The 72,089-nt window shown below is 36.3% G+C and overlaps 1 protein-coding gene across 2 annotated transcripts; it reads left to right on the forward strand.

Moving 5' to 3' along the window:
• The first annotated feature begins 17,190 nt into the window (after window positions 1-17,190).
• Window positions 17,191-56,453, forward strand: GABRA1 (gamma-aminobutyric acid type A receptor subunit alpha1). Of its 2 annotated transcripts, none has more exons than XM_062002243.1 (10): window positions 17,191-17,219; window positions 19,421-19,508; window positions 23,238-23,350; window positions 31,563-31,630; window positions 37,440-37,660; window positions 39,283-39,365; window positions 43,846-43,989; window positions 49,014-49,166; window positions 51,710-51,912; window positions 55,327-56,453. In XM_062002243.1, exons 2-10 carry the CDS (start codon window positions 19,435-19,437, stop codon window positions 55,633-55,635), a joined length of 1,368 nt encoding a protein of 455 aa, XP_061858227.1. In that variant the 5' UTR covers window positions 17,191-17,219; window positions 19,421-19,434; the 3' UTR covers window positions 55,636-56,453. The 2 variants fall into 2 exon arrangements, with proteins under 2 accessions (XP_061858227.1, XP_061858228.1); XM_062002244.1 differs by lacking the exon at window positions 17,191-17,219 and adding an exon at window positions 17,288-17,332.
• Window positions 56,454-72,089: the final 15,636 nt, after the last annotated feature.

The raw sequence follows: 72,089 nt of genomic DNA on the forward strand, positions 1-72,089 counted from the left end.
CTAGGGCTTACACTCTATAAGAGTACAGGCAAGATTGCCTTTTTATTATGTTAATGTAACTAATAATGGAGAACCTCTGAAACATTTAAAGGTTTATTTAATAAAAAAATACACACTCAAATTTCATTGGAGCTTGCCATGTCTAACATGACAGATGGTCTAAATAAAGAGACAATCTTGATACTCTGTTTGGCATGACCATAAACAATTTCTGGTATTCAGTTTACACAATCACACCCAGACCTGCTGCAATTTCTGCAGTATATTTAGTCAGTGTATACAAGTGCTCTTCATCAGAAGGTCTAACAGGACTTAAAAAACTGAAAGTTAATTTTTAAGGAGAGGTCCCTTTGGATAGGAAATTCTTTTTCCAGCACATTTTCTATCAGTACCTGCTCCCCAAAATGGACTGAAGTACGTTACAGTGCTCTTGCACGTGATTTTGGCTGACTTCATATTTTAAGCAGGTTAAAAATAAATCAGCCAAATCTGTCTGCCTTTGATATGAGTGAACATTTTTCCACTTCGTTTCAATTGCATTGGTGACATAATTGATTGGAAAGTTTTCAAGACCTCAAGTCACGACACTGTATTTCAAGTTTCGTCAGTGGCGTCTCTCTGACATAAGGCTGGTATGCCCCAGCACACTGCTAGAGGCATCTACTGCCAGAAAATGTCTGAGATTTGGACCCTTATCTTTAGGCATTGTATTTTTTATCTATTTGAGTCTTAGCATATGCCCAGAAAAAAACAGTTTCCTTGTGAATATGTCTAAGCATGTCAGCTAAAGAGAAGAACCCTATAGGGACTACCATTTTTTTGCAGCAACTTTGTACTAACACATTACTCAAAATTACATATGAAAATATATTAGAAACACAATACTGAAGTTAAATCTGGAACTACATTGGTAACTTTACCCAAAGAATCTCAGGATCTGTCAAGCACTAGCAAGTTTCAAACATGAAACATGGCCCAGGGTAACAAGCCAGTGAGCTGCTTGGGAGGAAATAGGTGCTCCCCGTGCACCCCTCAGGTTACAAGATTGGGAAACTCTTGGACAGAGGATTCACGTGGAGCTATATAGCCCTTCTTCACTGTTACTGCTTCTGCAACCCAAAGAGTGTTAATACTAAGCATATGCTTGCACTTCAGACTTCCTATCAGTGGGAAATAGCTTCCTGCAACTGTGCTGCCTGGCCCTGCAAGTGTGGAGCCTGGTGTAGGCTACGCCCTGTGTTTCAAAATCACACTCTGCCTGCAGCCCACAGAAAGAGGGAGTTATGTCCCCTTTAAACCACTATCATAAAATGGCAGCTGCAGTCAACCTTTGTGACAAATTCTTGGTCATTTGACTGTCAGTAATATTTCATACATGTATATGGGTATCGACATACAGTATGTCAACAGTGAACAGCAGGGGTGAGAGGCATCTTCTTGCCATAATCATGTTCTGCTACCAAAAGAATGGTGCAAGAATTGCTCAGTTTTCCTCTGAGAGCACACACACACACTTTGAGATTAAACTGGTTCTGAGTATCCTATAAGAAACAAACTCCTGAATGTATAACTCCATATACCACAAGGATCAGCTTTACAGAGATTTTCTTCAACTTTTCTAGAGGCAATGACCCAGTCCTGTCAAGGAATAAGATCAAGCAGATATCAAGTCCTCATATTTTATCAAGGGCAAAAAGCTGACATTATTCTCTTCCTGTTGAAATCTCATCTATATTATCTTCAGAATGCAGTTGTTGTTCATCAAGTTGATGAAAAATAATGCCCTGAAGAAGCTTGACAATTCATACAAGTTTTATATCTTACTATACAAATCACAAGTATTGACAGTCAATGCTATCATACCATATATAAAGGGATTTTTTCTTGAACTTGGGAGAAGTATAGCAGTCACATGAAAAAACAAGGAAAAAATGTTTGGTTGTTCTCTAGATGTAAACATGCAAGGAAAAGAAGGGTGGAGGTGGTTCCTTGGTTGCTTTTTGGTTTGTTTTTTTCTTCTTTTAAAAGAGTTTAATATTTAAAAAAGAATCATAGAATCATAGCATGGTAGGGTTGGAAGGGACCCTTAGAGATCATCCAACCTCTCTGCAGAGTCCAACCCCTCTGCAGCAGCAGGTTCATCTAGATCAGGTCACATAGGAACATGTCCAGGAGGGTCTTGACTTCCAAGGAAGGAGACTCCACAACCCCTCTGGGCAGCCTGTTCCACTGCTAGATTATAAAGAATCTGCTTTATACACTCATGTGTTTATTTACCTTTATTTTCATGTGGCCTAATTTACCCAGAAGCTGTGTTAGTTAAGTGTAGATGCAGTATAATAGTTTTTCTGGTAAAAGAAGGTAATAATCTAGTGCTAGTGCTCGTCTTGTTTAAGGCTAGCAGGTATGATTTGAAATCCTGGAGAAATGAGGGTATTTTGGGGGTATATGTTTTTATAGCTCTCTTAATAGTGCTACTAAAACCAAAGTAATTAAAAAATCTGCAAAACTGTTCCTGAAACACATACACATTTTTCCTGGGAAGGTTGGTTATTTGTCTGCTCATGCCTTGTGCTAGTCTTCTGAAGGTCCTTAAAAAGGGCTTTGAAATGGGAGAAAGAAAAGTACCAATATCCTGAATGAGTCAATATATTAATTCTTGTGAATTCCAACATGAGACTTTGGAAATACACATAAAAAGCCAAGGGACAGAAATGACACTTACTTAAACTGCACCCATTAAGAACAAAAGCATACTCACTCTCTACATTATGAGCATACAAGATAAACAGAATTTAATGAATTCCCTGAGCTCAGATTTAGGGAGATCCTGAATAACCTAGGACGTAAGATATAAAAGCAACTATAGATATGCCATCAAAACCAGATCGAGGATAGAAATCTTGATCCTTTTGTAAGCTAAAAAATGATTTTCATGATAGGGAACTGTGTTCCAGAAGTCTGGATTTACTTAGTATTTCTGAGTAGCTTCTATTCTAAGTGAACAACTGCAAATTCTGAGTTAATGAAAAGAGTCACAACATCAATAAATGATTGAGATATTCAACTGTGTCTATAATTCATCCAAGACATTCAGTTACTAGCTCTCTAGCTCTGCATAAGAAGCTATTAACTAAATGTATTAGTATTAGAAGAATGGTGCTAAGAAATTAAGACTAGGAATTGAGAATATAATGCATATATTTAAAATTGCATAATATTAATGCTCTTTTAAAGAGTACTTTCTAAAGAGGAATTTAACAAACATTATGGCTTACAAAAATGATGAATGCAAAGTTCAAGACCAGACCTGTTAACAGTACTGCAAATATTTTCTGTTACTCATCTGACAGTGTTTCATAGCTTTGATTTTCAATTCTCCATGTTTTGTTACAGGAAGATCTATCAGATATTTTACTGTTTAGATTTAATCTCAGCACATGCGTTATGCAAAGCTCTAACAATTGTTTATAAGGTCTAATATGTTATAACTCAGTTCATAGCTATGCATATTTTCAAAGGAACATTAACTACATGAAGGCTGTGATTCACCTTTGTTCTCCTGCTCTGGTGATACACCTTTTCTTATTGTTCTCTGTACAAGCTTTGTATTTCTCTTGGTACATTTTATTACAAAAATTTCTTTAACTTGTGTCTCGTGGTTGTATGTTTTCAACATAAATGTGAATGCATGCACACTCTCGACTGTCACCAGTTGTTTTCTCAATTGCTATGACAAGCTCAAGGGTCCTGCTCCTTTGCAGAAGCACAAACTCCTCTGCACAGGCCACACTGGCACCAAGTCCTGAGGATGCTGCCTGTTGGTGAGGCAAGAAAAACTAAAATAAAACAGACTGTGAGAGATGGTAGGGCATAAAATCTCCCTTCTTTCCTCTGGTGAGAACAAGGACTTTTACATGCTATGCTAAAAGGTCAGATAGAATTAGCAAGAAATAAAGAATACATGTGGATACTATACTTGAAGGTCAGAGATAGAAAGAATGACTATACACCCTTCAGAATATTCTGAAAATTACAGTTTTTGTTGGCATAAAGTTTCCTCCTTCATGGCAGCAAACCCGTGTTAAAACAAGTTGAAGTAATTTTGGCTATTTTACATCCTTATTAATTGCCTGTCTCCTGTCACTCTAAAGGACAAACTGTCTTATGTCATTAGCACAATGGAAGAATCCAGCACATTTCCCAGCAAATTTTAAAAGCTTCAACACAAATTTAATTCTGTGGGGTTTTTGGTCGTTGTTTTTTGCTGATTTTTAGTACAGTTATCTAAAAGACCTGTTCAGTTCTGGATCCTTACTGCTGCTTAAAAGCTTTGCTACTACAAAGCACAGCTTACAAATTACTGCATTAAAAAAAATCCCTATTCCAAGTTAATTCTAACTGTATGAGTGACATAAAAGCATGTGACCTTGACAGCTAATTCTTACCACGATAGCATCATTGATATCAAATGGGAGTGTATTACAATAAACCTTTGCTTATTAGTCATTATCAGGACAGCTCTGTGTTTTCACGTCACATTCTGTCACAGAAAATTCTGTGAGGATAGGACATTTTAGAAAGATATTTCACATTTCTCCACAGTATCTTAAGACACTTCTCACTTAAATTTCAGCTGCAATGGTTGCTATGTAATAGGTGAACAGACACGGTTCTTGTAAGCACTTCCTTGTAACACTTGCTGACTCTTGCCCTCTGAAAGCTTTAGCTTTCCAATTTCTTCCTCCTGGAAAAAACTAATGAGCTCCCTTCTGTACTGCTCCATATTGTCAGTCATTTTTCATTGCAGTGGTCCTTTAAATAGCTTTTCTGTCATAGAAGTTGCTCTAAAGGTGTTAACTTGGTATATTGAAATAAATGTATCCATTCACTCTAATTACAAAAATCTGTAAAAATCTATTTGGTTGAATGTTACTCTAAGTTAAAAAGTAATTCTTAGCACACAAATTCTTCCAATCAGTATTTTTTTCCTGTTCATTGTTGGGAGCAGTATTGTTCACTATGTAACAGAAATGATATGTAGTGTACATCTCTTTTCTCTTTTCTATAATATTTTGAATAACTCAAAACCTACAAAGGAAAGAAGACAGGCTAACAGTAGTGAGACTGTGTAACCCACATTTCTTCACTAAAGACACCTTAAAGCTAAGCTTCTAATTTTGAGCCTTTGACACATGCTATTTCACACTGACTTCAAGATAGTAAATAAATTTATATCTAAGGATATACATGCAATAAATATTTTGGAAGGTATAGATGAAGAAATTTTATACATAAAAGCCTTTGTCACGACACATGAAAATGCCAACTTGAGTTTTTTGTCAATCCAAGGCTCTTTTTCACTAAACATTTACTTTGACTTTTTAATTTTAAGTTTCAAAAGTGTGCACCTTTTCAAGTCCAAGGTTTGAAGAGGCACATTTTGTGTGTAGCACCCAGTTCTATAAAATTTGCTTGAGGTCAAGTAACATTTTAATGAAGCGTTCTACTTTTCAATAATATCATTATGAGACTATTTTCAAGAACAGAACCCACTCTGACAATAGCTTGTACATGTATACAATCAACTTGCTGAGAAGCAAGCTATGGGTTTTTTCCCAGTTTGAGCTATTCAAATAGGCACAGTTACTATCTAAATGGCTAGTGCCTGCTATATCAAAATTGAAAGATATAACTTACATTCAAAGGAATGTATTCTTTTTCTTGCCATAGTTGATTATTTAGGGATTATTGACACAGTCAGAAAGAGAAATTATCTCACCATGGCTATACATTTCTGTCAATAGATTTTCAGTGGTGGGACAGGACTCTTACAGCACTATCCAGCAAGGAACATCTGTGAAACTTCTTCAGAGTCCTAAGATTCTATTAAAAAAGGCACAGGAATATACAAGAGGCAATCTTGATGAATTCAGTGGCACTACTAAGACAAAGGCAGATATTTGCATAGCATTTGTAGACCAGTGGTTAAGAGATGTTTATTATCAGGTACTCAAGCTGTTTTGTTTTGTTCAATGAATCCAAGTATTTTCTTCATATTTCTAAGGAGACAGATGAAGCCAAGGAAATCCAACCCTCCTCCTCCTCAAACCCCCATCAGAACAAGGGAGAACAGCTCACAAGGGAGAGGCATTCTAAGTCATGCAAGTAAATAATTCAGTAGTTGTATAAATGGTTTTACAGAATCAAAAATTAAAGTGAGGAAACTCTTCAGCTTTCAAAAATGGCTTTTTATTTTATTCCTGATAATGATCTATACTGTTCAAACTGTACTTAAAGCACAGTATTCTGCTCCTGAAAGCACGTCCTGATCCTCAGTACCTACTGTCACAACTATAACAACTGGAGATCCTGATTCTACCTCTTTCTGGTTGTACCACATGACTTCACACGATATTCTCCATAATCCTACCTCTACAGAAGGACTTTTTGGTCCTAATCTGACGGAGTAAAACAAAAGGTCTGTTTCAAAAGGAAAGTGGGGCTAAGGTACAGGATGGGCTACATGACTATAAATCCCTTGATTTGCTAGAGAGGGTGAGCCAGAAGGTCTGAGTATTTGATTTTTCTGGTTTAAATAATTATCAAGGCAGTTCAAGTTTGTAAAAGGTACTTTTTGTAATTTTAAAAATGAAACTGATACCAGGATCTCATAAAAAATCCTATACACTTAATATGCTTAGGATAATCAACAAGTCTGATTATGCAGACAGCAACTAGTTTTCTACAGAACCAAAGCTTATTCTTGTAGTAAGAAAAAGAACTCCTAAACCAAAAAAAAACCCTAAAACCAGAGCTCTATGCAACATATGCAGATCCACACCCTAAAAGAATTTTGAGGATTGTGGATAAGGGTATTAGCATGCCTCATGTCTATAGTTTCAGTCTCAAATACACAGCAAATAGTGAATTCACACAAAATAAATCTCATTGTGAATTTCTAATTATCATAGCTTGCATTTGCATTATCAAGTACCATAAACCAGTAGGTGGAGATATCTAGAGCAAAACATCTGATGTTGTGGATCAGCACCCAATCTTTACACAATTTGACAAAGTTACTTCTAGTCCCATGGGCTGAATATCCATTAGGTACTGAAGTATATCATATACATACCTGGAGATGATCATCTGATTTTGTTTCACTTGTAATGACTTCAATTTCCACGTTCTGAGACTCCTTCCTAATGTGAGCCAAACCTTAGCAAATAGAAAGAGCCAGATGTGATTCAAAAAGCCACACAATACAAATAAAACACTAACATAAATGCATCTTTTAGATAACAAGTTGCTAAATAAGGCTACTTTGACTCAAGTACTTTTCTACAGTGGACATTGTTATTATGAATAAGTACTCGTTCGGTCAAAAGCAGCAATCCAGAGTAGAATTACTGCTTTAATTATCCCACTAAAAACTCTAAGATATTCCCAGATGCTCCACTGAATTCAGGATTATGATGGTCTCTGGCATCTTCCCTTGTTAGGATGTAGTGGATTCTTCCCACAGTGCATGGACAATGTCTGCACATGAGCACAAGCCACAGGGCCATGCACAGATGGGAATGCCCCCTTTTTGTTAACTTAAAGGTAGTAGACTTCTCACAGGATCATTCCTGCTATGCTAACTAGAAAACAAAAACTTTGGGCTTTAATGGAAAAATCTGAACTACAAACCTATTACCCACTCCTGTGTATGTCTACAATACATTAATGGAAAAGCAGCTTTAGCATTAGTCAGCAGAAATGATAATCCTTGATGATCACATGGTTCAAAACCAGGGAAAAATGCTTGGCTAGCTTACATGGCTGATCATGTTTTCTGATACTCAACTTCAAGAACCATGAAAAGAGAAACTAACAAAAAAAAAAAGGGGTGCAGTGCAGTGTGTCAAGAGTGTATATTCTGTTCTATGAAGAAAAAAAATGGTAGAAAAATAAAAATTATACATAGAATTATGTCCATATGCACCTTTGGCTGATTCTGCTAAATGACAACAAACTTGGTGGTTTTAACAGACGTTACTTCTCACAGCAGATACTTTCTGCTACTAAACTTGTTGCCTTCACAAAACTTTATTTACTTCTCCCTTCTCTTTCATTTATTTATGGGGAGTTAAAAAGAGTCCAAGGCTGAGCACTTTTTACTAGCTGTCTGTCAAGGGTCCAACATTAGAAGGTTTCAATAATTTTGTTGACTAAACAGTTGTATTTGCAGACAAATACTTGCTTTCTGTCCTACTTGTTGAATTTGTATAGTCTTCAGAAAAGGCCCTTCATTCTTTATTATCCAAGGCAAAGAATATTTGGACACATTTTAGCTACTAGAGGAAATCACTGTGTGTAATCAAAGAAAATATCAACAGTTTTGTGGTTATAGGGCCAATAGTATCCTTAACAGATGAGAGAACTTCATGATATGCTACAAAGTGATTAAAGATTTTGCTGCAGACTGCTGATGAGACAAATGTCACATGCTAATTGATTTATGACTTAAGCCATTCCAATATCTAAGCCTCTCAAACTCTTGCTTAAATGATATATATGTTAGTGGGTAACACTGCTTTTAGTTTGCCATGAGGAAAGTAGTTTTCCTTATGACAAGTGATCTCATATACCAAAATCTCTGGGGTTTTTGTCCTGAAAAAAAGTGGAAGCTATCATCATTGCATCACATCTGGTTCAGTATCAAAATACTGTTGTGTTGCATGTGTAAAAAACCCTAACCCTCCAGAACTGCTACAAGACAGCAGCAACATTCTATAGGCCTGACTTTAGAGTCCTGTATTACATTTACATAACTAAGTTTTTGGCTAAATGCTTTATTGTCTAGAAGAATGAGATACGCCCAAATGAAAATATTCATTCCACTTCAACAGTCTTTCCAAAAAAGCAGACTGAGACATTTTATCACACTGTTGATTACAAGTTGTGCCTACATGGATATTTAGGGACCTAGTTAATTAGTCACAGCTGAAGATAGGTTAGATAAATTCCACCTTCCACCTTTAATGACTTGCAGAGGAGAGTTTTACTTGCAAAGTAAACACCTGGTTCCTTTACTTACTACCTTACAAAAAAATAAGAAACTCAGACAAGTTTCTTGTCAGCCCAATAAATATTGCCAGTAATAACACTTCTTTGTTCAAAGCCTGTGTACTCCACTCACTTTGCTACAGGTAGACAGTGGTGTCAAGGTGGTTCCACAACCATTGCACTAAGGTATTCTCAAAAACACAGAGCACTTTTCTCTGCAGTAGAACTAACACAAGTAGTTTCCCTCCAAGTCACACCAATGATATTGTTCTAAAGTCAATTGCTTTGCTTTTGATTGGCTACAGTAAAAAAACCCTCATTACTCCTTTTTAGACAGCTATTACTGACTAAAGTCACTTGTCATAATTTTCATAAGAAACAGTTTGAGCCCTAAAATAAAACCTAATTAATAGCACACAGAATCTCAAAAAAAAAGGTAAAATTGCACACCAATATCCATGCTACAAAGATCAGGTAGAGGAAAGCAACAAGACTATGAATGCTAAACATGGCTTCATACTAAGCTGATTGCCTTTTCACGTTATCTGAGCAAGCCTAGCTGTTCACATCAATTGCCTAGTCTGTTTAAGAGAGTAGTAAGCAGGGACCAGATCCACAGCTGCTGCAACAACCCAGCTGAACTCAGCACAGCTGTACCAGTTTACATGTGCTGGGGAGCCAGTACCTACACCTACAAAACTGTTTATGCTGTCCAACATTAAATACTATTGGTTACATTCAAAAATATCACTTGGATCATCTTGGATTATCAGAGACTTTCAGAAATGGTATTGCTATAGCTCTGCCTTAGAATAAAGCAGAGATTTAAGTTACAACACAGCTGCAATTATAAAGAATACTCACATGTACCAATAATGTCCAGAAAATATTGACTTCTAATTGTTTGGGGTTTTGCCTCTCTAGCCCAGTGATTGTTTCTATCAATAATTTCAAGCAATTTCCTAAAATAATACAATCACATATGTAGACTATTGTAAATGCAGATTTCACATTACAAAGCTGGCATATAAATATAACAATTGTAAGATATATTTCTGTGAATCAAATAAATGGAACAGGAAATGTTGTTGAATCAATATGCTACAATGAAAGAGTTAGTCAAGCAGCTCTCTAGTCAATGTGAACATTTCAGTTCTGCCTGACTAACACTGGGGGCTCTGCAACAAAACTCAAAATACATAAATTAGGGTTTAATTTATAACAATAAAAAGAAGCAACATAAACTACAGAATAAATCAGAAGAACTCAACTTAGAAGCCAAGTGAATAAAAAACAGGAGGGTTGGGCCAGAGGAAACCATGTAGCTACCCTGCCCTGCTCTTAAATAGCCTGTAAATGTCTGCCACTAACACCTGGACCCTCAATCATCTCAATACAGCACTTCTGGGAAAATTATACAGCTTTTGTCTGTGTAACTTTCAATAGGTATAAAACCAAACACAAGTAATTTTTAAATGGATGGAAAATGCAGAAGAGTTGGGCTAGCATCTTTTGCATAAGGACCTTAAAAGAGATTTGTACAAAAGTTGTGTAAAATCATACCCTTACAACATCACTTTGTTAACGATTGTCCCAGTGTACTTGTCATCTATATTTGCTATGCCCATCTACACTTAGGTTTTTAACACCAAGTAGGTCATGCAAAAAATACATTTGAAGATCTGACTATTATTTAAATGTCTACTCTCCTATTTCCACAGCAGATTTCAAACTGTAGAACACGACGGTGAGTGCAAGAGTGCTTTGATGGTGTGCTGCAATTGAACAAGTGCACCTCCGTGCAAGTATATCAAGAGTCAGGAAGCATACAGCATGTCCAACTGGAAGAAAAGATCATCTGAAGAACCTCCTTGTTGCTATCTATGAGAAGTGAGGAAGGCAGTGGAATAGAAGGAATGGGTGAATCAAACACTCTATACTCCGTAATGACAGTGGCAACCGACAAATGACAAGATACTATGTGTGTTACTTTTGCTTTACAAACTTTTCTCTGGCTTCTAAACAGTATTTGCAGGAACACTTTAGCTTAATAGTGCAATCACTGAAATCTACAGGAATTTTGGCTAATTGAACTTCACAGGTTGCAATGTTCTTATTTCAGATAAAGGCACGAAGAAAAGGAGACAAATTAAATGTCTAAGGTCACCTAAAAAGTCAGCAGGGTATTTGGCTTCCAAAGCAGCAAATTTCAGCCTAGAGTGACACGTTTAAGTTTAAGAATATCTATAATCTGTGACATTAAGTGAATTCTTAAGTGTTTGACTGAATAGGGATGGCTTTAAACACATTTTAAGCATCTCTCTGAACTCAGGTTGAGATATACTGACTCTATATCTTTTAGTTCAAGCAAAGGCAAATATTGACAGTAGGACAGCGGTGAACTGACTTTTTCCCTAGTGATTTAATGTCTTAATTTTTTAAAATGTATTTTAATATTTGTATCTATAAATATTTTATTTACTTTGCTCACTTTCTTTGTGTAGTCACTTACTTTCTTCATCCACAAATAATAAGTAACAACGGGCTTATTAGTGCAATAAACACTCTTGTTAGATAAACATTTAACAGGAAAATAAGTATCAAACTTCAGGAATTTTGGAGCTTCTACTAATACAAATTTTTATCCTATCTGATTTTAGGAAAAATCATCATTATGGATCAATACTGTTGCCTAAGAAAATATGAAACTACCAGTTAGTTCATTGGTCCTGACTGGACTGATGAACAGTCTTCAAGTGTATCAAACTGCAGGATGTAATGCTAAGGTCTGAGTCCCAGACAAACCTTTCCTTCCAAATGCAGAGCAGGAAGGTCAGTGAGACACAGAATTCTTTTCTTTGTTTTGAAGGGTAACTGAATGGCATCCACACCCAAATGACAAGAGTATACTCCTACCTTTTTGTGAGGAGAGCTTCCTACTTCTACAAGGTGTGCTGAATTTATTATACAAGAGCTGTGAAAGCTCCGGGAGGTTATAGATGTCTAGTCAAGACCTCAGCTCATATGAAGCAATGAGTTAGAATGCAGGAGATAAAATATGGTGTTTGTATTCCACTCTACATAAATCCAGCTGTTTCAAGAAAAGTCTCCTGAAAAAGATCTTGTTAATGATCACCACTGGATTTACCAGGCTCGTGTAATCCTCACAAGCTTCTGATTGCAAACTTTGTTCTTTTTGGTGGTTTTCATTAATTCCACTGTTGGGATTTTTTACAATACAGATTATTGTTCCATTCTTCCTTTTTGACATGAGACAAGAAATCCTATTATTATCTGGGAAAGAATTCTCCACTTCTGGCTTTATGGATTGAATTTCACAGTGATGTTTGGCAAGAGTGTGGCAAGGCATAATAAATTGTTGTCTCTGTGGATTAGAAACTCTGAGAAACTTGTAAGTAATTGGGTTTTCTGCTTGAAATACTGTATTTGGAGTCTTTAAAATTCAAGAGACAATCATCATCTCAAATTTTATGGGCATCAGCTATTTTACATCTTTATTCCATTTTTAATAGATAATAGGTTCAAAGAAGTGCCACTTTCAATTTTCAACACAGACCTTGAAAGAACAGTCAGATGTCTTTAACGGGCATTGTGTCTCAGATTGACTCTTTGAAAACAATACAACTTGTTTTCATGAAAATTCTCATTTGTATTTCCCTGAAAGTTCTTCTCTTTCTACTATTTTTTAAAGAGAAAAGAGGTAACAAATAGAACTTTACTGTAAATTGAAAGAAGCATACTGGGAGTGAACTTTTTTTAATCTATTATCGCTTGCCTTTTATAAAAACACTACTTGACAATGATACGTCTTGTTTCCTTGACTGTGTCTCTAAATTAAAGGAAAATAAAGTTAGACAACTGAATTTCCTTATGTCTACCAAAGGGTCAAGAGCTATTCTTCAATATTTTTCTAAAATACACTCAATTAGAACTCAAAATGTAATCATATATTTAACAAAATATTTCTGTTTAATCACATGAGAAGAACTTGTAAATAACAGAGTTCAAAGCTTTGGAGCAGATGGTCTTTCTGTTTTAATCCTTTATCTGATCTGCTGTATGCCAGTAAATCTCTGAGTTTCATTTGCTTTATTCAAATCCCTTGGCTATTCAGGACACACATCGTGTCAAGGCAGTCTGCTGTGGAATTTCAGTTTATTATATGCTCCTAAACTAAAATAAAACATATGTATATTTCGTACACACTAAGAACGGGATAAAACCCACAAGACTGAAAAAAAAATACTCCACTCTGGTGACCTATTTAAATACTCTGTACCTATGTGTCTCTATACAGAGGGAGGATGCAGATGCTTAAGGAATAGGCCACATTTCAAAAAGTGCTTGCTAGAAATTCAAAAGCAAAGCCAGTTCTAAGTTCTTTAAAATCTTTTGCTTTATCAATTTCAATCCATCATTTATTAAATATATATTTAGCACCATGGGATTCAATTGGTTTAATTTCACTGTTACTAATCACTTGCACTAACATCAAGGTTCAAAACATTGCACATAATAGCTGTGTTAAGCTCGTTTTGGCTGACTGTTTAGATTAATAATATTCTTAAAGGATTTAGTGCTACACTACTTTGTAACATGAATGACATAACCTCTTGTTCAAAACTTTATGGAGTCAGAAAGACAGCTTGTAAAAAATGTAGGTCTTCTTGGCATTTCCCTCATGTGATTGCAAAACCAAGCAGTGAGATGCACATCACCCAGGAGTTACTTGGAGATGTTAAGTTTAAATGTATCTTTCCTTTCTCATTTGAACAATTAGTTCAAGAGTGAAATCATATGACCCTAAGACTCACTGGCAATATACACATTCCTATATATAGCTTAAGATGTTCAAAGATATGCTCTTAAGTTATGTGCCTAAAACCCACAGATAAACTTATTTGATAAATACCCTTAATGGTGTTTGGATTAGGTCAGTGAAATCTGGATAGGGAAAGGAAAATGTAAGAACCACAAGACACTGTTCTTCTGAGAAAGAGCATTTCTGTTGTTAGCAGCAATTTCTGTTTTCTTTTATAGCTTCAGTGATTTTTTTTCCTTAAAAGCACTTACCTTGTTACCACAAGTCATAAACCAGACTGTTTGTTTGATTACACAGAAATACTTTTAGCATTTACTATGGGATGACATAGTAACTGTGATAACAGCCTTTGAAAAGAAAAGGGAAAATCTGGGTTACTTGTGAGCACTGATGGACAGGAATCTCAGCCATGGAGGAAAAATAGTTTTGTCCTACTTTCTGGAGCAGATGAGAATTAGAAAGAGAATGAGCAACTTACAATTTTAGGTCAATATTTTCACTCAGGGAGAACTCAGAAAAACATGTCATTCTTTGGCACGCAGCAATTGTGTCCATGGAGGCAAAGACCATCCTGTGTAACCCTTGACACTTCACTGAAATAAAAGCAGTTGCCATTGCTTATATAGTAATTAAAATAAGATAAGAAGAAAACTATAGGTTGCAATCTTATGTCTCAGGGGCTCTGAAACTACTTCAGCTGCCTACTTGCTTGGATTTTAGTGTGCAGTGGCACATGAACCTCTAGTCGTTCAGTCACTCACTTTTGAGCCCACTTGTCTGTATAACTAATTACCCCAGCCACACACATACAGCAAATATAATTTCTCTGTTCATGAACAATGAAGGGGAAAATGCAATATTGGAGCTACATTAATTATATATTATTCATCTAGAAGAAACAGTTTTAGGTCATTTTAGATAACATAATTAATGCCCTTGTGTCAGGGCAAGGAATGTCTGTGGTCTCACAGCCACACAGTGTCCATATACTTTAAATAAAAATCCCTTGTTCTGCCTTTGCAAACTCAGCTGAGGACCTCACCTTACTTGTTGCTTAAAAAAAATCTCTCATGCATCAGTGCAAGAATAAAAACATAGTAAATAATGTTAGCTAAGAGCAAATGAAGGTGAAACCACTGCCACTAACAGTGTGTCTATTTGCTAATGATTAGAAAAGTCGCTACTTACAGTCTCCTTGGGAAGTTAGTAGGTTTTTCTGTTCCCAACTTTTGTGTGCACTGCAAAAAAACCTTGATTCAAACTGAGATGAACTATGTTGGAAATGTCAGGAAACTAAGCAAAAAGTCCAGTGCAAGTGTTTAAAAATGACCTGTGGCTCTCTATTGCTGATCACAATGACAGGGTGAACTTGACGCACTAGGGGACTTTGATAAACAAAATTTCTGGTTTCCTTGTGCTTAGGGAAATCATTGCAGCATTTAGACTGTTATAAGTCAGGCATTTATCCAAAATGACTGCCACCTTGGAAGTTATTGCCAGCCTTAGCTATGAATGTCATTGGTTTGTTGGGTCACAGCAAATCCTTCTCACGCTGTTACAAACAGACTGTGTATTTTGTGAGGATGTGTAGAATGTGCAATATTTGATTAAAAAGTCCAGATAAATCTTGCAACAGATAGTTTAACTGCAATTTAAGATACTAATTGGGCTATCTCTGACAAAATACATAGATTTTGACCTCCCTTGGAGCAGCATCATAGTGAGGGAACAAAAATTGGATCAGTGATGGCATTGAGAGGGGGAGTGGGAAAGTAGACAGTGTTTGAAATCCAGTAGATGAATACAACATACAGATTTTTTTTCCATCCCACAGATGTTGGTAGTGCTTTATAAGTAACAGATACTCTTGACTGAGTTCATTTTATCTTTATACTAAGCAGAGCTAAGATAGCTGACCATGCTGTGTTCGTGGCAGTTAGCAGTGTATGACATTTCTGCAGCAAGCTTGGAGCTGATGAAAGGTGCCTTGAGCTAAAGCCAGGATAACCTGTGGTGGGCAGGTGAGAGGCTGCGTGACGTCCTCCCGGCATACCCAACACCTCTCCGGACCTGAGGCATCCAACTTTCTCCTTCTCCGCAGAAGTATCAGCACGCACCGAGCCCGCCCAGTTGGCTCACATCTGGGAAGAGGACGGTCGCCGGCTGGGGGTTAAACTGACGTTAACCGCAAGCAGAACTGTACCCCTCGGTGACCACAGGTGGGCCAGGGCCGGGCCACCACGCATGTCCCGGGGGGGCAGCCGGGAGCGCCTCTCCCGCCACGGGCATCGAGCCGGGCGCGGCCGCCGGCGGGGCGCGGGGCTGTCCCGGCTCCAGTCCACCGCAGGGCACCGCGGCCCGGGGCCGAGCCGCTGCCAGATCCCCGGGAGTCCCTGAGAGAGCAGTGTAGAGGGGGTAGGGGGGCCGGCAGACCCAGAACACAGCCCGCGGTAGAGCCCCGGGGCCGCTCCGGGCTGGTCCGGCACCTGCCGATAAAAGGCGTGGGAAAGTGTGGGAGAGCCACCAGGTCCTGGAGCTGATTTCCTGCGGGTCTCGCCTCAAATGCATGTTACCTGTGTTTAATTGGGATTGCACAGCATCTCTGTGCCCGTCTGGCTACATCCATAGGCTCCCGCCTGGTCTCTATAGGTATATACAGACTACAGGCACACACGCGTAGTGCTGCATCCTCTACGATTCTAGCTGGCTTTCATTCATGTTTATGCCGCGATTAAATATTTGATCAAAGGTTGAATGATAACGCAGGTCGGTTATATTCTTAATGTGCGACTCTTAAAATAGACTGTTTTGTAAACTGCAAGTGTCTAAAGATTCTCGGCGCAGCCTCCCCCCGCCGTGCAGCCTCCCCCCCAAATAATAATAATAATGCCGCAGATTGTAGAAGGATTTGAGTCTGCAGCCAGAGAGAAAGGGATTAGGGCGAGAGCACTGGAAGTTAAATTGTGCTGCATATAAAAAATGGGCGGATTGGTCTCTAGATGAGAGCTTGGTACCACCTTCCTTTCTAAAATAAAATCTCTCTGGCATGAAGTCACAGCCTATTTCACATCCGGTTTACCCTGGGACGTATTACTACTGTCTTGGTAAAGAGAAAGCTTTTGTTGTATAGCGGCGGTCGGAATATTGGGAAGAGAAATTTGGGTGCTGAACCCGGAGGAGCGGAGCAGCGGCGGCGCCGGCGATGGCCGAGGAGGAGTGAGCGGCGGAGCCGGAGCCGCGCAGCCTCCGCGCCGCGCGGGCGGGCGGGATCCCCGGCGGAGTCGGGCAGCGGCGCCGCGGACCCGCGCCCGAGGGGCTCCCGGTAAGGGCGGCCGTTCGCTCGCACGCACCCGCGCACCCGCACCCCTCCGGGCGCCGCCAGCTGCGGGCACCGCGTCCAGGCGCGCAGGCGGCTCCTCTCCCTTCTCTCCGCAGGTACCGCCGGCTCGGGGTGATTTTTTCCTATCCCTTCAGCTTGAAAATCCGCAGCGATCGATGGCCATTGTAATCTATCTTATTTATTATTATTTTTTTTCCCCAGCGCGGACTGATTTCCACTGATCGCTCGGAAAAGGGTGCTTTTTTTTGTTTTGTTTTGGGGCTTTTTTTTTTCCTTTTTTTTTTTCCCCCTTTTTTTTTCCGCGGGAGGCGGTGGGAGGGGTGGCTGTCTCGGGGTGAGGGGGAAATACAAAGTTGAAATGCCGGGAGGAAAACAAGTCTCGATTTGCGCCTCAGAGACAGGCAGATCTCTCACCAGGAGTAAAAAATGCATCAAAATGCCACCTTTTCCCCTCGTTTTGTGCTTTTAATTCTTTTTTCCTTCCCCCTTTTTCCCTTATTTTTTTCTCTCCAGTGGGCGCTGCTGAAATTCTCCCAGAAGCATGGCTCTTCCTCCCATTTTGAATGGGAGAGCTGGTTGCACAAGGCGGTGTGGGCTGGGGGAGGCCAGAGTCTGGGGGCTGCTGGTGTTTGACCTCCTTGAACATTTCTCTTATAACATTTGTTTTTCCTAGCTTCAAGAAACTTTCCTTCTCCAAGAGGATTTACGGTGCCTGTACGGGTTAATTGAAGTGGAGAGGGGTGTTGGGGATGGAAGGGGGGGGAAAGCGTGGAGCTCAACAGATCAAGATTCACTTTCCGTTCTTTATCCCTTTTGCAAAGGCAGAAGTTGGCAGGACCGGGAGAAGGCTATTTTTGAAGGCACAGATGTTGCCTTTCACTTTTGCAAGGGGGCTGATCACAGGGCAAGTTGAGATGCAGTCTCGTCCCTGAAGATCTTTATCCACGCTTTCCTGCCACATCCAGTTCCTTCCTATCCAGTTAGATTAGCTCAGCCCCACTCAATGCTTATCTGCCGATCATTTGGCTATAAACGCATTAATTATATCTCATTGCTTACATACCGCTTTGTAATGATATTTTATTGATTTAAATTGTTCCTGAGAGTGTGCAGGGAATTGGGGTAGCTTTCTTTAAAGGCATAACAACATTTCTGTGTACAGTGCTTCGTTTTCTCAGGCATTTTAAAATAAACTCCAATTCACTACCGGAGGGCAATACACGCTTCGTATTTTGTTGCCCTTATTTAATACTAAAACTCGACTGGATTCCAGCAGGCAGCATATAGATATGTAAAGGGACCTTCAGCATCTCTTGAGCAATTAGTTAAATCTGGAACACCGGTTCCATAAATATCTGCTAACTTTGTATTTTATGGCTTATTAGAAAGCAAAAGAAACCTTCTGAGTTGTGTTACTTTTTACTCAAAGGTAAACTGAGAGTAACTCAGTGAAGTCTGGAGAGGGGAGACATTTGGAGAGGGGGAGAAGGCTGCTAATGCAAAAACATTTCCTAGCAGCAGAGACTGGTAGAGATTTAGGAGATGGTGTGTAGGTTGTCAGCACATGGTTTGATTATGAATTGTGCCCTTTAGCCCAACAAAAATATTAGTGTGCATATGTAACAGCAGATCAGAGAGTCAGAATCTGATCATTCTACTCCCTGTCTGATGCTAGTAATTCAAGGAAGAGGAGAATAGTAATATCTGTAGAAGAAAGTTGCTTCCATCACATCAAAGCAAAGAAGTGGCTATGGGGGAAGCACCGCTTTCCTCAGTCACACTACCACACACTGATACCTTCCAAGAGGTTTGGAAGGACTCAGGCTGGTTCAAGTCAAAGAGAAACCAATTACACTTGGTTATTTGGAAATGTTATGACTGTGCCTTGTCATATTTTTGACACAGTAGCTTTAAGTCATGATTGTTTTTGTTAAAGTTCAAGAAAAATGCAAAAAAGAATTCACCCTTACTGCTAATAAAGCCCACCCTAAGCCTCTGTGTCTCAAAGCAGAAGGTAAACAGGAGGACACTCAAGGCCGTGCTCCCTTATTTTCAATTACATGAGCCATTGTAAGGTCATTGCCTGACACCAAACTATTCTGTAAAAGTTGCTAAAATCAGACAGTTTTTTTCCACAGTACCTGTTTTAATGCAAGGAACGCTGATGATTATTTTCTTTCTAGTTTCAGAGTTCACCATGAAGAGACTCCTGGTGCTTTGTGACTGCCTCTGGGCCTGGAGCCTCCTTCTGAATGCACTGACTGAAAGAAGGTGGGGAACTATTTTTCAATGCACTACCATATTTTAGGAACCTTTAATTTAGTATAGCGGTGTAAGACAAATACTATGTGGACTGCACTACTACTAAGTGTATTGGGAGAAGTTAATCCCTGTTCAAATCCCAGCTAAATCTAAGGGAAGACTGAGAGGAAACTGTAATTTGTTTCCATAACATCTCTTTTTTTTTTTTTTCAATATTGTGAATGGAAAAAAGCAAAAGCTTTCTGAAACAAATTGAAACTAAACTACCTCTTAAACACCTGTGCAATCCTTTCTACTATTATATAATGGCTGCTCAGAGGTACAACTTTCCTTAGAGGGGGAAAAAAAAAGGTGTAATGATGTTCCTTTTCATCTAATTCAAGTGCTATTTGGTAACTTTATTGTCCTTGCAAGCAAAAGCAAAACTTTCACTTCTTTGGTCAGGATTGTGCCTTAGCTCAGTAACTGTTCTTGCAGACCTTCGTGATGCTTGGATCAAGGAGAATTTGTAAGCTCAAACCCCGTAACAGTTTATATTTGAAAGACCATGCTGCACTGAATGTTTATGGAATATACATTGAAATCATAATATAAAAATAGCATTACTATTAAAGAACAATTTGTAATCATGCAACACCTCATCTAACAACTAGTTGGTTATCTATAAAGCAGTTTGGAGTATACTTGAAGCACTGTCTACAATTCAAGATTGAGTAAAGGTGTTTAAGAAGACTGATTTTAACAATATTAATGTCTCGTCTGTATTTTAACAATATTAATGTCTCGTCAAAAATGTTACTTAATGACCAAAATTCAGAAGAAATTTTATATTGCCAATAGTGATCCCTGAAACATGCATTTGTACCTTAATCTCCATAGTATCTCTTCATGTATTCCGAGCTCTAGATAAACTTACCTTCTAGCTACCTTGAAGATTTTAAAAAGAGTGGAGCAGGCAAAGGGCAAAGGTTTATCTTCACAAACATTTGCTCTAAAAACAAAAAAGGAAATAAAAGCAAGTGATTCATGTAGTAATTTTTGTACTGAATAAACATGACATTTAGAAGCAATAGCTTTGTTTTGAGAATATATTAAAAAGTATGAGGTTTGAAGTATTCACAAACTACTTCATCTGGCCTAGCTAGAGAATTTTGTGTAAACAAGTTTATTATATAGATCTATGTACATATATATGCATACATGGATTTATTAGACCTATAATTAATGCATGTGCATTCTTAAAGGGAGACTTAAAACGCATTGAACTAGTGTTTAAAAATTACATGGTGTGTCACTATTATAATGACCTGTAGATGGAGTCAGTGCACAGTTTTTTATTACACTCTGGTTTAATATGAAAACACACTCACATACTGTCACTTTTCCCTTAAAATGTACACACCTTACATGAAATATATTCATTTCTGAAGCTATTTTGTCATAGCAACTTCCCTTGCCTTATTTTCTGGAGTGCTGTTAATCCTTTATGATAAAAAACAATTGATGAATTGGATAAAGTGTCAGTGATATAGAAAGACAATGTTTCCATATCATTCTTCATGTCATAAAAGACAGCATTAAGACTATTTTAACTTGTGTGTTTTGAACGAAAAGTCTCAATCCCTCTGGAGTTACAATATACTTCATATGTACACAGACATTCAGGTTCTTCCTGCTGTGACCATGTCAGTTAATGCCAGCCCTAACGGTGCTTTTTACCTCTGATAAAATGGTGGGAAGAGCAGGTAAAGGTACTGACAAATGCGACACCGAGAACGGAAGCGGTGTGTTGTATTGCATCTTTTACATCTGCACTGCCACTAGTCCAATCTTTCTGACACCTCTTCTGCAAACAAAGTCATTTATTTACCACTACAATTTCTGAAGTGTTTTTAACATCCTTTTCCCAACCTTAATCCTGATGACCTTCTGCTCTCCTTGAGAGGTGTATGTACAGCAGCTTGTTTACTGACAATGAGCATTAATATAACATTTAACCCAGTGAAAAGTCCTGTGTTGTAATTCTACATAAGACAAACGAGGAATGATCGTTTGAAAGATAGTGCTCACTGGAGACAGCAGGAGAACTTGTTATTTGGTAACATAAAGGAAGCATGAGAGAAACAATAATTAACATCTGTGACTTAACATGCAACTGTAAGTAAGAAAAATAAATAAAAACCAACCTATTTTTTAATGAAGTGAAATTATAAGATGTGGCTAGAGGCAATTTGTAGTATTTTTTAAAACTGCTAAGGAGATTTTCACTTCTTTGTTAGAAACAGTGATTTATATGCATTAAAACACTGGGAATTGTCTGCAAAGTCACATCCTATTGAAATAAAGCAAAAGTTAGTGAAACTTCTATGAGTGTCAGTTCTGCAACTCATTTAGATTTGAAGAGGTACATAGTCAAGCTTTTATTGCAAACATAATTGGAATAGTATCTCTGTTATTGATACAAGTGGTATACACGTGTGAGGTACACAAGGGACATTGGACTGATGCATTTTACAATAATTTTGTAGGTATTTTAAGAGAATCAGCTAATTTAATATATCAATGTATTCCTCATTAGATAGTCTTTGCTGGTTAGAGTAGGAACAACTGGCAGAGCACTGAGACCCGCATATTCCTGTAGCCGTGTGTGTAACAAGCTGCCCAACGGAAGAATCACTTTTGTGACTAGACCTGATCCTAACAAAAGTTTTTGGCTCTGCATTGTTTATCCCGTTCAGTAGCAATGTGTGTGACAAAATTATGTTTTGGAAAGCAGTGTTTACGCTTTTAGTCATGATGACTACACATGTTTATAATGGAAGTCTTGCCAGGAACGAATGAAAGAAACTATTACTGGGTTTGGCTTTAAGTCAACTGTAATCTATGATTAAGAGAATCATCTGTGGCAGGGTATTTGGTAAAGGTTTCAGATTTAAGAAAAAGGTTGATTCTGATGTCATCTGCAGCAGACGGAGACCACTAAGCCCAAGGATTTCATTCTGATTTATATTGACGGAAGAAAGGTTTTGGTAGCTGAGTTCAAAGAGCTTAATTTTATCCTTGTGCAAGCAACGTTTCAGGACTGTTGGCTGAGGTAAAGATATACATTAGGGATCTGTAAGCAAAGGTTTACAGACATGAGAGACTTCCAAATCAACAGATGGTTTTGTTACACATTTGTAAGGAAAAGTTGGTGGTAGTCTTCCAAATCCTATTGCTAAAGGAAAATGGGTATTAAAGAAAAATTACCTATCAGTCTATGAAAATGCACATTCACTTCATTTAATTCTACATTAATTAAGAAGATTTCTCAGTATTTTTTTGTTTTGCACTGTTTCAGCGTTTATTTTCAGTGCTCAGTACCCTTTGTATGCAAACTCTTAGTAACTATTATGAATTACACACATTATCTTCTGCTGACAAATGAGCCTTTTACTGAGGAACACTCATATTATAACATTATGACCACTAATGAATAATGAGATAAACATTAAAGAACTAATGTTCTATTTATTTACTGTTTATAGAGAGACATTGATTTTCCATGATTTTACAAAAAATGCATGATTAGAAGAAAATGTTTAGGTGAATGAACCCTATAAAGCACTACAATCTTGTTTTGTGGGGATTTTGTGACCAGACACCAGTATAAGCAAGATTAAACAGCTTTTGGAATTATTGTATGGTAGGGTTATTGATGGATTACTGCTTTTCAGTGTTAATTGCTCTGTATTTCAGCTATGGGCAGACCTCATCACAAGATGAACTTAAAGACAACACTACAGTATTTACCAGAATACTGGATCGTCTGCTGGATGGTTATGATAACCGCTTGAGACCAGGACTGGGAGGTGTGTTGTATTATAATTTTCAGAGTTACATGTTAGACAAAAATAAGCTAAAACAATGCTATTTTTCCATGATATACTTTTTAAATTCTGTTTCTATAGACACATGAAATGATGCTGATGTGTAATCTCTCTTTTTTTTTAAATGCCATACCTTCTTTGTCTTTCTCATACTACTTTTTCTTGTACTTTTATCCAAATGAAGAAGAAAATGGTTCACAATTCAAGGAGAGCTCTGAATACATATTAAAAGTCAAAATGTGTTAATAACAAAAGATAATAAAACATGACCCATGACCTGACAATTGCGCCTAAGCAGCAGCACATCTACCTATGACTATCTTCACAAGAGAATTTGGTTTTAAAAGTGAAAGCATCAAGCAGCCTTAGTCATAAAAGCCTCAGAGAAGTTTATAAGATTTTTTTTTCTTACTTAGATGTGTCAGGATTTGTTTCTGTAACATTTTGTCTTCACAGGTTGGTAAAAATGTCTTTCTTCTGCTCTTGGTGCTCAGTCCATAAATGGTATAAAACCAGATAGCAATTCCATCTTTATAAAAAAGCTGTTACAAAGCCTCATCTTTATCAGCATCCCCACGCTCACTCTTTGATTTCTTCTACTGTGACAGAATCCCCAAACTGGGTCTTAAAAGCTCATTGTTCACAAACATGGAAGGTCTAAACATACAAGCACACATTTGTTCTTTCCACTACAAAGAAAGGTTTGTTTGAGGCCCCCAACTTGCAACAGCTCTTGAATTGTGAGCCAACTTCTTCAATGGCTTGACTTCACTGACATCAAGGAATGGCTGAAGATAAAGTTCTGTTTATAAAGCATTAATTAACACGATTAAAAATGGGTTGGTCTGTAATTTTTTTGTGTGCAATTTCAGATAATACACAACAAAATAAGAATCACTTTTTAGTTTTATTTATTGGTACTTTTTTATCTACTGTAAAGTTAAGAAAAAAGCTTTTTTTGATATATAGAATTGGGTCTAAAACTCATTCGTTCTGTATTAGCTGTGATGTAGCTATCAGAGACCCTCACACATACATGTTGTGTTGATAATTTTTATGCTGTTAGGCACAATGTAAACCTGTGTACCACTGATTACTCTATGACGCTCTTCCAATTATCCAATCTGTCTGTCCCGTTCTTTCTATGCCTTCTGAGAAACAGCAGATGAAATAAAACATTGCGTGGTTTAGTTACTTTCTTCTAGAGAAAGGAGCATATTGCAGAAAACTCTCTGCTTATCCCTGTACGACCTCTCCTTCTGTAGTGCAGTTTTTCAAGTATATACACCTACAGAAAACAGAATTATGCATGAACAGAAACAGAAGAGAGAAGCAATTTCTCCCTTTCTCACCTGTGGAAGAAAAGGTAGATGATAGAGTTTCTTCAGTCAGTTTATTTGTTTCTCCCTTTCTTGTGTTTGTGTGTATGCATGAAGAATTCAGTAACAAAAAGTTATCTTTACTGGAAAATTGTAACGAACTATGAAAGGGGATTGATCTTCATCGTGTTCTACTCACAGGAGTAATTTCCTCCTTTTTGAAATTAACACCATGATATTTCTCTATCCTAAGTTTGCAAACTTCCTATTAGTGTGATGAACAGTTTCATTGCTTGGTAGAAATATTCTGGTGAGGCAGATGAGGCACCATGAAGCCAGGAATAAACTCCAGGAGAGATCTCATTACAAAAACACATTGTTAGAACTATATTGTACATTAATTGGAAAGGCAAGATAATGAAAAATTTAGAGGTGCTGAATTTTGAATCACTCTTTCAACATGCATGAAATCAGGGCTAGATTAATATTAACTCCTCCCTTTCTTTTTTTTAGATCTTGTTTTGAGGTATCCCTTCAAAAGAGAAATCAAAACCCACACATGCTCCTTAAAAGAGTACGGGAAGGAAAATTATCAATCATCAGATAACCTAATAAGGCCACATTTAAAATTAAGTGAGCAGCTCTGAGCATTTTACTGGTAAAGAAAGTAGGAATTATTTCTCATTAATGAGAATATTAAAAAAAAATGGAGCAAGTGACCCATGGTGAAAAATTGCAGTGATTGAATTTGCTCATTCATTTAAAAAAATGTCATTGTGGCTAAAATTAATCTCTTTGCTTTTTCTTTAAAAGAAACATGCAGCACTATGTTATCCATTGACATATTTGCACCTTTTATCAATAATTATTGATACAAATTATGTTATTTAGATGTCTGCCTCCTTCATATGTGGGCATAATCACTTAGTCAGATACTGCCAGCAGATAGCATCTGTTGTACCGATCCATAAACATGGACAAATAACTACAGTTATTTGTGCCTGGCAAATAGAACTTTCAAAATGAATGTAAAAACGTTCTGAATCACACTAGAGGATATCTATTAACTCTATGAGAGGATAATAATTTACAGAAAGCAAGGAGGAGGAATTGCAGAGTAACACATTGAAGCTGAAAAAGAGGAAATTATGTTAGACATTAAGGGGAAAAACAAACAGTGAAGTCACGTCAGATTAATTTTCTGTGGTAACTATCTGTATCATGGAACTGGAGGTGACCAAAAAATACCTAAATAATAAAGATGCTATTGTCTGTTCAAATACACCATCCTGAACAAAATAAATGGCCAGACAGTACTGGGAAAGAGTCAAATAAGGAGGAAAATTCTCCTCAGTTTGGTGACTGCTCTTAGTAAACCACTATAGCTGGAGCAGGAGTTTAAAAGAATTGAAAAGCAATCAAAAATGATGGAAAAAAACGTAAGTTCCTCAGATAAAAGGGTATGTCGTTGCCTTTTGTTATGGGTTGTCTTCATATGTGGAATAGAGGTGAACCCTGGGATGCCATCATAGCAGATTTGGAGAGCCACAGTGTACAGAGGGGTGGACTTGCTCAGAGTAGGTTATATGTACTTGGTGCTGAGATTCATTAACATGCAATCAAATGCAGCCACGTATTTTTAAACTGTCATCTTTGCAGTGGGCACATTCCCTCTCTAAAACTAAAAGATATCACATGATTGTGACCTTTTAACTTAAAATAACTTCAAATGTGGTTTATCCCTTTGAGAGGAATTTTGTAGTAGAAAGGTTGTTTAATACAGAACTAAGAAGAGTGGGTTTGATTAGGCAGACCAGAATCTTCCTAAATGAAATTTGCTTTTATAGTTAGGTTGAATGCCCATTAGATCCCCCCAAGTAGATTATCAGTATCACTTCAGTGTTCAACAGAGTTGTACTTGTTTTATGCTATCAGAAAAGGCCATTTGTTGATCTCTCCTGTGTGATGTTTATAAAAATTGAGTGTGACTGTCCTTAAGTGGAATGTTGGTCCATCTCAGGCAATTCATTACTTCCACAGAGTGCTCATATTTAAAATGATGGAAAATAAACCTGACAGTATTATGTTAATTAGGTTTTAAAATTCAGTTTTATGAGAATGTTATCTATAAATATATGATAAAGTTACCTCTTGGTGACTGAAGTCCCAGTGGAAATTGTTGGATTGGAAAGTATATCTGAGCTAACTTAAAAGTTTAAGGAAAATATGTGTTTGATCTGTCTCTGTAATACAAATTTTGTTGAACCTAAACATTTCTACTCTAAATGAAGGGAGAGTCCTATATTGGACCCCTATAAGTAATTCTGTAAATAAATAAGGACTGAATGCTATACTCTGCAAAAACTAAAAGGGATGATTTTGGTCTTTTTTTCCACACTGGAGGCAACCACATTGATCTAAAGGCAACTGTAAAAAGCCATAGAAGTCCCTGGTAAAATTGATTTAATAGAACAGTAGGGAGGTAGGGAGGATATGAGCAGCTTTGAGCTATTAATTGGCGTTCAGAGAGCTGCCATGACACTGTGCGGCTCTCAGTAAACCCTTCATAGCAGGGCAGCCTACAGCTGTATAATCACAGGACAGCTCACTGTTCTCCCTTTTGGTTCTTACTTTTATAAAGCAGCAGCAGAAATTTCTTGTGAGTGTATTTGTTGTGATTCTTCTGTAAATGAATAGGATGAAGCCTGGGTGATGAGTCTACATGACTTCAGTCATAATAGTGTACTCTATGCAGGCATCTCAGATCCCTTCATTCAAAATCATAGCAGAAGTCTCCATTTTAATGCAAGACATGCAGGAGAAACAAGTCCATTACCAAAAAAGATGGAATTAATTTAAACCACCAAAACATGCAATTTAAATAAGCCTTGTGCTCAAATATCAGCAGATCAGAAATGGAAATAGTTAATGCAGTTTCCTATGATAAATAGGCTTATTTCCTGCTGTTTAAATAAATCTGTATTTCTTACTTTGTTCTCAATTTGTAATCCAATCACAATTCTAGCAATAATGAGCTCCCTGGGAGTTTAAATCAAAATATTTATTGTTATTAATTTTGAGAGTTTATGTTAGTCTAGCATCATTAGCAAAACACAGTGGTTGTAAACAGTAAAATTACAGTAGTTGACATTGACTGGAGCTTTCGAAGCTCTACATGGATCAGTTGCCTGAGGCTGTGTTCCAGCACATCTAGGTATGGTACTCAGCTGCTATTTTGCTGATCAGTAACTACCTGGACCCTATGGTTGCCTTATAGTAAAACTAGTAGGTCACTAATAACTTCCTTGGATTTTTTTTGCTGTTGTTACATGTTCTACATGTTCCTGGTTTATGACACAGATGTTATAGTCAGGAGACATGTTTAACAGGTCTTTATAACTGATGGATTTATCCTCATCTCCTGATCTGAGCTGATCAGTGACTTTGAATTTTCTCTGGTTCTCGGGGTTATTGGGAATGTTTTGAATATAGCTCAGAATCTGAGGTTCCTTAAAATGCATTCTGAGCATTTGAAGCATAGTTTCAGCCTTTCCATGATAATCAAGCTGCAAACTGAACGTAGTTAACCTTGATTCTAAATATATATCCCAACTGTATGAGTAAACACATGTCCTGTGCAGGAGTGACTCACAACTTCTGAAGCTCTTAACAAAGCACAGTTGAATCATCTAGTTAGCAAAACAGTAAATAAATATTTCAAAACTTCCATATGGCTTTGGAGGGGTTCATCTTTTTCTCTGTGTGTTCATACAAACTCTCCCATCGCTCTTGAAAATGAGGTAGATATCAAAGAAAACATAAATTGGTGGTGTGTTCAGTGGTTTTATCTGGATTTGAAGAGGCCTGGGATTAGGTACATAGATAACATAATCTCTTGTGAGTTCACAACCTGAATTTTCTATTATTACCTATGATTTACATGCCATTTAAATGATCTTCAATGTTACAAAGAAATGAAAGGCTTCACTCATTCTTCCACTGTTGGAAATCTTCAATCTAACTGCCAGAACTTTAGTTTCCATTTTGTGTTCTCAAAGGATATCCTTAAGCCTCAACCTCTCTACTATGACCATATGTCTCCCAAAACTAGAATTCATGATACCATTACATATTACATACATACATTACATATCATTACATGATATGCCACTGATTCAAAGAGCGTATTCCGTGTTTGTGCAAGGCAAATCGGAGAGATGTATTATATTAAATAGAAGCTCACTCAGAGATGGAAGTCTGACTTTATACCATTAAGGAATGAATGCATTGTGTCTGAAGAGCTTCTAGCATCTTCTATCTCCTAGTGGCACCAGTGGAAGTGCCTCAATGCAAAAGAGATGGACAGATGGGTAAGTCAGGATGAAAGATCTTTAGAAGAGTAATTTGAGTTTCACTTTGCAATATGCAAAAGGCTAATGATGGTATTAATTTCTCAGTCTTAAGAAAAGGTGATTCAGTAGAAGGAACTTCATTCAGCAATGTTTTACTGGACCTTGTGAAATCTCCATTTTCTTTTATTGCCATCTGTTTTGTACAAGACCACAGACTCTTGACCTTTTATGAAAGCCATGGGCTGAAGGAAAGAATAGTTTTCTTCCAATCCAAAGTAATTTCTGGACACCATATGCTTTTTCCAGTAACAGAAGGTTAAGTTCTCACTGTGAACTTTTTTAACTTAACTTCTTAAAGTCCAGAGCAAATCTGATGTCAAGAGAATACTGAAATGTCTTTAAGCCAGTTGCAGAGCTTGTAAACAGTAAGGTCACACAGTAATTTCACTGGACAGCCAAGGAGGAAATTTCACCTATCCAATGCTTTTGTCACTAGCTACTGTAGTCTGTACATGTCTCAGTCACAGATATCAAGAGCTAAAAGAATATTATTAGGCAATTCAGTCACATCATAGTATTTTACTTTCTGTAATTATGAATAATACATTGGAAATGTCATTCTTTAACTTTTTTAATGAGTCCTGGAGATTACTTCCGCTACCACCTAATTTTTGCATTAACTTGCTGACGGAGCACAAGTGTCATTCATTGCATTAGGAGAATGATAGTAGAATCAGATCTAATATTACACCCTGATCATTTCTGTCTCACAAAAGGAGATGTTTTATTGTATCTATTTTAAACGTTTTTATTAAACTGCTTATAGTTAATATATATTTAGAAGCTGTAGACTTTTTTTGAATGAAAGTGAAAAGCCTGTTTGTGCATAGTAGAACACCGATTCTCATTAGAATTTTTGCTTCAGATTCAGAAAGGCATATTGTTACTGGCTGCTTATTTCCCTTCTGTCAGAACTTTGTCAGATGGAACAAACCATATTTAAACAGTTCAAAGTCTTTTGAAATCAGAGGGTTGTATTACAATAGATTTTAAAATGCAATTATTTTACAATGTTTAAATAGCATTATAAAGATACCTACATGTATACATTTCTTCATCTTATGAACATTTTTACCCGCAGCATGACTTTTGCTTACTATACATGTACTTTTCCATTAGCCTCTTTCCTTTAGGGCTGCATTTCATATTCCAAATTTCTCAATTTTGCTTTTTGAATGTTATTTGAAAAATGTGTCACTCCTGTGTTTCAGATTTCTACCCAAAACCCCACCCTGGATTGTATAGCAATCCCATAAATGTAAATGTATTCAGACTGACATCATTGTAAATTCTGAAAGCTGATGGGTTTAGCTCTACTCAACAATGTTTGGAGTTATGCCTCCAGGTGGTGTAACTCCCTGCAGCTATATTTAAATCAACAGAGTTATTTTGGTATATGCCATCCTGGGTGAATATTTTGTGATGTGTGGCCCAGAAAGTACCAGTATGTGCACAAGTGAATGATATCAACATGTGTGTGTAGAGCAAGAGGTGAGGAAAGGGGAAGGTTAACCTTGTGCATTTCTCAAAGTGACTGTTAACAGTAGATCTGCAAAAGCCAGATGTTTGGTTCTTTCTGGAGATCAGCACCATTTTAAGTGTTTCAGACTCAGCATTTATGACCACCAGAATCATTAGATTCTTCTAAAGTGGCCAAGGGCATTGTGCCATGGAGCAAATTTACATCCTTGAGATCACAGAGAAGTCTATCATTATGATATAGCATATGTATATATAATCTGTGTTTGGTACATGTTATAGATTTCTGAATTATTATTTACACTATCATTGAGGCCTATAAAACAAATCTGATAGTTTAAAGGAAATCTAAAACATTTACAAACACTAATACATAAGTAAAAATTGTAGTAGAGAAGTTCAGCTGATATTTATTTGGAAAAGTTTGAACTCCTTTCTGTTTCTTGCACTTAGGGTTAACACAGCCTTTTCTAACTCATATCAATAAAGTATGTTTTTATGCATTGTAACACATTCTCTCACTTCTTCTATGTTCCTGTGTCTCAGTACAAAATACATAATTCATAAGTCCAAAGTTAATGATAAGAGATTTCTATTCAGCTTGTCCAGAAACACTGAGTACCCAACAAGACTTTTAAAGTACTGGGCAAAATATTTAGCACTGTTTATATTGTCAGACAAGAAGACTTATTAAAATGTGAAAAGATTTACATGACAGTGGAACTATGGCTTCTGTGCTGTGGCATCACAAGACACGTCTGAAAAAGTTCTGTGGAAACATTGTGACAAAAAAAAATGTTGCTGACAATATTGGCTGTGAAATTACATCTAGAAGAAATAAATTATCAGGACTGTATTGTAGACCCATTTTAGAATGGCTAATCAAAGCCACTAATTTTTCTGTTTATTGTGAGAATTGGTAGTGGTTAGATCTAATGAAGACTGTTGATAGACACTCACTGTCCTAATTTCCTGCTTCATCAGAGCGTGTAACTGAAGTGAAGACTGACATCTTTGTCACAAGTTTTGGGCCTGTTTCAGACCATGATATGGTAAGTGATGGCCTGTATTTCTACAGTAATAATTTTCTCTTGTCTTTTGAGTTTGATGAAAGATGTATGCAATAACTTCTTTATTCCTTTTAAGGCTGGGGCTTTTTTAAACCCATGATTCCAAAATGCTGTCAGCTTTTATGTGCAACCATTCCTGCTATCTGTGACTGCATTTAAGTGCCCTCAAATTAGCAGCTTCAGTGACTTTAATAACGTATTTTAACAGACCTTATATTTGCTACATGATATATTATGAAACGCATTAGGGTTTGGATCTGTATTCTTCTGAGAGTGATTACTCAGGTCCTTGCTGGCACATCACTGATCCAATTTGCCGAGAGAGATCATCATCTTAAAATGCAATTAACACTAATGCCTACAGTATGACATCCCTACATTCTAACCTATATTTTTATATTAAAAACTACTGATCAATGAGAAGTAACTTTCCCAGATCTTGGCTACTGAAAGAGAAGAGAAGATTAATGAGAGAATTAGTGTCACTTCTTTATGGCATGAATATTAAAATCAAATTGCTAGATAACTGCAGGGGATGTAGAAGTTAAAAAATCTGAATGAAGATGTTGTGAACTCTGGTCTTAAGAGATATTAAAAGTTGTGTAAAATATGGATAAGGTACTTTAAATTTTGCATATCAATGAGGTCTTCACAACTAGGTTTCTATTGACAGGGAAAGCTTGGCCTGCAGCTACTGGTATCTACTGGATCGTGTGTTAAGATGAATGCTGGTTATAACCTCATTAATTTAAATGGAGAAAAGAAAATGGTTCAACCTTGTAGCTGGCCACATTTAGCTAAATACATTCACCAAAAGAAAGATGAAAGAAGAGAAAAAAATATCACAGGAAAGAAAATAAGTTCTATTTCTTCCCACAAAATTGTCAGTTGTTTAATTTGCACTAAAACTGTAGACAAGTGTTAAACACCAGATTATTGCAAGTTTCTCACTACTCAAAACAATGTTAAGAGGTGGAACAGATAGACACCAGATTATTACAAGTTTATGACGACTCAAAACAATGTTAAGAGGTGGAATAACAGATAGACATCAGATTATTACAAGTTTCTGGCTATTCAAAACAGTGTTAAGAGGTGGAATAACAGACAAAGTAACTTTTATAAGACAGTTTCTTTTCCTAAATGAACTTTTGCACAGACACTATTTTCCTGATTGCTTGGAACATTTATAAAACTACAGTCAAATTTAGAATTGCAAATGATGCCAAGATATTTAAATGTGAAGGAATAGCTTGGGCTGCACAGACTCTTTGACCAGACATCCTGCTGTTAAGTCCTACAATAGAAGGGAAATAGCTAGACTGGTGACTTGCCTCCTCAGCACTTTAAAACAATATTAGGTACTATATATACCATGAAGAAGAATTTTTTAAAAAATCATTCAGTAACTTCTGATTTTTTGTTCCATGATAGTATTGTGAGAGTACAACATCTATTTATTACTCTAAATTATACATTATAAGAGGAGAAATTCCTTGGATTAACGATTGGTACAAACCACTGATGTCCACTCTCTGTATTCTGGTAACTGCTATAGCAAAACACTTCATCTTGCTTTCCCATTTCTGTCTTGAAATAGGTAACTAATCACCACTGTACAAACTGGAAACCCTAAACACAGTCATGTGACTAAAATATACTTTTAAAATGCAATATTCTCCAAATTAAAACTGTAGAGGCTGCAGGTTTTAAGTGATCTCAGATTGCTTAATTTTTTGTAGAGACCTATCTTTATGGGACAGGTCTGTTGTTAATTTCCTGAAAATTAATGTAATTTAAAGTATTGGGCTGGACACAGATGCTTGTGGGAGATGAACAAAAAAGAGTGATAAATACATGCAGGTGCATGCATACTTTGTATTAATGTTTATTAGAGTTGTTTTCTGTAAGTCAGCTGAGCTATTATTTGCTCTGTTGAGTCAAACTTACTAGAAAACTCCAATAATGAATGAAAATCTGATAAAGTAATGTACATGAATGTTTTCCTGCATGTAGACATAAGGTTAGAGTAACTGACAGGCCTGCTAAGTTACTTGGGACTATGTAACTTTTGGACTTCAGCCTCCACTTACGTTTTGTAGTTTCAGGTGATTTAATTATTAAATAAAAGCCAAAGCCAAACTGACATTAATAAAACAAAGTGACATCTGAATGGGATTTGGATTTTAAGGAAGAATAGAACATTGAAGCCAAACCCAATATACTTTCAGAATTAGGAATAGGTATATTTGAAAAACAAAAAAAACACCTTGACTTCAACTATAATTAAGTATAGGTGACTCACTGTAGCATAAGTAACAACTACCTACAACAAAAATCTCAAAAATAACTGAAACCCCATACCAGATTAGGTCCTGGTTTTCAGTTATTTAAACAGGAGTAAGAATCATCAGTCTCTTAATAGTGTCTGACCAAGAAATGCACAGGCAGGTGTTCATGTTTTGAAAACTAAGGAATTACAGAAAAGTATGTAGTGTAAAACTCCTACTCGTCTTCCCTGAGAAGTAATGTGTGTGCAGCCTACTCGTGCCAACTCTTTTGCTTAAGGAAATAAGTGTGAAATCAGAGACAGAGGGAGAAAGATAAAAGCAAGAGCTTACTAGAATATAAAGTCTATATTAATTACAATGTCTGTTTAGTGCAAAGTCCTCTGTGCATACTACAGGTTGGCTGTAGACACTATCATTTGAGGGCTACCTCAGATTTGCTCCAGTGAGCAGATTTACAGTAAGCGTAGGCTGGATTGTGGGACTTGGTCACATGGAAGCCTCACAAGCAGCTGTATTGGCACACTGAGGGAACGACACGCTGCTGGCTGAGCCCGGGACTGATGGCTGGGAACTGGCAATGAGCTATTCCAGCTGACAGCATATGTTATGAAACGACAGCCACACTGAGACATCAGCATACCTAGACCATCTGTTTGCAGGAACCCAATGAGGCAGTTATATAGATAGTAGGCTGATATATCAGGGAGTACATGGTGTTCCTACCCACTCTCAATACACTTTTTTAAGAGCAGCATAGACATAACCTGTTATTCTATAAAGAGGATGTCTTGGCTTGTTCTTAAACTTGTGAATAAAGTTAAACAGGAGAAAAGCACTTTTTAAAAATAAAAACATTGGGTTTTGGGAAGAACTGTGCAGGTTTTCAGACATGCTGTCTTGGTGTATTGAACTAACCAACAGATAACTGGCTATTCTCACATGACTAATTTTTGATGTCTATCATCTGGAATAAGAAGAATTCTTAATTTTTTTAAGTAAAGTTGGGGGTTTTTTTCCTAATAAGCCTTAATTCCCACTACTCTTGTACTGTAAGCTCTTCATGAAATTAATTTCCATCTTACTACCTTTGTATATAGCACCTTGTCTCATGTGGACCTCTACGTGGTCTACTCTGTGAATAAACAGTCTCCTGGGAGAGATATCAGATGAGTAAATGAGAGAACATTGAAGTCAGTGTTATAAATATTCAATACCATAAGGCTTATTGCCAATGTGCAGACAGGAATAATCTTTCTTTAATTGAACACTAAGGAATGATGAGTCTCCACTGTGTAGAATTTATTCCAAATTTCATCTCATTTGTATGTTCACACATAGACCACTGCTATAGTACATGGTTTGGAGAAAATCCTTCTGTTCCCTCCTTCTGTATGGCACGCTCCTGTAGAAGGAAGCCCTAATCACAGTATCTGATGGCTTGATCTTAAAGATCAACTGTGTGTCAGGATTCATTTCAAACTTATTGTACATGTTCAAGTGGGTAGTGAAAGCTAAAGAGAAATCTCAGCCAACATGAATTCATCCTATATGGTGCAATGGCCTGGGATAGAGAAGGATTCAGTTTGTGCCAGGCATGACCAGTCAGCTACTTTAATTTTTGTCTTATGCTGTTAGATCCATTACCATATCTCTTAGACTCCTTGTTCTTTTCCAGCACAAGATTCTTGTGTTAATATAAAGTGAAGAACTAGACTCCTTCTCTCAACCTGTACCACCTCCCACTCAACTCCTCCTTTGCAGTTGAACAAGATAAAACGGGAATGGCTTACATGCACACTGAAATGATGTCACATTCTGGGCATGTCTTTTACCTTTCCCATATGTGTAGGAGGATCTCTTCTTTGGAGCTAGTAAAACATGGAGGAAATCCAATATCTGAATGCTACGTACTGTCTTTTAGACCTTCTTCTTTCCTATTCTGGTGCATACTTAGGACAGGATCTTGCATATAGTTCAAACTAAGGCCCTGACTGTATAAAATGTTGAAAGAAGTAGTTGCTATAAGTGCACATCTACTGTCCTTGGAGATGAAGAAATCAAGGCTTCACAAGCTCACTGAGCACATGATTAAAAAAAAAAGGGAAATAAAATTAAGTATGCAGCATAATGATTACTGGGTCTCACCCCAAACCACAAACTTAACACCCAAACAAACTCCAAGTAAGAACACCCCATGGAAGTGCAACATTTCCATGTGCACAAGAAATTTATTTAGGTATTTCACGTCTTAAAAGCAGAAAAAACACACCAGCAGTAAGAATCACCACTCTTACCTGCTGAGAGTTGCACAAGGAATAAACAGTTCACAAATGCTTATGTTATACAGTGTTGCTATTTGTTAAAAGAGAAATCTAGAGCCTGAGTCTGCCACAGAGAGAATTTGTATACTCACTCCAAAATGTTTCTCCTTACTAAGATGTCTCATGGGACAGCTCTTTCTTTGTAGCTGTGTGTGCCTTCATATAAAGGAATTTCCCTCGGGATTTGCCATCTCCATTGGCAGGAGATCTCGGCAAAGGTTCAGTTTATCAGCAAAAAAGATTATGATTTGGGGTTATTTTGAATAGTGTTTGTCATTTATTACAATATCATAACCATGAATGATGGAAGGGGCAAGATAATTTCATACAGAATCTTCATGTCAGAGTGGATTTGTTCCGTGTGAAAACACTATTCTCTGCTGCATCCACAGGAGTTTTTCATGTTTTCACCCCACTTACTTCTATATTTCATGTATAATACTCCACTATATTTTTCCTAATTACACCCTCACCTTCATAATTGTGTTCTTGTTGCTTTGTAACAAATAGTCTGATTTCATAGTGACGGTTATTTTGATTCTCTCTGTGTACACTGAGTCAGCCACCGCATCTCTTCCCCATTCGACTACTCCTTGCAAAACCAAACTATAATTCTTGGTCCCAAACTGTCCCTGGCTGGCACTCTCTGTAGTACAATGATTTGGCCCAATGAGCCATTCCATGTCTCATAAATCAGACCACATAATTTTAGTGAGCTGTGAACTTCTCACAGGTTTATGCTAATGAGACAGAACAAAAAGCACTAGTAAGATCCTGTCTCATCAGGGTTGCTTTATTCTAACAGACATATTCTTCCTGTTCTACACATCCTGGCTACATATCTACACCTTCAAATTACAGTTTTATAGAAGGTGAAGGAAAAATGAGAAAAGGGTGAATTGTTGTGTTTCTAGTACGTTATATCCCAAATTCATGTCTAACTTTTGATATAGTACTCTCCCTAACATACATTGTGTTTGATACAGTAATGAGATTGTAACTGTTTAATAACCAGCTGCAGGCACGTTGTAAGTAATACAGAGAACAAATGTTTTGATAACTACTAATTTCATCAATAGTCATCTTGCTTCTAGCAAATGGTAAGAATGTATTTTTCCAGTTCCTATTTTGTAACATGTGGCATCATAAGTGTTTCCTTTCTTCTCTGAATTGCTGTAGGAATACACTATAGATGTATTTTTCCGTCAAAGCTGGAAAGATGAGAGATTAAAATTCAAAGGACCTATGACTGTTCTCCGGTTAAATAATTTAATGGCCAGCAAAATTTGGACACCTGACACCTTTTTCCACAATGGAAAGAAGTCAGTGGCTCATAACATGACAATGCCAAATAAACTATTACGAATTACAGAGGATGGGACGTTGCTATACACGATGAGGTGAGCCCTAAAGTATTATAGTCTTCATTTACTTTGAAAATTTAACTAGTTCCTTTTTGAGCATAATTTAATTCCTTCTTAGTAATTATTTTCACGATAGGCCATGGAATTATGGATAAACTGAGGCATTTGCACTATTTCTTTTCTTTCCCCTCCTACTGTGCTACCTTTACACTCCCTCGATGTGTCTTAATGCTTGATTTTAAAAAAGTACCTGTAAGTACCATCCGTCAGGAATCCATCAGATTGAAGAGGACCTTAATTTGGACTTGCTTTCAAAGATTACATCAGCAAAGTATAATAAAGCTTGAAAATGTCATGTAATCTAGACTACTAGACCGTGTAAAAGTCTTTAATCTTTGAATTCTACAGAAAGCAGATTCTAAGGACTAGCAGATGCACACAGAATTAATTGACCATTCTTCGTATTTCTTGTTCTTACGAATACAGAGCATGATAGTCAAAAATTAGACACTTCTTGTTCCATTCATAGCAAGAAAAACAATTTACTAAAGCATTTGGAAAGTTAGGAGAAAACTTTTTTTGTGTGTATTGGCACCACTCTTACTGGAAACATTATTCTTTTCATGGATAACTGAATTGTAGCTATCCAGTTGGCAGCAGAAGAGTTAACTCAATCCTTTTGAAATAACAATCATACACAGGGATGGAAACATTCTGTCTTAAAATCCTGCAAATTAAACAATGAAAAACAATGGTATATTGTCTCTACAGAGCTACACATTCCCTCGCTTATGTCTCCAATGTTATCAAACAAGGTATAAAGGGATTCTGATGACTTAAAGATAGATAGCTTAGTACATAGGAGAACACTGAGCTTTCTTCTTACAATTTTAAAGGTGTTTTTAAAAGCAGTACAAGTATTTGGAAAAAACAGTCTCCAGGCTTTTGGGAGCCTGTCCAATACGTTCAATTTATTCTGCCACATCTTTCAAGACTTCCTGGGCTAGAGTGGAATCTGCTTGGCTGTTAGTTGTACAAGTCCAGGTCAATTTTTCTTGTCTTCCTAAATGCTTGACTGTTAGGGATTTAATTCATGGGAACACTATCTTAGCAGCACATTGTTCACATATGTCTTTTTTTTTTTACCATAATCATTTCTATTTGCTCACCTTTGCAAGTGCCTTAACGCAACCTTCTACCTAGTATTCAAGTATTATTGTTCATTCCTTGCTGATGTGTGTTGTGTGACTTTTTTCTAGTTTATTTTATCTCTTTTATTGAGAAACATGTTTGCACCCAAGCTGATAGCAACGAAATGACTTCAGCAAACGTTTGAGCATCCAGAGTGGGCCAGTTTAAGGATGGAAGGAAGGAAGCAATTTCAGATGCTAATAGATTTTAATCCTTACACCAAGTTAGAAGTCTGAGCATGTCTCTTCTGTACAGTGAAACAGCAGAGAGGCAGAGCCAGTAGCACTGCTGTGTCTACACATGCCTGTCAGCATCCCCAGCCAGACAACTCTGGTCCCATTCTAACTGCTAATTTATCACGTAACAGATACTATGCTATACTTATTCTATGTGTCTTAACAGAAGTCTATTTGCTATTTCTATGAAACTAGAATAAATGTGTCCTTTTGCTCATTAATTCATTATAGATTGACTGTGAGAGCAGAATGTCCAATGCATTTAGAAGACTTTCCTATGGATGCACATGCTTGCCCCTTGAAATTTGGAAGCTGTAAGTTTATTTTAAATTGAGGTTTCTCCCTTTTTAGGCCAGTTTACAAAAATATTGTGCAATTGAGAAAACCTCAAGGTTTTAATCTTGTGTATTTTTCACTTTTTTGGCAGGGTTGTATTTTTATTCTTTTATATACATATATATTTAACCTAATGAACCTGTTCAATGTGTTTTAAGTATCCTCCAATGTTATGCCTGGACATTCACAAAAGAGGAAAATTATAGTACTCTTAAACATTTGGAAAAGTAGTTTGTCAGACAGAAAATGCTGCTAGTCTTATAGTTGCTGTATTTTGTTGAGACACAATATCAATGTTAAAGTAACACAGACCAAGGATAACTCAACTGCTTTATGTGGAAACAACTCTCCAACCACAATCTTGGAAACTTTAGAACTAAGTTTTCCACAAGATTATAAAATATTTATCTTCTAGAAATGTTGAATGATTGTCAGTGAAAAAGCTCAAAAGTCACTGTCAAATTGAGTCCTACACTTGCAGCATTTATAACCTTAGAGAACATACTGGACAAAATGTAGCTGAAATCAGTGTAGTAATTGACAAAGCTTTCTGTATATCAAGATTTTTTCCCAAAACCAACCTGACACTGATACATTCAAACTTAGTTAACTAATTTCTTACAAATTAAAGATAGCCCACCCTTCAACACTTTAAAAACCAAAAATTAAAAAGAGAGAGCTGTTTTACTCGGTTTGGTTGGACACAAACAAGGGAGTCAATACTTGTGGAAGATGTAATAGTGTACAAATTGTTTCCTCAATGGCTATTTTTTTTCTAGTAGAAATGGGTCATTTCACTGATAATGGGTACTTAGTGGCTTGATCAATTTTAGAAGTCAACAAAGAGAACACCCAATTCATTCTTGACATGGTAGCAGAAAGGGTAATAATTTATTTTGGGCTGAATAGCTCTATGTTTACCATAAGAAAGAACTGATGTTTTGTCTTTAAAGAGCTACTAGTCTCCCAGATAAGATTCAGAGAACAAAAAGCTCACACAATCTTGGAGTATCATTTAGAAGAATAGTTTACTCCTTGAATGTTAAATTCTCTTACAAGGCTTCCAATAAATCTCAAAATCTCCTGTGAAACAGAAGGGGGTGAGGGGGGAAGGCTCACTCCAGCTCAGATTAGGGCATATAGCTGCAGGGCATTGTTAGTTAATAACTGGAGATCTGGGTACCTGAGATGCCAGTTAGATTGGGATAGGTTACAGGACTGATTTCTTTTGAAATGTACATTAAAGTGTTTATGTGGACTTCATGCTGGGTGTGAGAGGTGGGAAAATCACTAATCATGCCTAAAATCTGCTAATGCAAAGGTAAACCATCTACAGTTTTTGAACAAATGTGAACTGCTAGGTTGAATTTGTATAAACTTGACAAGACACCTATCACATCTGTGCATCACTAAGCCAGGGCCTAAACACCAGACACTCCCTAGTTTGAACAATAGTTCCCATTTCTTCCCTAAATTAAGTTCTTTCTGGCCCATTGTGTCCCAGATTAGTGTACTCTTAGTTCACAAAGTGCATGGCTTTCCAGATTACCAAGGACCTTGCCTCTATTAAATGATTAAGAAACACAGAAATTATGAATGAAAAGACACAGATAATATGGATTTGAATACACCTCCAGAACCACACCGTAGCATAAAAACAAGATGGCAGGAAGATGTGCAAGTGTATCTGCATATCTTTTCTATCTAAATTGGTTTTCTTTTTATCCTCCAATGTTTTCTGTTATCACAATTTCCTTAAATCAACACCAAAATATTGGTGATATTTCTGATTGAAAGAGCGTTTCTTACACTAACATCAGAGGCCATAATTGTCATTTTAAATTCAGAGTTCAGGCATGGTCTTTCTTGTTTTCTATGACAGGAAAGGCCATGAAACGAAATCAAGATGTTTTCAGGAAAACTTCATTCCCTTACTAAATTTAGTTGAATTTCTAACCTGGAATCCTCATTTGGTGGAGTGTTTTCTGCATTAGCTTTACTGCAAAAGCTGTAGGGACAATTCACTGTCTGGAACAGAGCCTTAAAGCTTGACCTCTCCCCCTACTTTTCATTAGATTATATGATATAATTATCATATTATAGAATATTTGTCTCAATATTTATTTATTGATAGAAATATGTTCAAAAAGACAAATGGCTGGACTCAAGCAAGATATGAAAATGGGACTTGCCACTGTATACAGAAAAAGAACAGTTTCTATATTTAATTGCCACTTTTTCAATGTGAATCATATTTAAGTACATTTGGGACATTTCCATTAAGCACTAAAGAAACTCATTACAGTCATTTTAACAGACTGAAAAAATTACTTATTTGTTATGAAAGCCATATTTTAAGTACTTTGTAGCTCCCTAAAATAGTGTTTGCCCATCTCTGCTTGTTTTAACTTAAATTAGGTAAGCGTTTTTTTATGTCCTCCACTGTTACTCATCACTTGTTGGAGATGGATTCAGAAAAAGCTCATATTGAGGGAGCTGCACATCTCCTATGGACTCTGACCATAATGTAAAGGCCAATAAATATATGACCCAGCTCCAAGGCAAAAATGATTTGCCAAAACAGCAGCTTAAGCTAGAGGTTATTCCAATGTAAATTCAATGCGACAAATGCTAAAGAGATTCTGGAACAACAAAAACCCATATGTTGGCAAAACAAAATCAGAAAGGCAGATGCTCTCCTCAACTCTTACCACAAAAATCTGATTGTCAGTTTAAAACTAAGGCCAGTCTGGAAAGCAGCAGTGATAGGGGCAAAAGGCTGTGTTGCTACTTATGCAATATCTGAATTGGAAGCTGAGGATGGATGCTCAACAGAGCACTGAATCTGGCAGTTATGTGGAAGGTGAACCCATTTCCAGCACTGGTGAGTGTACTCCCTTGTCTCTAACCAAATCCAGTGGTTCTGAGCAGCTGAGGAAACGAGTCCTCTCTCTTCCAAACTACTCTCATGCTCCAGAACAAACAATGCTTGAAAATTATTACTTCTATTGCCACGCTTTCTTCATGCGAAGCAAGCCAATTCTTGTACTTAATGTGGTCATTATTTTTAAAGTCAGAATTATTAAGGTGTAGCTTTGCATTCACCATTGATTAAAAAAAGCTAAGTCTACGTCTCAGTGCTCAGTGAATACAAAGTCTGAGGGTAAAAGCGCCCTTCTGCTTCAATAATGTAGGATCAAATGCCATGCAATTAATTTACCAGAGCACTCCATCCAACAGCACCTCTTCAATTGCTGTTATCTCTTACATTGATAAAATAAAATTAGTAACTCACAAATGAGGTCAGGTGAATCAGATTCCTCCTTTTCCTTTCCTGCTTCCCAGTCCTTAAAAAGGAAGAAATGCCACCCCGTAGGTAGGAGTCCAGTGTCATTTTAGATGCCCTAAGATGTCCCATCGGGCTTCCAGCTGCCTTTGGTAGGTACAAGCTTTCTGTAGGTTCTGATCACACATTCAGTCCCATACATGTCTTGGATAGTCTTAGGTGTGAAAAATGACACTAGATGCCTCTATGTAGACAGCTGAATCCCACCCTAACTGCTCAGGAGAGCTGTCAGACTCCAGACTATGTAAAACGATACAACAGAATTTTACAATGAAATTATATATAATTTGGTTCCTCAAGTAACATATATAACACACTAATAACAGCACAAAACACACTAAATGATCTATGTAGTACCCTACTGAATTATCTATGTAACACTAGACTGCTCTAATCTACTAGACTAGACAAACATGGGGGTTTGGAGACCCCCATGGTGTTTTTCTTTTGCTTTGTTCAAGACTCAAATAAACATGAACTTGAGTGTGAGCATTTCACAGAAATAACCAAAGCAAAATCCAAAAGATTTCTTGTCTTTGAAACTCACTCAAGCCTAGGCAGCTTCAGAAATATCTGCTATGCTAATATACTACACCAAGGGTAGTGCAAGGTGGCGGATAACCAAATGAAGAGCTCTAGCCAAGCTGATGATAAGATCGGCAAAGCTGCTCTGAGAAGGACTTATTATAGTAGCCCAGACAACATCACACTATGGCAAATAGAAAAGAATGGGGCTTATCTTTCCTGATAATAGTTAAAACGTAGAAAAAGAGTTGGAGTGCTCACATGCCCATGAAATTCCACATCTCACTGTCGTTTCTGGTTACTCAGATTTTACATAGGTAGGAATGATGCAAGGCAGATAAATATTTTCATGTCATTGAGGACCAACCTTAACCCAGCTCTGCAGCAGATATTTAGTTAATCATCATATGGATAGACCTATAAAATCAGTTTATATTTCCTATAGATACAGAAATCCAGTTAGTTGTAGGTTTCCACAGATTGAAGAGAATTTAAGATTCAAACCACTGCTCAAAACATTATTCTGACAAAATCATATGGCAACAGAAGGTGCAAAGCTGAAATGCAATGTATTTCTTTCAAATTAGATGCTTATACCAGAGCAGAGGTTGTGTATGAATGGACACGAGAACCAGCAAGGTCAGTGGTTGTGGCTGAAGATGGCTCTCGATTGAACCAATATGATCTGCTTGGACAAACTGTGGACTCTGGAATTGTTCAGTCCAGTACAGGTCTGTGAAAAACATTTTTTTGGGGGAAGGGTCATATTTAATTGCCAAAACATAATTTAGAGCAGAGAAAAAATACGATGATCAAAGAGTGAGAGAGGTAAATGATCTTCACATTAGGAAAACGTGACTCTGAAAACAACATATCTCAGGATTATTTTCCTACTTCAACCGGTGGTTAAAATATTTGAACCATTAAAAACCATTAAAACCATTAAAAAAGCTTCCTATAGTGACAGATCAAAATAGAAAGAACAGTAATTTATAAACTAAAGAATCACTCCTCATATCCTTACTGTATTATGAGCCTACTATATAAACTTGAAAAACTAGTATAAGAATACGAATCCTCAGAGATCATAATCCTGTAGGAAGTGAACTAAATTGATAAATGCAAGCATATAGTTTTCTCAAGGAGGTATTTAGAAAGTGAAACAAAAAAAGCCATCAAATTAAAAACCATCTGAAACATCCAAACAGATTTTAGATGTCTTAATGCTAGCACCAGCTTTAACTCCAAAACTACTAATGAGATCCAAAAATACAGCCAGCATTTATAGTATTGTATATCTGTAACCTTGAGTCTGGCTAAAAAGCTTTGCTTTTTTACTTTGCAGGATTTGTTTCAAGATGTAATTTCAACATTAATGGGGTTTTTAAATAATTTGGAAGGGGCACCTTCCTAAGACCTAAATACAGTAAGAAACTGAGCATTGGGCATGAACAAGAACTCAAAATGTTGACTGTTCAGTGGACCAAAAGAAGTACTGCATTAGGAGAAGCAGTTGTATTGCCTTGAATGTATTCAACATTGTGACTGAACTAGGGAATTACACTTAAATGCACATACACCGAACGTTTTAATATGTCGTTCATAAAGTCAATGAACATTTCTGGAAAAGTGAGTTAAAGATGAACTTTAAGTTGTGTTTAGCCTGTCAAAATATATTCATATGCTCTATTAAGCCCACAAAATTTCTCACAGAGCAAAGTTTCTTGTGGATAAAAATTCAGGTTACTGCTTGGAAGCTTCTGTTCTGTTGATCTAATCATAAAGGTATTAAGTGGCATGGCAGTAATAAGGACTTTGCATACAAACAGTGTCAACAGAACTACTCACATAGGTTCACTGTTTCCATTATTGAGCACAGAGCAAGCATCAGACAAAAAAAAAAAAAGAGGAGAACTTTCATCCTGACCACAGCTAGAAATGTTGCTATTGACTTTTGTAGAACCAATAATTCACCTCAGCTGCCCTTTGCTGAAAAGTCAATAGAATTTGTGAGGAACAGCAAGGATCTCAAGTTCTTTACTATTTCTGTTCTGAAGATACTCAGAGATCTCAGCAACCTGTGTGCCTACCCTTTTGCACTCATCACCCATTCTCTGCTTGCTGGATGCATTATAAGAGCAGCAGGATAGGAGACCCATAAGCTTAGGAACATATCTAAACCAAATAGGTTCAGGGTAATTAGTAACAAGAGATGCACTCTATAAATTGTTAAGAAAGATAAATAATATTTTTTAACAGAACAGAAGGGCAATGTAAGTGTAAAAACTCTTCATGTGTTTCCATGAAGAAACAAAAACCTATTTGTTTTATCCATAATATTTCATGGGTTTGAATTCTATCTCCTTTCTTCTACCTGAACAAACTCTTTACCATGCCTATCAATAAGGTTAAATACAGTATAGTTAATATTTGCTGAAATAAAGATGGTACTGTCTAGATACAGAAAAAAATTTACAAAGAACTAAATACAATATTTATCAAAACTAAAAATATGCCCATAGACTAATCCTTCTAGTACCAAACTTACAATCCTCTTTACTTACTACTTGATAAGATATAAAATGGTGGAAGAAATTAATTTATTGCTTTCAAATTCAACATCTTAAAGAAAAAAAAAATCTTCTCCATTTGCTTTGGAAAAGAAAATTCTTCACATTCCCCAAAGTAACAGTGGGAATCATAAGTGGTTAATCACCACTTTTCTCCCCAGTCAGGTAGTTGGGCAGCTATTCCTAACAGAATCCTTCAGTACGTCTTGGTCCTCTGACCATCTCTGTTTTAAGATATGATATATGTAATGAAAATGATGAAATACCTCCCTACTTGCAGAGCTGTGGATGATGAGTTCTCTGACAAAAAGACAAAAGGAATTTAAGACAATTTTCACTTAAAAGTTCTCAACAATAGTCTTAGTTAAGAAAATGAGGCTCTCATGCTGCTGACTTTGAGTATCATTAGAGGAATCTACAATATCTTGGGCAATTTTAAGATAATATTTATAGTTGACTGGAATTCCAGATACATATTTTCCAAAAAATTGGGCATAACTGAGTTACTCTAAACATTCTCAACATTTTTTAATGATCTATTTTTTAATAATTCTATAAACAGCTTTTTTTTGTCTTTAATTACTTCCATTGTTTAGTAGGTGATCTGCTATTCTTATTTCTGGATCTACAACAAGATAACTACAAATACTGATTTTTTTTTAATGACAAGAAAATGTTGAAAGACAAACATTTTTCTATTTTAGTTACTTATCTATGCTGTCAATGGAATATGCAGGTACTACAGGCTTAAAAACAGAATTCAGTATATGAGATAATTATTATTGTTGCTACTGTTTTCCTTAAACAGTCATTCATTTTTTACTTGAATGAAAAATTCCTGTCACTCTCCAACTATTGACTCAGGAGTTTAAAATTATCCCTTTTTTTAAAGGTCCTTAAAGAACTAAGTTTCTATTTACATAGAATTGTTTTGCTACCTTGAAAACTTTGCTTTGCACTGAGACTCATCAGGATTTATACTCAGAATATCTTGCACTGAGACTCATCAGGATTTATACTCAGAATATTTTGTGTTTTCTTGATGTTCTATAATATCACAGCTATTTGTAGAAGATTTAAAGAATTCCAAGGAAATGAAAATAAACATCTTTTTCTTTCTAACATCTTTGGACAAGAGAATAAGAGATAATAGAACGTAAGGTGCATAAGCTACAATTTGTACTACAACTTGTGGAAGCCTAGTAATCAGATATTATGAGTATAGGAAATTGCTCAAGAGCTATCTGAAATTTTAGCTTGTAGAGAATTTCATGGGTGAATTACATACATTTGAAAACAGAATTACAGAAGAATTGCTGCAAAGTTAGACACTGGTCAGCAGCTGTCATGAAGCTGGCTATGCTTTCCAAGTTAAGAAAGTCATATAATGTGGGAATCTGAAGATTTAGTAAATAACTGGAGTACTTTCACGTTCTGCAGTTATTAAAAAAAAATCTACTGCCTTCTAATAAACAGTTTGTTGGTACTTTGGAGACTTAAACCCATGTTTTTACCTTGTAACTGAACTGCAGGCTTTTGCTTTACCTGGTTCATTCCTCATGGCATTACCTTTAGCTGACTTCTAGCTCAGACATACTGCAATGCTTAACAGATGAGAGTAATCTCTGTCTTTTTAATTGCCTTTAGGCTTTGAATCTTGCTCTCATTTTCCAGAGGTTAAAAATACTTTGATAATTTAAGCAGCTAAATAAAGCTTCAGAGTACAGTGGTGTGTTCACTCTGTATTCTTAGCTTTAGCATCTACAATCTCTGAATTAATTCTGACATACCGTTGTGAGCATTCTATATCTGATTGCATTAAAATAGCTTCCCACGTCATTTATTAGTAGATAAAATTAAATTATTGGCTCTTCTAGCCAAGTCTTGCACCCTTCTTAAGATTGTAATCTTTGGTATAGAGGAAAAGAAGGTTATTTCAATGAAAGTTAAAGAAAGGTGAACAAAATTCAAGCAATAATGCCCACTATACTACTTCTTCCAGTCCTATTTTTCCTCATATATCCTCACTTTACCTCTTGATTTGTAATTTATTCTCTTTTCCCTTTTTGCTACTCTCTTATATATTGAAACGTACCAGGATTATTGTCACATCTAGTTTATGAGCTTTCCTCAGGGTTACACATTGAGTAATACTGTTCAAATGAATGTTCTTCTAGGCTCTGAATTAAGAAAAGGGCATTTGACATGCTCAATGCATAAGCAGTCAATGTCTAGACATAGTTTTTCAATCCAATTTAAGCTTTTCCTCTACAAGAGCAACTTTCTCTTTCCAGCTGCCTACCTTTTCACAGTAATTTCACAGGTCATCTCTAATCTAGACAGAGGTTTCCATTCAGTTACACATCCACTTGTTTCTTTCCTGAGATAATGTTTATTGCATAACGAGAAGAATCAATCTACTTCAAAAAAAACCACCCAAGTCAGAACAATATGTTTTCCAATCTTTTGAGAATATAGTGCTTTTCAAAATCTATTTTCAATGACGTAAATCATGATCTGAAAATGAGGTGTTATTTTCTGTGCTCTGGCAGGAGAGGTTTATAGAGTTATATGAATACTTAAGATTCCTTTCAATTGCCATTAGAATACTCAGCTCATACATTTTTGTAGCACCCAAGAAGTTAGTGCTATTGGAAACACTCTGTATTATTCTTGCATTACTCGTTTACTTCAGAAAAGAATAATCATTCAGTAGGGTATATATTAGCAGAAGGAGGGTACTTAATCTTGAGCATATCTAGAGCAGACAAGATCACATCAACAGTTACATCTTAATCCTGGTCCAACTGAAACACTTCTGAGTGCTTGTCTTGATTTAGTCTTTATGGGATGTTTACATATGTCTGTTGTGATGGTTTCGACCTTATAATAGAATAAGACCTTTCACAAGAGGCTTAAACAGCCTCTTATAAACACCAAATATTGCAGATTTTCTGACACTATTCAGTAGAATTGAAAAGATGTAAATTTAATTAGTATTTCCCAGAACTGTCTACGTTTGTATTATTAGTGGAACTTCAAAATCTGCTTGAGAGCTGACCCAATTTGATCTGAGGACTTTGTTTTAATGATAAGGTTGAATCTAATCAAATAATACTTCCCATAAAGTCCTCTAATTTGTGTACTTATAAATGCTTTAACATTCCTGTTTTTCGTGGTTTTAGGGGAGTATGTTGTTATGACTACACATTTTCATTTGAAGAGGAAGATTGGTTACTTTGTCATCCAAACTTATCTGCCATGCATCATGACAGTGATACTGTCACAGGTGTCCTTCTGGCTTAATAGAGAATCTGTTCCAGCAAGAACTGTATTTGGTAAGCAAGACCTATAAACTGCCTTGGCAATCATATAGGTGTAAGAAATTTTATGGCAAAACCAGTTATGTGTAACATGATCTTGCAGAACAGCAGGAGCCTGGACATAGTGCAGTACACAATATGTTTAATTGTAAAGATGAAGTGGAAACTGATTTAAGTTCCAAAGCTTCTAAACTGATTGTAAAATGAGACATGAAAATGTCTATTACAGTTCAAGTTTTCTAAAACAATAAGTATATGATTAAAACATTCTGACAATGGCAATGGCATTCATGGTGGGGAGTGTCAAAGAGGCTTGAAGCAGTGGGTGTTGGTCATCTGACATCCTTAGGACCTTTGAAAAATCTTAAAAACAATTTTCATCAGTCACTATTTCAGGCTGCTGCTAAAAGTCTCCTGTTGAAATCAGGGCAATTTATTTTGCTTACAGTGATGAATAGATGCACTCAACAAATGCAGTAAGATGGCAATCTAAAGGATTCTAAGTTTATACACTTTGTCCCTGGTGTTTTAAGCACTGCTTGCAAAAGCTTATCTTAGAAACAAACAACAAGTATATTCTTTGGAGATGGTACATAATTAAGTACACAATTACAAGTCAAGTACATAATTTTAAAAAAATAAATAAAAAATTAACATATCTTCAGTTAAGTAAAATGGACCATGAGATTTCTGCTATGTGATCTAATCTTTTGTGTGATGTTCAGATGGGACACCTGAACAACTTTGGCAGGATGAGATGAAAGAACATGCAGCCAAGTTTCTCTTACACTTATTTTCCTGGCTCTGGGTACTACTGGGGCAGAACACCATGGGCCCACCTGCTTTGCTAAACCGTATTTACCCATTTCCTCTGGACCAAGCAAAGCTGGGGGTTACAAGGCCTGATGTTGTGAAATGGAGACTCTGAAACTCTTGTTGAACAAGAGCTATTTATATTGACCTCTTCTGGCACTTCACAACTGTTTAATTCAACCACAACTTGTATAACCTTATACTACATGAACCAAGGCTTTCGGTTGATATATAGATGTGCATCTAGAAAAGAATGATTTAGATCATAGTATAATTATTATATTTACATTATATAGTGTCAATTTTAACATCTAAAATTAGTTCTGAAAGTTTACCATCAACTTCACTAAGTATTAACCTGGGATTTTTATGGGCCTATGGAGTCAAATAGCTATTTTACCTATTTTGGTAGTGCCATTAAAAAAAGACATGTCAGATGATCAGTGTAAAATGCTAGACTTGGTTAACCCTAGATGGAGAACAAAATTCCCCTGTCTCACAATGAATAATATATAATACTGCACAATGTTCAAGCTGAGATCTTCACAGGCTCAAGAACCCACACACTTCTGAATAGTTTTCCTTTTAGAAGACAGTTATTGAATAAATAGTCTGGTGTTTACTGCATCACTATGTAACAAGATAGCTTTCTCATTTCCTGATGGCAGTGAAAAAAAGGCTTCAGAAAATATTGCTGGTGCATCTTTTAGTCTGCTTAGTACCACAGATAATAAACAGTATAAATCCTGTTTGGCTACCAAGTGTAACATAAGCTCACTAGTAATGAGTCCAAGACAAGATTAGGTTATCTTTCAGAGAAGAGAAATTGCTTTCTCATTAAGCACTAATAATTCAAGCTCTTTACACCAGCATGTAAATATATTGCTCATTACTTGGCCTATTTTAGATTACTGCACGTTTTCACTAACACTCACCAGACACATTCAATACATGACATTGCAGTTGTCATGGTAACATCTGGACACGTGATTTGATGTCAATGTCCAGCCTGCATTTGCAGACTATTTTTTTGGAAACAGCTGCAATCAGAGTGAGTTCAATAGAATCCTCCTGCTTGCTCTCTATGGCCAGTTAAGGGAAAAGGTTCATCAGTGGGAAGCTCCCATATCAGAAATGCAAATTACATTGTCATTTCTCCTATATAAATGCTTTTCTATTTTCAGGGCATTGATGAATAAAGGGATACAAATCTGTAGAACCATGAATTCAAATCAATCCAATATCACATAAAGCTTAGTACATTTGAGGATACATTTAAATGAGCATTTATCAAGTACCCTGAATGAAAACAGCAACTTTTTTAGTTTTCTATCTAAATATCTTAGAACTGTTGCAACAAAGAACTAAAAATGTTAAATTGTAATATCTGTAGGACAATGCACAGGGCATAAATAAGGAATAGCTACAGTGATATTCCAAATACCATCATAATAAGCATAAAGTATTACCCACTCCACAACTCAAAGCATTATTTCTACCTCAAATTTTAAAATACATTCTACTACAACAATATCAAGGAACAAAGGAGTAAAAGATGTTTTTGAAGATCCTACAACTTCCACAGAATTTAACTCTGATATCCTCAATTAACTCAATTAAACTTAAGTGGGGAAGTTTGTAAGAACTAGGGGTGAAGACAAGGCTTTCCCATCTGTTGTAACAGTTGAGAAATGAAGCACAAAGTATATCCACTGAGGTCAACTCTAGAACTGTTTGCTTTGCAGGAGTGACAACTGTCCTGACAATGACTACTCTGAGCATCAGTGCAAGGAATTCGCTCCCCAAGGTGGCCTATGCCACTGCCATGGATTGGTTTATAGCAGTGTGCTATGCCTTTGTGTTTTCTGCACTCATCGAATTTGCAACAGTGAATTACTTCACAAAGAGAGGCTACGCATGGGATGGCAAAAGCGTCGTTCCTGAAAAGGTAACGTCACTTAATATATATCCCAGCAGTCGTACTGTGTCATGACTGGTCTCTGTATGAGGGGTTTTTTTAGCTCATTAGTAATTCTTATTATTTAGAATAGCAAGCAATTATTATAAAAGTTTCCTTGTGTATGCACACAGCATTTCTACACATAAGCAATAACTACTTGGACACTGACATACTTCTGACATACTGGCTGACATTTCATGCTAGTAATGAAAACGTTACTGAGATTTTGACTTGTGCAGCTGAGCAGAAAGAACAAAAATGTGGAGTTTTTAAAAATTACATTTATTTAAATAAAATTATTTTCCTAGTGTTTGGGAAAGAGAAGATCTAGATGTCTCAGTATAAATGTAGAAAAACATTTTGCAGCTATTGCATTTGACCGTTTCCAAAATGTATTACTCCCTGAGCTTTAGGAAGACCCCTCTATGATCATGATCAAATAAATCAGTGCAGAACTTTCTTTCCTTTCTTATGTCTCCCATCATTGCCTTATTTTCTTATAAATAGAATTTTTACTTTTACTTCTTAACCTGTATGAGAAATTGAATTGTTTTGGGGATGCATTGACAATTGTGTTGGAAGTGTGCAATCCCAATTCACACCTCCCTGAATGCAGTACAGACATCACTCTGACTCCCTTTTGTCTGAGATCAGACCTTGTCTGTAAACCATGGGTGCACCAAGCAATTCTTGACATTTAAGGGATGAGAGAGAAAGCTTCCCATTTCCTATGAGTTACCATGTCAGTTGCTTCTGTGATGAAGCTCATTTGTTTGGGGTTTGGGTTTCTTTGAGAGATCTTGAAAGTGACTTTCGACTTACTTAATTGGTTGTTATGAACATCTATAGACTAGAGATTCAGCAAAATAAATAGAGGAGCATATGTTACTCACTGTTGCACTAAGGAATGTGTTTAATTCAGGAGTGTATACCTATATATGGAGTTCTTTTAGTATTTTAGTTGCATCAGTCAGGGAGAAAACAGAAATGAAATTAGGACATTTACAGACCAACAATACAAAAGTGATGTAGAACAAATTAGTGATGTAACAAAAAAAAACTTACAGTGATGAGCTGCGTGACTGCTGGTGAACGTTGAGTGCTCAATTACTGGTGATACTTTCATTTAAATGAATTTCATTTATCCTTTGTTGTGACCCTGTTTTCATGATATCTCTTGTAAAAAATGGCCTGTATAAATAGGATGAAATCCTTAAATGTTACATACTGCCTTGTTAAGAGAACCTACCTTGTAACACAGTTGTTCTATAACCAGCCATTTCATTTGTTTCAAAGAAAACTACACTTTCAGAAAAAAAACACAAACCCAAGTATAAACACAATATTCAAACACTGTTTAAAATAGTGAAGATCCTGTGTGACCTGATCTAGGTGGACCTGCTTTACCAGGGGAGTTGGACTAGATGATCTCTAAAGGTCCCTTCCAATCCCTACCCCATTATGATTTATGGCTTTGCATTCCTCAGCAGGTAAGCAAGGCAAGCTACCAGTGAACATAGCACTGCAGCCTAATAAAATTTAGAGTGCTAATTAGCTGTCATATTACTTTTTCATAAAGTTGCATTTGATATGAAATATTAAGACCCTGGCTGGTGTCAGGGCTTTCTGTGGCTCAGATCCTCCATGACATTTAAATCTATAGAAAGGCTCTCCTCAGAGACTTCTGTGAAGCAGTTCTTTGCTTGCTGCATATATTGGTGCTCACTCGAGGATCTGGCTGAAAAGGAAACAAGGGCTGGCTTGTACTCAGCAGGTGTGTTAGCAGCCTTTCCTGCTCAGAAGAATAAGAATAGGCAGACAACTGAAAAAATCTTCCCGACACTGCCTTTTTTTTTTTTCCTGAGTATTTTTTCAACCTGTTTGTTCCTCCTATTCAGCAGAAATATTTGAAGACAATTTGAAGCTTTTTCTTAGCCTCAAGCTAAGCTGGATATCATTTTCATGAAAGAAAGAGCAACTACATCAGAGTCATTACGTGTTTCTCTCTTTCTTACTAAATAGCAGAAATTTAACACTTTAGCCTTCGTCTCCTTTACGCATGGGGCTCCAAGCCATCTTCCACAAGCCTTTCCTCACTTTCCTGGATGCTTTTGCAGCTTCTCTCCACATTTCCAAGTGGCCTGCAGGAACCTGCCTATCTCTTCCCCAAAATATTCACTGCTTGAACAATAAATATTTACCAAAGCCGCCCTACTAGATAGCTACTGATCTATCGTTGATATACCATAAAGTACTGTTACTAATGTTGCCTCTGTGGGACAGCTGTTTCTTGAAAACAAGGAATTATATTTTCTATCTTATGACATAATAGATCACATTCTGCTGATGGTTTCTCTTTAGCCATTTTTTCTTCTTTCTAAAATGATAAAATGGATAACATTTGTCTCTTTCTCCTTTTGGTGGCAAACACCGCTTGGAGATTTTCTAAGCTCTTGGGATTTTGTGCTACCTGTCTTTTTTTTCCTCTCAAAGTGATGATTTTCCTTATATCTCCTCAATGACCCACTACAGCTTTCTTCTCTATTTATCCTGCACAGTCTCTGGTGGAAAGGTTTGGACTGTCTGCAAGGACAGTTGAGTTCGATGTGGTATTCTAAGGTGTCAAAAAGCTAAATTCTTTTCCTACAAGTAGATCCCAGGAGTACTAGAAAACATAAAGACCCAGGGGAAAAAAATCTAGGTATTCTTTCTGATCAATAAGTTCTTATCCACTGAAAGATTTTCAGTACATTCTTGCTTTAGCAATATAGGAAGGTGGATGCAAAAACCATCCAGCTATTTAAGTCCTGTATATGGAATGATATTTCAGCCATTACGATTCAAGTGCTACATTCAAACAAGAACATTAAGCCTCTATTCCATTACACATATGTTTTTGGTGTAAACCACTAGTGAATAAAATAATACCAGATTTGCATTTCATTATATAACCCACTCTTTTAGTGCATGGCCATATGATATTTTTATTGTCTATTTTTATGTATGAATGGTGTTAGAATGCCTCATGTAACATTATTTGTTAATATAGGAAAGCTATATTAAGAAACTGAGTGTCTCTTCAAGTATTTGTCCTGGTTAAGAGGCACAGTTGGTTAAGGGGATATTGAATTATGAGTGGTTTGTCACTGTTGATTACTATTAAAAGTAATTTTGTCTATTGGTAAGCCTAGTTCTCAGTCTAAATCCTCACTATAGTTTAATGATCATCTAATGTGGTTTAACCAATACAAATAACACAGATGGATGGTTTTATCATTGCCCTCACCTAAGTATTTTTGATTTTCTCTCCAGACACTACCTTCTTTCTTACAGCTTGTTAAAATTTGTGGGTATAAATTTGATTAATTGTGAAATTTGATGGTGCTTTTTTTCTTTCTTCAGCCAAAGAAAGTAAAGGATCCTCTCATTAAGAAAAATAACACGTACACAGCTGCAGCTACAAGCTACACCCCTAATATTGCAAGGGACCCTGGGCTGGCAACCATTGCTAAAAGTGCAACGATTGAGCCCAAAGAAGTTAAGCCAGAAACAAAACCTGCAGAACCCAAGAAAACTTTTAACAGCGTCAGTAAAATTGATCGACTATCAAGAATAGCCTTCCCTTTGCTTTTTGGAATCTTTAACTTGGTCTATTGGGCAACCTACTTAAACAGGGAGCCCCAGTTAAAAGCTCCAACTCCACATCAATAACCTCATTTATTTGTATAGTTCTGTTTTGTCTTTAGCTCTGGGAATTGCTTCCCGTTTTCACATACAGTAATTCCCATTTGCTTCATTGCCTCTGTCTTAAAGAAAATAAAGGTTTCTTTATTTATGAAAAGGTAAAATATATCTGTATATTTAAATAACCTGTGTGTAAGGGAGAGAACAATATAAATTATATACTTTGAATAAGTTATTCTGAAAATGGAAAGGAGTTGTAGACTACTGGAAAATAAGAAAAAGGAAACCATTTGTAGATAGCTTAGTACTGAATGTTCCCAAAAGGTATTATATATGTATGTGAAAAAAGATATTTTTATCAAAAGGATTGTGGGGAGTGGGAAAAATATTCTTTATGGTGTTCTTGATGCACATACTATACTGTACCATTTATTCCACCATTGTTTATAATATTTTAAAGGATGTAAAGCTTTCCATTTGCTGAACCTCATAAGATATATTATTTTCCTAATCCCTTTCCTCTTCTCTATTCCAAATCACCCAATTTACAATATTAAATGGTCTTTAAAGAAAAAGGAAATCTACTCACTCTAGGTACCGTTTTTCACTGTAGAGCACATAAGTTCTAATGGTAACAAATGCTTTAATCTGCTGTCTTACTGCAGTCATGTTCTAAGCATTAAGTTGTCACTCGACTAGATTTAAAACCACTTGCACAACCAAATGCAGATCCCAAGATCCCTCTATCACCTGTGTAATGCAAACAATTCCTGGATGCTTTTACAGAGAGCTTTTACCCATTATTATGTTTTAGAGTTAAAAAAACCCAACAAAACAACAATTTTTGCAAGCTCTAGATACGTTGAATGTATTCTTTTATAAAATGAGACATTAAAAAGAAGCTTTAGACTGAGATTTATTGATAGCAGAAAGATAAATATAGTATTTAAATAATATATGTAAATATGCAGCATGAGATTGTACATTTTTTTACTTTTTTAAAGTTGTGTTCTTAAAACATTGTGTAGGATTCACCTCTTAGCTCTTAATATGTTGTTAAATGCTCAATAAAACATATTTAGAGCCTGAATAAATTAAAAAAATCAGTGGTACTGGGAAGCCTAAAAAAACCAAACCATGCAGAAAGTGCTTGGAATTAATTCCATTTGTAAAGTGGTTAAGTGTACAGTAGCTTGCAATTTGACAATGTCATCCAATGTATACTATTAGATTAATGACTGGTCTGCTCAGGTCATGCATAAATACTAAAGTATGGGATTATATTTGGTAGGTAAAAATGGTGAAATATTTGTTAAGACAGAAATTCATCTGTATATTACTGCTATATTTGCTGATACATAACTGTTACAATAAGTGATGTAATATATGTAGCATTAAATACAAAAACAAAGTCATACATAAAAGAATGTACAGGAAAATAGATTTTATTGAGTAAACTTAATACATTTCATTTTTACTGTAGCAATATATTTGTAGGAACAATATGTAAGGGCTTTAAATACAAGATGTCCATTTTGCGGGTAATGTGCTCCCTTTCAAAAAAATTCCAGTCAGTATCATTACTGCTGATTCTTAGAAATAAAGTTGCAGATAATGTTGTTTCAAAGAGATGGGAAGAATGGTGGATATTTGCAAGCATCAGTTAAAAAACCTGGAATATATGGTATGGAATGAATTTCAAAACAATACTACACGAGCCACCAGAGAAACAGCTACTAAGAGTCAAATTTCATAGGCAAGGTTTTCTAAACTCTTCCTCAAGAAATCAGAAAGTTGACCTCCTCTGTCTACAAAAGGAACGAGTTAATGTTTTCTTTAGAAAAGTTGTTTTGTTGTTTTTGGGGTTTTTTTTTAAATAATGCTTCATTGTCTAACATTTAGTCCTGTCTAAACTTGATAAGTTATTTGATTGGAGCTTATTAAAGGGGGATGTTTCATCTTCTGGTATCATGTGTAGATATATGTATAGAAAAAAATAAACTATGGCTCTTTAACTTCCGTGTACTTGTTGATCTTGTTATTTTTGGCGTTAAACTAGTGTGTTCATTTAGGGCGTTTTCTCTTTCTAGCAATTCATAGCTACCTTTTGGTCTGCATTTTGCACATTAGATGTGAATATTAATTAGTCTGCTTTTTGCTATGCAATGATTGCATTATATCACCTCTTAGTTAGTCTATGCCAATAGTATTATTACTGTATAAACTTGATTGCACAGTTTATCAAAGACAAGGTATTCTCTATGTAGCTTTTTTACAATGCTTTGCTAAACCATGTAATAATAGTAAGTCTTCCTTGAAAATAATGATACACTCTTATAGAGGACAGTTTCTGTTTACTCCTGGGATAATTTTAAAAAGATGACATTGAATGTTTATTGCACCTCAGTGCAGTGATGTGGCAATAAAACCTAAATCTAATAGAGGTTGTTTATGGCAGAAGCATGTATTGCTTTACAGAGTTTAGCAAAAGCTCTTTATTTTATGTCAGACTGTAATTCTATTATAATAATAAAGCTAAAAATGTTCAATAATGAAAGTGAATGTTTTACTTTGGTTTTCTCTAGTTACTGCCTTTTCTGACACATTGCTTGATAAACTGCTATTCATTTAAAAACGTAGTTTCTGTGGATTTGGTAATGAATGCAGTTTTAGTAGATGTAATTTTACATCCAGTGTTTTCTAGAGACAAATAAAACATCATGTTTCTGAAATCCGATTCTACATTCAAAAAAAGAGAGTTCAGTCTGTACGATGTATATCTAATAAAGCAATTAATTGGATCAGATGAACAACTGTTAAGGTTTAGTAGCACAACACTGAATACAACGTAGGGTAAGAAGAGAAGAAAAGGCTTAGTCTCCCAGATAAAATGGCAGATAAACCAGAGAGTGGGAGTGAAAATGTGGGTATTTATGTTATAGATTTCACTGTTTACATAAATGCACAGATCTAAGACTGTTAGAAGAGAACATCAGGCTGTATATAACATTATTTTTCTTATTTATTGAGTTGTAGGGATAGTATTCAAACAAGCCTATGTATAGCTTGAAAATTTTAATTCTCAGCTTCTCGTTCTTTCCCACATAAAAAGATGTAGAGAGAGAAAAAGTCATTCTAGTGCATTTGACCTTCAAAATTTCTCAGAAAAGTTCACGGCAAGAGGTTCTTGCTTTTATGTAGTGGGAAATCAATTGCAGGCATTCCATTTTAGAGAATCCAAAGCAGGGAAGACTGATAGAATGCATATATGTACATAACAATATTCATAGTATTCTTAAACACGAGTCCTACAGAAGGATTCTTAAAATTGAAGGAAAGACTGGTAATACAGACTCAGATTCTTCTATTAACTTACTATGCTTTCCTCTATTTTGAATGAGAATAATGCAGTCTGGATCCCTGTTCTTTGCCTTCTCTTACTAATGCCACAGAGATGAATCCCTATGGAAACCCACATAGGATTTTCTAGGGGAGTACGGTACAGAAAATGGCAAGTGACACTGAACATCCACCTCCTATGTTTACATGCCAGATGCAGAGCATAAATGGGGATTCTTAAGTCTCTTTTGTCACCACTCAGATGTTTTTAGGCAGAATTTTACTTGAGCAAAATGAGTGAAAATATTTATATGCAACGGGATTTGACTCCAAAAAAGATATGTAGCACTATTCAGCTTCAGAGTGGTAGAACAGCCTTGTCAGATGACAGGTTCACAGTCACCAGACAGTCCAGCATGATACACTGACACGACGCTGCTGTGTTTCTTCTGATATTACATTAATAGGAAAAACTCCAATTTTTCTTGGATCATCCCTTGAAACAACTTCAGGACTTCCTTAATGACCAAGAACTTTTTTTATCGTATTTCTTCTCTTGAACTGATTATGAGAGACCTGAAAAAACTAATTTCTTTTACAGTCTCCTATTTTTCACCAATATGGTAAATAACAAAAGCTTATGAAATACCCTAATGGCTAGAAAATGGGGCACACATGCTTCAAGGAACAAATAATAAGAGAACCTCTTTCAGCCTCTGCTTTGTATCTGAATGACTGTCCAAATAAATTAGTGTGACTGGGGAAAGTCAAACTTTTTCCTAGAGGCTGTAAAAATGTCATTTTAAAGGATAAAAACTCAAGAACTCCTCAGACTTTCTGTAGCAGATATATAGAAGAAAAAAAAGTATCATTCTGCTATGCATAAACATGACATAGTTTAAATAAAAATGTGTTTGCAGTCCTAGCACATGAATTTCTCAAGTGAAGTGTTTTATCAGCTTGTCAAGCTGTTGCTGTCGTGTTACATCTGATTACAAATCACATCAAATACAGCAAGAGAGGTAAAAGCCTTGAAACAATTTTCTATATGTTCATTCACTCTGACTATAGAACCCAAACAGGCAAGGGAAGATGACTTCATAGCTGCTGATAAACTTACTTGATTAATCTGCTTTAGGACATTTGAAGATGATCCAAGTAGATTTTGTACTTGCAGTACAGCTGTTACATGCATTTCACCCAAAGACTAGAGATATTTCCCCTCAAAAACCTGCAGACAGATTGACCAAAGGGCACTGATTTTCTGAATGTGCTGTCAAGAGAGGAAAGATATATTTGCTGAACTCTTTCTTCAGTCAAGGACGTTTGAATGCAAACAGACTTTCTTTTTCTTCCCAAGTGTCCTCATATATGAGGTATTTAATTAACTCCAAGTTGTGCAAGCCTAAGGATCTGAACCAGACCCAAGATGCTAAATTTGTTTAGGAAGTGGTTTGCTAATGGCTGCCCAGAATGTAGTCTTTGCTACATGACAGTTTTACATGGACTCATCCTCTGCATAATACTAGATGAGTCAACTGCCTCATAGGAAAAAAATAATTTAGCTGCTATGAGATTAATGCAGCAGAACCACACTTCCAAACAACTAGTTTGCAAGCTTCAATGAGTGCTCTCCATTGTAGTGGTATTTATTGATGCAGTAGATTTACCACAAGACTATGCAAGATTCTGGAAAAAAGAAATTAATCAGAACTGAATCCTTTATGGTCATTTAAACCCCAAAATAAAATCTACTGAAGCTACAATAGAAACATGTTTCTCTTAAATTACTCTCTAATGAAATATCTTGCAAAATTAAGATTTCATCCAAGAATCTTTTACATGAACACATCTTTTGAATGAGAAAAAAAGCCAACAGAGGTCACAGTAAAAATCTCTGACAATTCTTAGGACGCGCTGAAAGGACATAAAATTAAGAAAAATATCACATTTCAACGAAACATAATCAACTGAATCAAGGGGCCATTTTTTTTAATATAAAACTGTTAATTTTAATAGCTTCAGGAGGCGTTTCAGACAAGGTTTTTGCTTTGCTTTTGTTTTTCGACAAAAATCCATTAAATTCAGCTTCAGTTTTCATCTTATTCCTGCCCGAGGGCTGAAAATATTCAGATAGAAGATGTTCAGAAAATAATGCCTAATATCAATCAGCCTGGTGACTTCTGTACATTTCTATCTTCTCCTCCATAGCTTGCTACACCAGCACATGATTTGTAACTGGGCTAATTTAGACAAAACAAAATGAGGCCTTGGGCCATTAGAGCCTTTACCAGCTTGTTTGTGACTATGCATAGAATGACTTTAAAAAGCATGCTGATGCTGCTAAAAAATAATTATAACAGAAAACAAGGAAGAGATTGTTAGATTTTCCAGCAAGTTCTGCTAATAAAGTTTTCCAAGTCTGGATTTGCCAGAGCATGAGGCTAAAAATCTTACTCTTGCACAAACGGAAACAATGCCATCAATATTTTAGTGGTAAGCCACATAAACATGAGTTGAAAGAGAAAAGAATTCCTGGTAATAGTCACACTGTTGCAAAGGCTTTTCTTAATTATTTAACACAACATAATAGAACTATGTACATATAATTTATATTGAGGGTCATCATAGATCTGCACAGAATCATTGATCAGACAAATTAGAGACACAATTATTATCTTCCTGTATCAGGCTTTAGTAATGGCAGTAGAAATAACAGAGGAGAAAATAACTCAATTCCATGAAGGATTTCTATCCTATTATTCTAGAACTGACACAATTTATCTTTCAGTATAGGAGTTTTTTTTTCTTAAATATCATCCATGGTTAATTGCAAAGTCAGACACATAGAAAGCAAGAATATTAATTTTGTTACAGCATCAGGTTCAAAGGGAATAGGTAAGCTTCAAGAAATATGAGCACATACCTAAAGAAAAGCAGTTTTATCTGGCTATTGCAAGAAGTAAATGGAAAGAAGTCTATAAATAAACATGATTCATTTATTTATAAATGTCTAGAGATAAGAAGTAATAATTCTGTAGTGTAGCACTAGCTGACGCATTTATTACTAAACATAGTGTACTTAACAATAAGAGTTGCAAGACAACAGGCTGTTTTACTACTGCCTCTTAATGGGAATTACATGAATAATGAGTCTCAGGAGGCACTTCCTGGTGATAAAGGTAAATATTGGCTCTAAAGAATGTCAGACAAGCTATTATACCTCTGTATTGCAAGCAAGCTATACAGGTTATTAGCTATTATTTTGGTTTATTATATCTAGCATTTAATAGCTAGGAATGCATGTTTAAAAGATAAAAAGACCAATGGTATCAGAAAGTATGTTCTGCACAAGTGGTAAATAATCATCCATTTCTCTTCACACTGCAACTGTTGCTGGATTGGACACATCGCTAAAGAAAACTGGCTTCAAGGTCAGCACAGTGAAGGATCCTGAACAGAAACCAATACAGCAGAAACTAAATTGCAATGCATCACATCCCCAATCCCAGATCAAACATATATCTTGTTTCTACTATTACTAGTTTCTATATTGTAACAGAGAACTTCCCTAATATTTCAGCTCTGCTATTTGAGGCATTGCACAAAGAGTGCTAGCCCTTTGCATTGTTAGAATGGACATACTGTTCTCATCAGTCTACACAGAGGTAAATGACACAAAAGAACTTTACCTATACATCAGAAGGAACGGAAGGGAAGAAGGCTGTAAAGTCAGAGATCAAGTAGCTTAATACAGGCTAGAGGAGGTTGTCAAAAGCACAGTGAACACACGCATCCGTATTATGAGGGAGAAAGTGATGCTGCAGCTGCCACTTCATGATCTGTGGTTGAGCCAGGGCTTTGACAGGAGCCAGTGTCTGCACACCTGAACAGCCTGGGCAATATTTCTCTGCCTGCTGCACTGCCCAGCTTCCCCCAATCAGTCCTTGCCCTGACCCAAACAAGTCTCCCTACACGAGTGAGCTGACACAGAGAAAGATTGTGTCCGTCCCAGGTTTCTGAGGAAAACACTAAGCCTTAGTGTCAGGTTGTCTATGTGGTTCCCTCAGAGACTGTACTAGATGGCAGTGTACAATAATATTGGGGCTAAGGCAGATTTAAAAGATGATTCTAAACAAAACAAGACAATGTTTTCTGGAGACTTTTTTCCATCCCAAAGTTTTTCTAATTAAAACCAAAATCGAAGGTTTCTTTGAGATAAACAATCCTCACACAGGTTCTTAAATTCTTAGCAGAAGTCTAAAATGTTCAAAGCAACTTTGTGTTGTGTGCTAACAGGGTAGACACATTCCCTGTCTTGCAAGCTATTCCTTCATGAAGAAAGTTCAAATAACCTCTGTGATGGCTGCTTCCCAGCTGTAATATAGTCCAAAAGAACTATCTCAACTCCCTACTCATGAAGCTGCCACTTTTGATGTCTGAGAAATCACCACTCTGACTTGCATTTCTTCTGCCACTCCTGCCACTGTTGCCCAGCGCAATGCAATAAGTCAAGAGGCACGGTTGCAGTGTTATGCCAAGATGAGGAAAATCAATTTTGAAGCCCAAAAGGCAAAACTATTGATGCAGAAGATTACTAAATACAACCAGTTGCCTTATGGCACTTGAGAATTCCAAGGAGGACACTGTGAGGCTACTGTTCAGTAAACATAAAATAAAGTCTTAAGTCAGAAAGGATTCTTTTTTTTTTCATTGCTCCTAATTACTGTTTGCTTTTGGGAAAAATGTTAAAGCCTATATCTGTAAATATATATTAAAGATATTTCTCTAGCTAACATTACAGCAAGAGTGCAAAACTTGCTGACCCTTAGATAAATTTACATCAGCTCTGGGACTCTGCCAAGGGCAGAATGACCTTTGGGGGAAAATAATTACATGTTAAATATGAATATTTAGACCTTAAATTTTGGATAATGAGGGAAATTTCTCAACCATAATGACACAGTTGTAATCAAATTACTAGACTGCTCTTCTTTTTTTTAAGGTAGATGTATTTATATACATACATAGGAATTTTCTCCTCAACTTCAAATAGTTCTTTCTGCCATAGCTTCAGTGTTAATATATATTTAACTGTGTTGCCTAGTCACCTACTAATGTACCAGGATTCAGGTAGAGGATGCCATATTACATAATTTCCTGAGAAGCGTGAACAGTGCCGTAATTCCTCTCAAACTTTTGGGAAATCAGTGGAAAGTTTTGGGTTTAGCACCCACTTCAAACCCAATTTCCTTCTTTTTTCTCAGTACAGTGAAGTGTATTAGAACAGGTACAACATCCCACTACTCAATAGCTGCACTATTGATGCACTAAGATGATAAGTTCTGGTTTATTTAATTTAGGTATGTTTATTAAGTTCTTTTCATAGATTTCCATGGTGAACTAGATCACAATACTAAAAATTCCTTTATTTGTCTCACTGTTATTATTAACAAAATACAGGATCCTATGAAAGTAATTCTTCTGATACAATGTTTATTCTTTCTTACTACAGTTAAATGTCTTCTGTACGTGATTGCTCAGTGCCAGTGAGACATAGGCATGACAACCACTGTCATTAGTGTACCTTCTAACTCCATTTCATCTACTCAGAAGAAATACACTTCTATTTGTTTGACATACTTCACTAAGTAAGCTGTGAGCTTCAACACAACTGGGATAAGCACAAGACTTGATGTCCAGGTATATGTTCCTAAACTATGATTAATCAGTTAAATGAAGGTGCCTAAATGAGTCCAGGTCTTGGACCATGCAGGCTGAAAGGTATTGATTTTACATTCTTAACATATCTTGTTAAAATGATAAATCATGGAAATACATGATTTATGTATGTATATACATTCCTTTGTAGATTGTCTCTATTTTGGTAAGCCTTCAATTACTGCTTTTGGTTCATTCTTTCTTTTGCCAAGACTTGTTAGGGCTAGATATAGGGAATCAACTCAGGACAAAAGTGAGATGACAGATTGTTTTTTGCCACAAGGTACTGTGGGATTAAAAAACACAAAGAGCTTGTGGAAATAGTTAGTGGCTGCAGGCAACCCATGTCAAGATTAGAGAGCAATAGTCCTGGGACAGCAGTGCCCCAGAGCTGTGACTTGTAACAACTGTATATGGCCTACATGCCAAAAAAAACCCCCCATTTAGTCAACTTTGATCTAGTCAAAGAAATCAGTAAAACATAGAAAAGAATAACCAAGTAGCTGCTGCTTTCTTGCCTATTCTAAGCACCTTATCCCTAACTAACACTCCATTTGGATTTGACAAAAAATTAGCTTTTAGAGCAAAAGTGATTTGTTATTCTGCAAGGTGGGACATAACTGCATCTTTGGCACGAGCACCCTGAATACCTCCCCCCTCCCTTTTTTTTCTTGTTTGTTTTAGTTTTACTTCATGTAGTAAATTTTATTTGGACCCAAAAAAATGGAAGGGACAGGAGGGGAAGATCATGGGTTTGGCTTCAATTAAACTGGGAAATTACTACAGGTTGATCATAACCTCTGTAAGTATCATTCTTTCTATGAACATCCAGCAGGAGAAGCAGTAATTTGCAAAGATAAAGAGTGGAGGACATAATGGCACCTTCTGTTGCACTGAAATCTCAGAACAATAGTGTTTATTCATGTCACAGTTCAGATCTAGCAATGCTAACATCTCTCACTGTAAAGAAAGCGGTATTTTTACACCTCTCATAGATCATGATTTACAACTGTTGGCGTTGTTCAAGGTCTTCAAATGGTAAGCTATTTACTATTATAACAAAGGATAATAGGTATTTCTGACTAGATATTTAGACTGCTTTTATGAGCAAGAAATGTGTTTGCCTCTAATAAGTGTTGAACAAAAAACTGAATTTACTTTTATTAGATCATACTTAACGAACAGGAGCTTTGAAGCTTCTTGGAGTCCAAGTCTTTATGGGTCAATAACGTATAGTTTGCAAAACTTGAATTGGGAATATCTGTATACCATTTCTCTAGTCAAAACCAAGTACAATTGCACCATGTGCTATGTAAGGCTGAGCTATCAGTATAAAAAATAGCCTATTAAATACCGCCATAAAAATGTCACTGGCGGCGCTCATAAGTTTTTTCCTGCAGATTTAAAAAGGTAGATGTACTTTATTTTGAGCAATACAGTCTTGCTCTAAAATAACTGTGATGAGAAATAATAGGATTTTTATTTCCAAGTGAATAGATGATATAAATTATTATGAAAAGAAGTCTGTAAGTCTAAATGTGATGACTAAAATGTAAGGTTGATAATATAGTAATATTTTTGATGTGTTATCAAGTGATTCACTGGAAATAAATAGCTGACTGAAAAAAAATTCTGCTCAACTTTCACAAGCTAATAAAATTTACTGTAAGTTTTAAGTATATTTATTTCTATAAAACCAATTCTCACATCTGCAGCCTTGTCTTGTTTTACACTGAATAGTATAAAAAGGCATAATATGTACAAAAGACAGAAAGATGAACAGTGATGCCTGCCAGGGGCAGGGAAGCTGGGGAGGGCGGGGTAGGGGGAAGCAGCACAAAATTGGATTTCAGAGATTTGGCTGGAAAATACTAAAAAGTGAAAAATCTTATGGGCAAGAAAAGAGAGATTCTAAGAGGCTGCAGCAGAAGAAAAGGAAAACTTCCATCCCCCAACAGAGATTTGAGAATATTCATGTACATTCCGGGACCTTGTTATTTAACTGTATCTGCATTATTTCATTTTTAATTCATGTTGAGAAAGCAAGATTTAAGTAGTGATTTTATCTAAAGAGTCAGGCCCCTTTCCAGCTACGTCACAAAACATTTGCTATTGGAGTAATTAAGACAGCATACACATAACTCAAACTGGATTTAATCCCTGATTTTTAGAGGAAAGACATCTGGAAAAAAGAAAGGCATTCCTACACCTTTATCAAGGTAATTGCCACTATCATCTCCCACTTGCTCAAGAGATCTGATAAGAAACTGCAGTCCTAATGAAGAAAATCAGTTTTAACCAGTCAACTTTGATCTGCATTCAGAGTTGGAAATTATGTGGGTTATAGCTGTGGGCTTTTTGCACCTCAGCACTGAACAGAGATTTGAATAATTTGTTACAGTTTGCAGGTTGTGAGTATGATGCTGAGTCATGTGTGGAGGGAAAAAAATGTGCATTCTGGAATCAGTATGGGTGACAAGTGAATCAGGACAGTCAATCAATCAATTGGGACAAGTGAAAGGTTTTTAGGGAAGTAACATTTTAAACTGTAGAGAAATAGAGCATTTCAGAGAGATTTAGTGGCCCTATTCATAACTTGGCTAGAAGTTTTTAGGCAAAAACCTATCTTCATAATCTTATGAGGTGATTAAAGACAAAGCCTCAATTAATGAGGATTGTTATAATATGATTTGAAGTGGATTATAGTATTTTACCTCCTGGGCTTAAATGATGGAAATTGCAGATGAGTACAGTTACAAGCAGGATCCTTGTATTTAGCAGTGAACAGAAAACCTATAAGCCAAACATGGGAAAATAAAACAGAAAAGCAAGCAGCAAAATTACCAACATGAGGTCTAGGCTTATGCTGCTGCATCTTGACCAGGGTGGATATTTAGGAGCTGCTGCTGAAAATTTACGAACTTCAGCCCAATGCACAGCTGTCATGGAGGAGGAAAATGAAAATTACAATCAAAGCTCCAGACAGACTGAAGTGGAATACAAATAAGAAAAAATAATTGGTGGTATGTCTATTTGAATCTTACCTACATCACTAGGATGTAAGAACAGAAAATTGGAACAAGGAAAGAAAAGAGGTTACCCAAGAGTGATTGAGTAGCATAATTAAATGCACATCAGAGCACTTAATACTAATCAGAGCTCATTTTTAAAATATAGTAAGTTAAAAAACAAAGAAGTGTATCTCATAGAAAAGGAAAAATTGAAATGCATGTTAAGAACAAGAAAATCTGTGCACACAACTAAACAAAATTATCTTACCTTTTACATTTTGAAATAGTAATCAAACAAGCCAACTACACCAGATTAATTGGCCTACTAGAATGTTTTCTGTAAAAGTAGAACTGTTGTTTATCAGAAAAGCCACACTCCTAATCCAAAATGAAGGAAATTAATCTGTTTCATCACCAAATCTTGCAAACAATCAACCTCCAAGTGCTAATTCTTGTTCGTTTTGCAGATGCTGAAGATACAAGAAAACCAGTCTGGGAGTCCCCATTGTAAATCACCTTGAACTACGAGCAGAGAATTCCAGTTCAAAGATATTTGCAAATGCTTATTTAGATATAAATGTTTATTTGATCTACCATGGGTGAAACATGAGTTTCAGTCAGCACAGAGTCCCAGATAATAGTGTGGCTTAGTTGAAACAGGCACTGTGCAAATGACAGTTCTTCAGAAAACTATCATTAGCAAAGCAAGAAAAAGAAAGGTTAAAAAGAGAGTCAGAGAAACAAGAGGCCAGATCAATATCAGAAAGAGAAGCAAAACTTTTGAGTCTTGCCTAGTGTCTCCTCTATATGATACTGTATCTCTATTATACATAGATCATAAAATTTTTATCTTAGGTTCTCTTTTTTTTTGGCTCTTTCAGACACTGAACGACAGCTGGACAGACTGGAGGCTCAAACTTCCAGCCCTGCTGGAACAATCATCACAATATCTGAAAGATATTGCATATAATCTCTCTATAAAATCAATCTCTCCACCCCCAACAGACCCTTGCCACTGTGCAATACAAAAGAAAGTCTCTCCTGAGTCCCCATAATAATAATGCTCCAACCCTTGCTATAAATAGATTTTTTTATCAATAGATGAAAGTTATCTCAGAACACTTGTTACAATGCTCTACCAGATAATCTTGCTATCACAAATGGATTATCATAAGTAGCTAGGAAAATTACGTTAACCCACAATGGCTCCAGCATTGTTGTAGAGCAGGACACCTTAAAGCAGTTATTTCTATTCATAACATTTATTCATAAAAGCTGTACTTGGGGAAGTTATTTTTTTTTCTATTTTTCTTTCTCCAGATCTTATTTAACTTACAGAATAAGAACATTCCTTAAAAGCAACAGATATTGTCAAAATATTAAGTCATTAAACACTTCCTTCCTAGTTTTGACTTCAGATACCACAAGTCAAGGTTAGTTCTAAGGCATTTTCACAGACTATCACAGAATCAAAGTTCCTTGCACAATCACACTCCAAGTAGCTTGTAACTGACAGCTGTCAGACTGGTTCATAATCAAGTTTCTGTATGACAAATATTTGAAGAGACTAAAGAAGGAAAAAAGCCCCAGAAAACTGAATTTTGGTAAGTAATCAGGCCACTGTTAGTTCATTGAGACTTTTTTCTTGTTGGTTATGCTTTACCGATTTCTAAGGGTCATGCAAAGTAGTCAAGTTTTCCATACTAGAGACATCTAGTGAAGTTTATAGATAAATTAATTCATCCAAGAATGAAAAATTAAATGGGCCCACCTAACAGAATTACATACTTCAGAAGGAATATGTGAAATTGCTTAAATATTGAAACAGCACACACAGAGAAAGAAAATAGAAACAAATATGTAGAAGACACATATGATGTTTATTTTTACAAACAGTAGGAAGGGATCCTAATACTGAAAATTATCATTTCTAAACTTATGAGTGCTTTCCTCTACCAGACTGATAATGTAACATTTTATTTGTTTAAGTAAAGGAAGGAGAGTTAGCAGGAACTACCACCTGTTCCTCCTGAATGCCTCATAATTCATCCCTGAGATTATTCATTTTAGAATTAGAGACCATATTACATTGTGCCAGCTACTGTACAAACCTAGGCTGAAAACACAACTGTGATCTTACTGAGTTTTCAAGTCTAAGTTCAAAATTAGTGCCAGCTGGTTTGACATTAAAAAGAAGGCACTAGATGTTTAAAGGATCAGCATAGCTGGAAATCACCAAATGCGTTTCCACACTTTCTCTCATCCCTGCCTGCAATACCTGGTTCACTAGAAGACATGGTAGTGTTTAAATTACTGTATTTTAGAAATGCTGTGCTCTGGATTTGGCTGCTAACACCTAGTCTACAAAAGCTATCTCAGTCCTCATAAGAAACAGAAAAATTGTCACGAGGTAACAACTACAGTTAAGATCATCTCATTCTGGACTGAGAACAATGGCTCATAACTATCACTTTTCTGCTTAGAAATTACCTTTGCCTAGTCCTTCTCTTCCACTTGTTCTCATGTGGATAGAAAGAAAAAGCTCAGGTGACAAGATGACACAGTTTGTGAACAGCCTTGCCTTACTGTGCTCATTTCACCGTGCTCCTAATTGCAGCATCAATAGTCATAATTAAAATGTCACCAAGAAATTAAAAATGCTCCCACTCAGCAACAAATAAAACTGTTTATTCAACCAGGAGAAGGATTTTTGACACAAAATACCCATCTCAGGCATATTTAATGAGCTTATTTTCTAGGGAGGATTAATCGATTGGATGTTTGGATGGAACTTAATTATTCTTAGTGAGATAAAGTAACAAATTAGGGTAGGCTGTGTAGATTAGTAAGTAAGTAATTTATTTTTCTATAATTAAGACCTAACTGAGCACCGAGTAAGATGGGTTGTGTTATCAAGAGACTATAAGCTACATTTTTCCCAGCATCCCTGACTTCCAGCATGTTAGTTTTAAATCCAGAATTTAAGGACATTTAATAAAAAGGAGAAGATACAGTAAAAAAATGAGTGGGTAAAAAAAATGCTACAAATTTTCATGATAAATATTTACATATGAAGCAGGCTTTCTGTTCAGATTTCTGAAGTGTCTGAGCTGAAGAGGCCCAACTATTTTCAGAAGAATGAGAAGAAAAAACAGTAGCCTTTTATGTCTATTCCAAAGCTTATGTTAGCTTTTGTAAAACAAAGAGGTAAGTATAAATTAGCTGTACCTACATAATCACAGAAAGATGGTTAATAAAATTTGCCTAATTGTTCAAAGACATTATTAGAACTCCAATATCAGTATGCATAAACATTCAGTATCCCATCATAAGGCTGGAAGCCACAGGCACAAATTCTCAGATGTTCTATGGTTTTCTTGCTGAGATTTTTTTAAGACTGAAGGTTCAGAAAATATTTCAAGTCAACAAAAGCTCTTGTTTTATCTAGATCACCCACATTCATCTTCTTTTTAAGTTGCATATCTATTCCTGGAATAAATAAACTCTATCATCAAGGGAAAACACCAAAACGTGTTAAGGGAAGTTGGGAACTTTGCAGTTCAGTTACATTGGATCTGAAATGCATCCATAGTTTACAGCCTACTCTAAAACATCATGACAGTCATGCACTTGGAGCTATACAGCAATGTCCTAGCCATACATTGGTTCACTCAGGATTTGAAGAGCACAGGAAATGCATCAGTATCCCAAGCAGCTACCAAGGAGCAGGAGGGACCATGCAGAGCAGGCATGCCTTTAGCCAGTCAATAACACAAGTTCATATCCTCCTAAAACTCACTTTATGCTACTGCATTAGCACTTACATTTGTAATCAAGCTGTTAGCTGTCATTTCTGAAAACAAGTGCATAAATAATGATTGATCATGTAAATTAGAACACCTTTTCATTTGCATATACTAAATATATCACAGGTTTCAGTCTACCCATTGCAGGAAGGTGTGGAAGGTCAAACTGTTCCCAGTGCCTCATACCATTAGAATCTGAGAAGCTGCAACTAATATCCAACAGTAACTATTGCAGAAAGGACATGCCTACTGTCTTTTGACATTCAGGAAAACTGCAGTTTTAATCCATGTGTTTCCTTTAATTCTCTGGGATGTAACTTCACGTTCTTTCCCTTCTGGATTTCTCTCAAACTCTACATTGCTGACAACTAATCAACCAACAACGTGCATGATGATTAATCAACTGTAACACAAAAGTGGTCACAGAACATCAGCCATAAATGGTACAAAGGCAGAAGATGTATTCAAATTTTACCTTTCCCACTGAAATCTCCCTATCTAAATAATCACAGTAAATAGATGCTTCTCTCTGACTGTCTCTGCTGTTTCCCTGGATTTAAACATCCTTGTTTATTTTGATCTCTACAACTACCTGTAATGTCTT

The sequence above is a fragment of the Colius striatus genome, chromosome 9 (assembly GCF_028858725.1).
Source record: "Colius striatus isolate bColStr4 chromosome 9, bColStr4.1.hap1, whole genome shotgun sequence".
Classification (NCBI taxonomy): domain Eukaryota; kingdom Metazoa; phylum Chordata; class Aves; order Coliiformes; family Coliidae; genus Colius; species Colius striatus.

Bases quoted from the DNA above. Each gene is read 5' to 3' on its own strand.
- GABRA1 (XM_062002243.1), top strand. From the start codon at position 19,435: ATGAAGAGACTCCTGGTGCTTTGTGACTGCCTCTGGGCCTGGAGCCTC. The intron at 31,631-37,439 runs GTAAGTGATGGC...GAATTGCTGTAG, and splicing joins CTGTTTCAGACCATGATATG to GAATACACTATAGATGTATT. The intron at 51,913-55,326 runs GTAACGTCACTT...TTCTTTCTTCAG, and splicing joins AAAGCGTCGTTCCTGAAAAG to CCAAAGAAAGTAAAGGATCC.